We start from the raw sequence: 72,089 nt of genomic DNA, 5'->3' as shown, positions 1-72,089 counted from the left end.
ACTGACTCCGTGGTTTTAGAACAGTGCTGTTTGTCACCAGTTTGTTTTATACCTACCTCTTCTGCAGGCCACAGCAGAGCTCTGCTCTTCAAACTGGCCAGAAGAAGTCCCCCAATTAACATTCACGCCTCACCTCTTGTAGTTTCTGATTAAACCCCTTGAGTCTACAACCTGTGAATCGCTGTATGTGTCCTGATTCAAAGATACGTTTCAAGGAGAGCTATCAGGGGCACAAGGTGGTAGATCTCCAACACCCTGCAGCCCAGCAACTCCAGAACCAATACCATTGGCGGAACAGGTACATCGTTGGGGACAAAATGTGTGCTCAGTCTTTGCTGAGCACTGTGATGTAAATAAGAGCCCTCACATCTATTATTCTTGATCAACTTGCAACTATTGAATAGTGAAGACTTAGCCTAATTGTTAAGTTTCTGAGATCAGTCCAGTAACTTTTCTGGAATTATGTTGTTATATGTGGTTATTTTTCCACCTTTTAACTTAAATCCTGAACTGATTCAGACATTTTTTTTTCTGATTTTCTCAGAAATTCTACTGCCCATTTTTTCATCAAACTGATTCCACTCTCAGTGGCTGCTGACCACCTGGACTTCATCTCTCTCAATATTATTGTTTAATATGATTTGTATAATAAACTGCACTACTATCATACGAGTAATTTGTAAAAATACATAATTAGCTATTTATTTTATTGTACCGATACTTCCTTTGACATTAGCACATACCTAAAATCTTTCATCAGACCAGTTTCTGCCACACTAAGTCTTCAGAACTTCTTGGAATTCACTGTGGTGGCACATTCTTAAGCAGATTTCCCTGTTGCAGACACAGTAGTAATAACCACTGATGAAATCCTGAAGAATGTTGATGTGTTGAAATGTGTTCTGAGAACCACATTTTTTATTTCAAATTTTATTGAAGACATTTTCAAACTCTGTGTTAACCGTAAGATTGGTGACAGCTTGATGGATGTTGTGCCCTTATCAAAGTTCCTTTATGGGGTTATTAGACATCCCCTCCTTTCGGCCTTTCTCGCTCTTTGTGGTTCTCAGTCTTATGCAAAGGCTGATTTGATGGTGCAAGCAACTTCATGATCAGTCCTGGACTAAACAAAGGTTGAATATGAATCAAAACCTATTAAAATAAAATGTGCTCCTTGTTACACTGAGAAAGAGCTCAGGGACTCTAGACCTGCCTGCCCCTGTGAGTTTACATCTGGCAGGTTTTAGGGGAGCCACGCTACTTTGGGAGAGGACCATAAACATCTCCCATGTTTAATACTGAGTTGCTAGTTTCTGCTCACCTTTTCACCTTCAAGATTCAAAAGAGAAGTGAAGCACTATCCCAGCTGCCACATGTCCCCGTAGAAGCAGAAATCTTCTTTAGGGAGCTCTGTATGTCTCTTAAGTCTAGGAGCTTAGCAAAGATGTAGAGAAACAAAACAAAACAAAACAGTAAAGAGGTGCATTATAAGTTACATATCTCCCCCCAGCCTGGTCTCCCTGTGGTTCCTCAGACCTCACCAACAGGATCCCATCTTGCTGTCTTTGCATCTTTGCATTGACCCTTCTTTGTGCATAGAATATTCTTCCTCACTTAACTTTTCATGTACATTTCTGCTGAAATACTTCATTTTTAGAGTCTCCACCTTCATTCTTGAGTAAATGAATGCAAAACTTATGTGACTTCACCTGCCTTGTTAAAACCTACTATCTGATGGCTCTATTGCCCTTTGCTGAGCCTGCACAGAGAAAGACTGACCACCTGAGCTCTGGTTGTGCGCAGTGTGGTGCAATCAGTGATGAGTCTGGTCCTTCTCCAGCGAGGATGTGTGTGCACTTTCCTGAGCGGCCCCCTACTTGGTGGGGTGTGCTGCATCCAGTCCCTTTTGAACACAGTCAGGGAGATTGTCTGCTCATCAGGCTGGATGTGACACCCTAACAGTTTTTTCACGCTGTGGGGCTGAGAGAATGAAGGCATTGGAGTAGCAGGCTAGCCACCTAGTGACAACTCTCCTTCACCAACAACAAACACACCTGGGATCTTCCCTGAATTAATGAATGTTCAGACCTACATTTGCCTAAGTGACCCTAGGCAAGGTACTGGCATTAGACGCCTTCGAGGTCAGAGGTCTCTATCAGGCCTTGGTCCAGAGCAAAGAAAGGCCTGTATCTGGGGGATGCAAGTTCAATTCCCAGCCAAACAAAAAGCTTCCCAAGTGGATAGTCAAGCTGCTTATGTTGGATACAGTCATCCAACCATTCATTTATTCACTCGTCCTTTCATTCAACAAATATTTATGTTGAGTCTGTTATTTTGGGGATGGGAGACCCAATGCTGGACAGCACACACTAGCCTTGATTTCAAAGAGCCTGAGTCCACTTGGAAGTTATTCCACAATCACACAACTCATTTTCAACAACTGTTACAGCAAGTACTACAGAAGGATGTACACTGTGTTGTGAAATTGTTGGCAATGTCCCTAAGAAAGACTGGAGGCTCAGGATAACCTATTTGAGGAAATGTCACTTAGAAGGAGATTTGAAAGCCATGCTAAGCCTGCCTTGCTTCTCGATTGTAATCCAAGTCTTGACCTGATACTTTGTTATTCGTTCTTCTCTTTCACCTGACATGTAAGCTCTGACCCTGCCTGAGATGCCACATGTGGGCACTATCTCCCTGTCCTGACATCAGCCAAGGCTGCTCTGAAGTCTATGAGATGGCAACACAATTTTCTAGAAATAACTAAATTATGTTTTTTGTAATAGTAAACGAAAATTATTTGTCAATGAAATGAAGCAAAAATTACAAAGAATTGGAATTACTAGCATAAAGTTGAAACACTGGCAGGGCATGTAATGAAAATTTAAAATATTCCAGGAGTTCTAGGGATGGAAGGAGAAAAAAATTAAAAATGGAGGAAAAATAACAATGTAAAATGCCTGAGTTGAAAAAAAGAAACTTTTGTTCTACGATTAAGAAGTCATTCTAATTACAACGAAATATTAATAAAGAAATATATTTGTACATTTCCTAAAGGGTTTCCTACACTCCAATGGAAAAAATAAAACACCAAAGTTTGCCTTATTATTATTTTTAAATAGATATTTTATTTAAAAAATAAATAGGATCCAAATGTTATCAGACACTTTGTGTGGTATAGTGGAATCTAGATATGTTTGGACTGTATGTAGTTTTTGTTAGAAAATGAGTGTTTTTCAGTAATACTATATCAAATGATGCCATCATTCAGAAGCAAGAACATTTTTGATATTTTAAGATATGCAAAGATTCAGAAAGTAGTATGTTCATGTTTTCTAGTTGAACAAATTCTTTCAAAAAGTAGTCTAACCAAAAGCATTTAATCAGAGAAAAGAGTAAGATAGAGCAAGATTGAATAAGAAGGAAATAATAATAAGAAAGCAGTTAGCATGGTATAAAATATAACTCAACTAATAATAAGAATGCAACTTGGGATTGTAATTTTAGTAATACATAAAGACTGTTAACATTAAAGGATACAGTCCCAGAATTCTAAACTGTAAATTATCAGAAAACCAAAGGCGGTATGTCTGTGACACTGAAAGAAGAGAAAAGCACAAACACTAAAGTTCTTATCTAAGAATAAAGAGTAAGCAGACAAGAAAAACACCTCAGTGTGAAAGTGTAGTTGCTATTTTTATACTTTATGAAAAAGAAATATCAGTAGAATAGTTATTCTTAGAGGCGTGGGTTATTCAGAGAAGAAAATCATAATTGAATTTCCCAATTAATGTACGGGGGAGGGAAAAGAAGGATGGAAGAGAATCCAAAAACTGCTGGAAAAAAAATGGGAAAGAAAAATGGGAAAAGATTAGAAAAGAAAGAAACAAACCAAATAGATGTCAGAAATTAAACTAAATAAGCAAAATAAAATGCAAATGTTATATTCTTATAAAATTATATAGATTGCCATTTTGGACCTTAAAAATCCAGCTAAATTAGCACACATAAGCATACCCTACCTCCAAACAGAGGAAGAGGAGGAAGAGAAGGAGGATGAGGGAGAGGAAGAAGGAAAAAAAAATTTGGAACAAGTTGGGTAAAAAAATGTCAAACAGAAGAAAGGAATAGTGTCAGCATGAATAACAAACTACCTTAGGTGAAATAAGTTTGAAGTCCAAATCTTTGAACGAGAAAAAAATGGTTAAACAACTATAAGTAAAAATTAACAAACATTTTTTAGTACAAAATACATAACTAAATTAATAACTCATTGGTGGCTGCAGAATACACAGGACTCAGTAAAAGACAGGTTAGTATACTTGTAGATAATTCAATAGAAAATATTCAAATTAAATTGCAGATACAAAAATTAACTGAAAGTAGGAAACATAAAAGAAATGTGGGCTATGAATAAGCCTAGCCAATGTGTATTTAGGTTCTCAGAGAGAAGGACGAGAATGCAACGCAAGCACCATTTGAAAACAAGGACACCTAAAACATTCAACAATTTCTAAATCATCTGAAAGATATCAACCCACAGAGGCAAGAAGTTCAGTGAACCTAAGCTGAATGAATAGAAAGTAAATCTAAGCATATAAAAGTTAAACCTAAAATTCAGAGATGAACAGATAAGTAGGCTATATATATATATATACATATAAGTAGGCTATATATATATATACACACACATATAAAAAACACATATCCTTCAACTAAAGAATAAGAATGACAGCTTACTTCTGAACAGAAACAATAGAATCCAGAAGACAAGGGAATAACATCTTTAAAACAGTGAAGGAAAAGAAGCAGAAATCTACCAACCTATTATTCTATACCCAGCAGACTTCCTTCAGAACTGAAGAGCAAGGTAAATGTCTCAGACACACACCTCCTCCAGCATACCTGCACTGTTGGAGGTTCTAAAGGAAGACCCTCAGGCTGAGTGAAAATGGTTCAGATGGAAGCATGGAGGAGGCCTGGATATCACCAGAAGGAAAGCTAGTCATCGGCCTGACTGACTCAGCTGTGACACGGGAACACTTATGACAGGAATGGGATGCTGAGGGTGGAAAAGTCAGCATTGCCCCCTCTTGTTTACATGCAGCTTCTACCTGCAGAGCAACTTTATCTCTCCTTAAAACCAATGCTATCTTTAACATGAAGTGTTCTTTAAGAATTTCCAGCTCATAAATATGCAAAACAACATAATTAAAAATTATTTTATAATACTATTTACAGTATTGATTGCAGACAATGATTATGGATGGTTGATAACATTTTTGAGTGAATGAAGAATGGAAAACTTGCTGCTATGGACTGAATGGTGTCCCTGCTCCTGCCACCCTGCCAACAAACTTGAAGGTTGAAGTCTTCACCTCCAGTGTGCCTGTATTTGGAGCTAGATTCTCTGAGGAAGTAGTTAAGGTTAAATGAGGAGATAAGTAAGGAGTCCTGATAGGATTACTGTCCTTATAAGAAGAGACACCGGAAGCTCTCTGTCTCTGTTTCTGTCTTTTCTACCCACTGAGAAAGGCCATGTGAGGACACAGGGAGAAGGGAGTTACCTGTAAGCCGGGAAGAGAGTTCTCACCAGAAACCAAATCATCCGGAGCCCGGATCTTGGACTTCTAGGCTTCAAAACTGTGAGAAAAAACACATTTCTGTTGTTTAGGTCCTGTTGCCCTTAGAGTTGAATCTAAACTCCTCACCACAGCTCCTGCCTGCCCCTTTCATGTCCTGTTGTATAACTCTTGTTCACCAGGTTCTGGTCATACCAGCATCTCTTTTGTTCTTATCATCAGCCTTTGTGTTTGCTATTCCTCCAGCTGGAAAGCCCCACTACAGGTCCTGACAAGGCTGCATCCTTTTCAGATCACACAAGACACAGCTCAAGTGTCACCATCGCAGAAATCTTGCTTAACAGCCAGAACATAATTAGCTGCCCCTGGGACTTTCTCTCACATATCTTTTTTCCTTCCTTCCTTCCTTCCTTTCTTCCTTCCTTCCTTCCTTCCTTCCTTCGTTCCTTCCTTCTTTCCTCCCTTCCTTCCTTTCTTCTTTATGGAGTACAAACATAATCCATTTAGCTTTATCAGAACTAAGAGTGGTGGGAATGGGAGATGAAAGCGAAATTTTGATACGTTTCCAATTGATCTCCCAAACGACTATGTACTAAGTGCTGTGCAAGCAAGGCCACCTTCTGCACCTTCACCAGAATGGAAAATCAGGTTTTGACCTTCTTTTATTCATTTTGTTGGAAAAAACAAGCCTTCTTAATAAATTGTCATTTATTTATTTACTATTTTTTAACTTTTTTTTATTGAGTTATAGTCACTTTATAATGTTGTGTCAAATTCCAGTGTAGAGCACAATTTTTCAGTTACACATGAACATACATATATTCATAGTCACTTTGGTTTTCCAAAGAAGAAATACAAATGATCAATAGGCACATGAAAAAATGCTCAATATCACTAGTTATCAGAGAAATGCAAATCAAAACTACGATGAGGTATCACCTCACACCAGTCAGAATGGCCATCATTCAAAAGTCCACAAATGACAAATGCTGGAGAGGCTGTGAAGGAAAGGGAACCCTTCTACACTGCTGGTGCGAATGCAGGTTAGTGCAGACACTGTGGAAGACAGTATGGAGATTCCTCAAAAGACTAGGAATAGACTTACCATATGACCCAGGAATCCTACTCCTGGACATATATCCAGAAGGAACCCTACTTCAAAAAGACACCTGCACCCCAATGTTCATAGCAGCACTATTCACAATAGCCAAGACATGGAAACAGCCTAAATGTCTATCAGCAGATGACTAGATAAAGAAGAGGTGGTATATTTACACAATGGAATACTATTCAGCCATAAAAATGGCAACGTAACGCCATTTGCAGCAACATGGATGTCCCTGGAGAATATCATTCTAAGTGAAGTAAGCCAGAAGGTGAAAGAAAAATATCATATGAGATCGCTCACATGTGAAATCTTAAAAAAAAAACACAACATAAATACAAAACAGAAACAGACTCGTAGACATAGAATACAAACTTGTTGTTGCCAAGGGTGCGGGGCGTGGGAAGGGACAGACTGGGATTTCAAAATTTGTAGATACTGACAAGCATATGCAGAATAGATAAACAAGATTATACTGTATAGCACAGGGAAATATATACAAGATCTTGTGGTAGCTCACAGAGAAAAAAAAGTGACAATATTAACTATTATTTTAAAAAACATTAAATTAAATACAAAGTTCATATTTAAAGCTAAAATGTCTAAATGCTGCTTCATATTTTTTTGTGAATAAGGAAAACGTATGATGACCTCTTTCACTGAGCCTCCATGACTCCGAAAGCGATAGGAAGACATCTCAGAAGCACTGTTCCCCACCCCGCTTGAGTCAGGACTCTATGTCTGGTCCACACTTAGTTCCACGTCTCAGAAGCGACACGCTGTTTCTGCATCTGTGACTGTTGTTGGTACACGTGTGGGAATAACCTCCTAGTGGATGTCACGCTGCCTGATTGTCTCCCAAGGACAGGAGAAAACGGAGTGCAAGGTGGCTGCCACGGGTTCGGATCCAGCCTCTGAGCTGGTGCTTGCCAGCAGACCGCAGCAAGGAGAAAATGGGGTTAGTAACGCCGCTGTCCAGCAGCACTGACCGTTCAGGCACAGAACTAGACGTGTGTGCACACACACTTCTGAGGCCTCTGAAGGAAGATCTCTCTTTCATAGAAATCAAGTTGACAGGTACATTTTCGGACTTTGACCTCAAGTAGGTGACTTAACCTCCTGGTGATGGGAGTATTTTTGCAAAAGCAAAGTACCTTTCTCTCTTACTATACTGGCCTCTTCACCCCTTCCCATTGCAAGATTCCCATTACCAGGATTCCATCTTACTGTCTTACTCATATTTGTAAACTCCTCGGCATCCAGCTTGTGACTAGATAGAGAGATCGATGGACAGATGATTGACAGATAACTGATAGAGTGGTGGCTTAAAAACACAGTGAGTGCTTAGAACTAACAGAAAAGAGGAGAGATAAAAAGGGAACAAAAAGGAAGGGAGAACAGACAGGAGGTTGAAAGAGAGGGAGAGAGGAAGGGAGGAAAGACAAAAGGGACGACTGGTAAATAATCACAAAGAGGGTTTTCTGGAATAGTCTTAGGGCTTACCATGCCTAAAGCCCAAGGACGGCTCTTTCTTGCATGGTTGACTTAATCACATTTAACCACAAGAGAGCCTAGGGACAATAAAGCACTTCAAAATGCACGAAGAAATTCCAATTTAGTGAACTCAACTATTATTAAATGCAAATATAAAGATGGGTGATTCATAAGCACTGGATGTTTTTCTTCCAGCTAACATCATAGACTGTAAGGACGTTTTTGTGAAATACTAGTGTTAATGATGAGGGACATAGCAACCTGTGAATACTTTTCTTTTATCATTATTAGGGTTAGGTGTTTATTTTTAGTAGTTCTTACATCAGTTTAGCACAGTTCCTGTCATTCTTGACTGGAGCAAAAGACAGTACAGTCTGAAGTACGATTTGCTCCCAAACCCACGGAAATCCATGCTGTGGGAGGATTTTCTTAGATCTGACAGGAATGGCATTTGATGATGGGAAATTGCTTAGTAAATCTAGGGACAGTGTGTTGTCCCTGGGTTTGGCAGTCAAGGAAGCTTCCTGCAGAATCATGAGTTTCAGAGTTCGAGAGGCCAACACCACCTTGAGATGGGTTAGTAATACACAAACTGATAAGCTGGGTAGAAGCAATTCCCAAGTGAAATATAATGGGGTCTCTTTTCTCTCCCACTGGTGCGTATTTAAAAATCTTTCAAAATATTCTTGGGAGAAAAATAGGTGTTACATTCTTTACCGTTTGCTCTAAGAAAGGATCTTCCACTCGCTCGTCTCCAGAAGGTCGTCTCTGCGACGTGCACGCCGGGCCTTCATTAGGCCTGCTCCTGCATCCGTATTTAGCTTTCTTTCACTCGGTGCCCTTTATGAGCTGAGCTCCTAGGGCTCGTGGCACGTTTTAAACAGCAACACTGGGAGGATGTAAATGCAGAATAATGTAGCAGGACTCAAATTTGCATGGTCAAATGTCAAAAAAATTAGGCCTTCCCCAGAACCATGTCAAGAGAAATAACATAAGTGGGCAAACTCAACAGCAGGCGTGCCATTATCATTTAGTGCAAGCTGTCATCACTGCCAGCGAGCGGGAGCAGTGGTCATTAGTTGGAGCTCTGCCGGGGGATGCTGCGATTCTTCCTTTTCCTTTTTTTTTTTATTTTTAAAGATTTTTATTTTTCCCCATCATCTGACAGTATTTCACAGAACACCCGCAATGCGATGCTGCCTCCCTGACAGGAGAGTCAAGAGATGGGGGATGGCGCCTTTGGGAGGGGGAGTGGAAGGACTGAGGAGCAATATCCATAATCGTCCACTGTCAGCCAGAGGGTGCAGGAATTGCATTACCTATCGGATAAATACTCATTAAGAGTAATCACTTTATTTCAGCGCTGTAATGACATTAACAAGCTTGGAATACAGGGAATTACATGAGTCAGAACAAATAATTGAATATTCTACTGCGGAGGGAACACAGCCCAAGTCGGCCTTCACGTCATGCCGTTTCTGAAGCTAGCACAAGCATGCCGTTAGATAATAAGCTTAAACAGCATTAAATTGGCACTGCTCGTACCACCCCTGAGAAAAAAGAAGCATTAATTGTTCAACTCTCACCTGCTTGTAATTTCATGCAATGCGAATACCAGCAAGTCTGCCCTATTTTGAGCTAAATGGACTCATATGCAGGATTGAAACAAATCAATAAAAATGGGAGGTAAAGAGAATCTGAGAGAAAGAAAAATGTGAACAGACGCTGATTACAAACCATGCCAAGTGGGGAAGGTTCCTCTTTGAGAAAATGTAAGTTTACCAAAATAATGGGACCTGTGTCCTCTCTCTCTATTTTTTTTTCCTCTCACTATTTCCAGCAGGCAATTTTCCTTCTAAGTTATAAAATCTCCTGAACATGTGCACTGAGGAGGGATTCACTCAATTCAGTATAATTAGTGCAGCTGGGTAGATGGCGTGGGTGATGACGTGGAGAGATGCAGATGCAGATATCACTGTGGAAACAGAGGTAAACGCAGATACATACGCGATGAATGTCCGTGAATCGTTAATCACGGGAAATGCTTGGTATGTAAGACATTCAAACCGGATGATTCTGTGCTGTGACAAACAGGAAAGATGGTCGGAAGCAGGCAAGTGAGGTGAGACACTGTCCTAACTCATTTGACTTATTAGCACGCTAAGACCTCCAGAGAAGAGAAAGCTGCCTTTTTGACACCCTATCCCAGTGCCACACGAGTGCCATTTGGTGTTCTGGACCCGTAAGCATGAGTTAACTTAATGTGATGCATCAAATTACACAAGCTGCTAGGGAATGCCACGGAGAACCTGGATTTATGCTGCCTGCACACAGAGCAGACTGTCTCCCCTTCCAGAGTGTGCTGCTCAGATCAGAGCAGGCTGAGATGAGCCGGAGAGCCTCGGTGCTCTGGGGAGAGCAGTTTGGGGAGTCTGCGTTTACAGTCTGTTCCAACCACAATTCCAAATCTGTGTGCTTATTCAGATGAGCCAATCAGCACCGGATATTTGATAGGCAAGCTCAATAATCATTTATAATCTTGACAGGTTAAGGGTCTCCAAGGAAAACCTTAATATACACAGTAGGTTTAAAAATATGAGAAAACAAATAAAGGAATCTCTCTATTCCTGAGCGAATGTCTTTTCTTTCTCTAGTCCTACAATCTTCCAATCAGGGGTTTTCTTTATCATTCCCATCCTCACAGGACACACAAAACCATTTTAAATCTATTTTTCTAAGTAGACCACATCCAGCCTTCATCTCAGTACTTGTCTATAACTCATGTGGCTGTCTGAAAGTTATTCTTCAATAAAGGCAAGGGGAAAGGGAAACTAGGTCCTACTTTAGGACAATTTAGAATGTGTCAATAAATTTAAGGTTGAGAACTAAACTAGAATTTTGAGTATTTATCATACCTATCCTATAAAATAAGCTGAAATTGTTAGAAGAAAGATTATCCCCTAGCCCAGTCTCCTTGAGGAAACGGCATCTAGCATACTGCATTGTGTCGTAAATACCCAATTCATCTTAAAAACAATATGGGAAAAGGACAGTTTTCAAGTAAAAAGCTGGTATTAAAATTAGCATTAACAGAAATTCTCTCTCACTCTCTTTATTTTTTAAATCTCTCTCTTTTCTTTTCTCTCTTTCTCATGCTTTTTCTCTCTTATAAAATTACTCTCCCTTCAGTCATAATGAAAGGCAGTTTACTGGATCTTAGCTTTTATAAAGTATGTACTAGTTATTCAAAGAACTATCTGTATTATTTGCTAAAAAATAATGTGTTTACTGATTATCCTCTGTCTGCCTCTTTACGTGCTGGGCACAGTAGGGGATATCTTCAACCATGCACATTTCTAACAGATCCACAAACATGCATGAGACAATTATAAAAGAATATAGAGAAAATTAAGGGTTATACTTGCATAACAGAGGTAATTAATTCACAGAAAAGATCTATTTATGAAGTCAGTCAATAAATATTGATTGATCATTTAATATATGCCGGTCACTACACTCTGTTTTAAGACATAAGATATGCCCAATTTCCTTAAGGAACTTTGTTTCCTTAGAGTAAACATGCATGAACAATAAGATGAACAACATAGTATCACTACAACTTTTTTTTTTTGCAAAGAAATTTCTTTCGAAGAAATACTCTTGTCAAGATGAGATCAAGAGAGACACTGCTTTTGGCAGCCAAGTCCCATGGGAGACGTGGCAAACGAAAGGCATGAACGTGACTCCAGCCAGGAAGATGGAAAAAGTCAAGTGTCCTGCAAGTGACCCTTCCCGTGACCTCATCTAACATTCAGACTCCAGATCTTTAGCAGAGTTGTTAAATGTACTGCATGCTGGGGAAGAGGAAGCTGGAGGAACCCTGTTATCATTTCCCCCCTTTGAAATAGACAGAACAACAGCACCCTGTGTAGGTGCAGAAACTCGGGAGAGAAAGGATGACTTGTGTGCTGGGGACTTTCAGGAAGAGGGAGAAGGTTTTGCCTGATCTTGCAAAGGAGTTGTAGCTCTGTCAAGCTTGGTTTTATCCTTGTTGAAAACATTTCATCTGACCTGAGCCTTAGAAGAGGTCAAATGGGACAGATTGTTTCATGTAGGTAGATAGCTTGTGCAAACCATGGAGGTGTAAGAGAATGTGTCTTCCCGCTCAGGACCGCTACAAAATAGTGGGAGTAACATGGATGAGGCTCACCTTTTATGTCGTGAAGATGGGATTATAAATTTTCCTGAAGGTGATGGAGAACTATGAAGAATTTACACAAGAAAAGACCGTTTCAATGCCTACAGCAAACAAAAATGAGCATCCATCACATGCAACATTCGTATAATGCAGTATATAAAAGACCTAACGACCATCTCCAGATCCATCCATGTTGCTGTAAATGGCACTATTTTATTCTTTTCTATGGCTGAGTATTATTCCATTGCATAAATATACCAAATTGTCATTCTAAGTGAAGTAAGCCAGAAAGAGCAAAGAACAATACCATATGGTATCACTCATATGTGGACTCTTAAAAAAAAGAAAGAAAGAAAGAAAGTTCATTAACTTATTTACAAAACAGAAACAGACTCACAGATACAGTGAACTAAATTACGGTTACTGGAGGGAAAGAGGGTAGGAAGGGATAATTTGGGAGTTTGAGATTTGCAAATACTATCTACTGTATATAAAATGGATAAAAACAAATTTATTCTGTATAGCACAGTAAACTATATCCAATATCTTGTAGTAACCTATAATGAAAAAGAATCTGAAAAGGAATATATGTATGTGCATGTATATATATGACTGAAACATTATGCTGTACACCAGAAATAGACACATTATAACTGACTACACTTCAATTAAAAAAAAAAAAAGACCCAGTGGACACATGGGCAATGGCTGGGAATAGGAAATTTACAAGAAAAGAAATCTGAAAAGTCCAAGGAATCCACCTTTACAGTGTCAAATGGAAGACTTTCACTGCTCTAAGAACCCTGTGTTTCACCTGTTCCTCCCTCCCTGTAACCCAGAACAGCTACAACCACTGGTCTTTGTACTGTCTCTACAGTTTTGCTTTTTCTTACTGTTGAGTAATATATTGTTTGAAGGATATCTTGGTTGCTTCCAGCTTTTGGAGATTATGAATAAATTTACTATAAAAATTCTTTTGCAGGATATATATGTAGATACACATTCATTTACAACAACATTAGATAAATACCCAGGAGCACAAGTGCTCAATCACGTGGTAAGATGACGTTTAGCCTAGTAAGAATCGAAGATGATCTTGCCATTTTGCATTACTGTTAGAGATAAATAAGAGTTCTTATCACTCTGCATCCTCCCTCGTAGTTGGTATTGAAGGTTTTGTTTGGGGGGGGGGGAGCATTTGCTTTGTTGTTGCTTTAACCATTTTAGTAGGTGGGTAGTGGCATCTCATCATTGTTTTAATTTTCACTTTCTTAAAAACATATGATGGTGAATGTCTTTCATATGCTTATTTAGCATATGTGTGTCTTCTTTAGTGAGGTGTCTGTTCAGATATTTCACACACTTTTAATTGGATTGTTTGTCTTCTTATTGTTGAGTTTGAGTTCTTTGTATATTTTGGATAGAATCTTTAATTAGATAACAATTTTGCAAATATTTTCTCCCAGCCACTGTCTTGTTTTTTCAGTCTCTCAACAGTAACTTTCACAGAGCATAACTATTTAATTTTCATAAAGTCCAACTTTTTAATTTATCTTTTCACAGATCATGGTCTTGACGTTTTATCTAAACACTCGTCACTAAACACAGGTCACTGAGATTTTTTTCCTATGCTTCCATCTAGAAGTTTTACAGTTTTTAATTTCACATTTAGGTCTATGAGGCATTGTGAGTTAGATTTTGTAAAAGGTATAAATTTTGTGCCTAAACTTTTTTATTTTTGTACATGGATGCCCAAATTTTCTGCCACCATTTGTGGAAAAACTATATTTTTGATTGAATTATCTGTGTTTCTTTTCAAACATAGACATTGGTGTGAATCCATTTCTGGGCTCTCTGTTTCTAGGCCCTGTTGATCTATAACGTCTCAGCTTTCACCAGTGCCAGACTGCCATGACTACTGAAGAGTTTTGGTAAATCTAGAAGTTGGGTGGTGTCAATCCTTTAACTTGTTTCTTCTTCTTCATTATTGTGTTGGCTATTCTGAGTCTTCTGACCATTTATGTGAACCTTAGAATTACTTTAGCATGAAACACCAGGATTTAGCTTGCCAGGATTTTACTTGGGATTATGTTGAAACTATATTTCAAACTGAGAAGAATGGACTACAAAGCAGTATTGAGTCTTCCTATCCATGAAGACAGACTATTTCTCCATTTATTTAGATCTTCTTCGAATTTCTTTGATTTTTTCATCAGATTTTGTAGTATTCTGGATATAGATTCTGTACATATTTCATCAGATTTGCATGTAAATATTACATTTTGTGGTGATAATGTAAATGGTGTTGCGATTTTGACTTCAACTTCCAGTTGTTCATTATTGTATGTAGAAAAGCAGTTAAGTATCGTTTATTCACCTTGTGTGCTATAGTCCTTGTGATAATCATTTATTAGTTTCAAGAGTTTTGTTTTTATTGTTGTTGCTGTTTTTCTGGGGTTTACATTTTTTATTATTTTTTATTGATTTATAATCATTTTACAATGCTGTGTCAAATTCCAGTGGATTTTTTACCTAGACACATATACAACAAAAACAGTTGTATTTCTTTATTCCCAATCTGCTACGTTTTAGCTATCTTTTCTTTTATTGCATTACATAGGACTTCCAGTACAATGTTGAGTAGGCATGGTGAGAGAAAACGTTCTTGCTTTGTCCCTGATCTTAAGAGGAAATCTTGTTCTCATCATTAAGTATGATGTTAGCTCTAGAACTTTGGTCTGTTTTTAAATGTTATTTACACAGTTGAGAAAATTCCCTTGTTTCCTAAAGAGTTTTTAATTGTGGATGGATGTTGGATTTTGTCAAGTGATTTTTTTTCCCCCGTCAATTGATACGATCATGTAATTTTTTCCTTCTTAGCCCACTGATGAATTACACTAACTGGCTTTCAGATGTTGAACCAGACTTTCACACCTGGAATAAATCCCTGTTTTCCATGGTATATTCTTAGCTTTATAAATTGTTGAGTTTAATTCACTAGTGCTTCATGGAAGATGTTTGTATCTATATTTATTAGTGATATTAGTCTGCAGTTTTCCTTCTTGTAATTCCTTATTATTGTGTTGGCATTAGGTTAATGGTGACCTAATATAATGAGCTATAAAATACCCCCTTTGTTTCTATTTTGAAAGGAATTTTGGAGAATTAGTATGATTTCTGCTTTAAATTTTAGCAGAATTCAAAAGTGAAACATTCAGAACCTGGTGCTTTCTTTTTTAAAAAAATTATTAATAATTGACAACTTTTAAAAACAGGTATAGGTCTACTCATATTATCTATTTCTCCTGTGTATGTTTTGATAGTTTATGACCTTTCAAGCTGTTGGTCCATATAAATATCAAATTTGTGGGCACAGAACTTTTTCTAATATTCATTTATCATTTCATTCATCAGATGAAGCAGTGATGATCTCTTTTTTAATTTTTATAACAAATTAAATTTTTATTTATATAATAATAAATAATAATAAACATATTATAAATAATGAATACATTTTTATTGTAATAAAATAATACATTTTTATTATAAATTTAATTTATAATAAATTTTATAATAAATTTCATCTTTTTTTCTTGGTTAGCCTGGCTGGAGTGTCATCAATTTTGCTTATACTTTCAAAGAACCAGTGTGGTTTTGTTTATTTGTTCTATTCTTTTCCTGGTTACAATTTCATTTATTTCTTCTTTAATTTTTTTTAAATTTTTATTTCTCTCCTTTAATTTTTATTATTTTTTTCTTGATTTATCTTTAATTGCTTTTCTTTCTTTGGCTTAGTACGGTAGAAGATTATATTAATTCTATAAATTTTCCCAACTATATGTATATAATGTTATCAATTTTCATCTAAATTCTGCTTTTACTACATGACAAAAATTTTGACAAACTAGCTGTTTTCATTTTCATCTAGTTCAAATATTAAGTGTATCAAACATTGCCAATATTTTTAAAGTCTCAAGACTTTTTCTTTAATCCTTGTGTTATTTAGATATGCTATATTTAGTTTCCAGAACTTTTAGTGGTTGCTCTAGAATTTGCAACAGACATTTTACCATTGATCTAAGTCTACTTTCAGAGAACATTTTACTGTTTCATAGACAGTACAGCTAATGCATAACTGACTTAAAATTTCCTCGCTCCCAATGTTAAAAGTAAATAACATTGTTGTCATTCATCGCACTCATCTGTATGCTATAATCACCCATACATTTCTGCTATTATTACTTTAAATAGTTGTCTACTATGTTGATTAAGAGTAAAATATAAAATATTTTATTTTGCCTAATTTTTTCCTTTTCTGATGCACTTCCTTTCTTAATGTAGATCTAAATTACTGGCATAAATAATTTTCTTGCTCTCTAAAGAATTTGTTAAAACATTTAAGACAGTTCCTATCCATGCCAAAATCCCTTAGGTTTGTTCTTGCCTGTGAAAAAGTGTTTCCTTCTGCTTCAGTTTTGGATAGTAATTATACTGCATGCAGAATGACAGATGGCTGCATTTTTTCATTTAATGCTTAAACATTTCACTTTACTCTCTTCTTGTTTACATAATTTCTGATGAGACGTCCCATGTAATTCTTGTCCTTATTCCACTGTAGGTAAGGTGTTTCTTTCCTGTCTTCTTTTAAGATTTTTCCTTTTCCTTTGTTTTTCTTCAGTGTGCCTAGTAGACTTTTTCTTTCTTTCTTTCTTGTATTTACACTGCTTGGTGCTCTTTGAGTTTCCTGGATCTGTGACTTTGTGTCTATCAATCAATGTTGGTTACTTTCAGCCATTATTACTTCAAACGTTCCTTCTGTTCCTTCTCTCTTTTCTTTCTGTCTGGTAGCGTCATTCAGCGTGTGTTACTCTATTTGCAATCGGCCCAAACTTCTTGAATATTATGTTCCATTTTTTTCATTCTCTTTTCTCTTTGCATTTCAATTTGGTAAATTTCTACTGACTTGCCTTCAAGTTTACTGGCCCTTGTTGTTCCTCCCGTCCCTCCTGGGTCGCCCCTCACTCTTTCTATGTGCCCATTCCCAGACTTCTGTGTGCTTTACTTCTAAGGATGTGCACCCGGGATTCTCTTGGAAAGAATAACCTGGGTTACTATGCAAATTTACCTTCAGGTTAAGGACCCAGGAGGTCTGGCAGTTAATGTGGACTTCACCCTGGTGTGGGAGTGTAAAAGCATAGGTGTCTTGGCTCAAGAATAGACAGACTCAGAGGCGTTATACTTAGAGCTCCCTGAAGTTTTAAGCTAAAACTGAAAGGACACTATTTTTTGGCTTCTTCCTCTTTCCTCTCTGACTTCCACAGTTTCTCACTGTGTTTTCAGGGAGCAATTCCTTAATTAATCACTTGTATATGAACCCTTATTTCAGGGTCTGTTTCTGGGGAACACAATCCAAGCCACTGGTCTAGTAATATCTTACTATTCTATTAAATATTTGATCCTTTTAAGAAGCTTTTTTCTGCTTTACTGTGTTGTAGCTTTGGAACTGTCTTTAGCAAGGCGGGGCAAAATTGCTTGGCTCACTGTTAGCAAAACAGCAGTCTGCGTTTAGCTGTCCTCAGCTTGATGCCACCACCTGGCCATCGGTGCTTGAGTCTGGGGAGCATTGCTCAGGTTGCACTGAATGATCTTGTCCTGGTTTCACTACTGAAGGTCCTATGCCTGGAGAAGCCCCTCAATTCTGGGCAAACAGGAGCGGAAGGCTGTTTTAGTCAATGTGAAAAAAATTTCCTCTTGGTAGAGCAGTTGGGAGCAATCCTGTTCTGTGCAGCCTCAGCCTTTTTCTTTCCTTTATGTATTTTAACTCCAACTGAGTTTTTTATTTTGCTTCACTCTTGGTTGTTAGAATGTGGCCACTGTCTCTTTACTCGTCTGTCTCTCCCAATGTCTCTTCTAAATTACCCCAGTTCCTACTAATGAAACCTGAAACATCTCTCCTATAGCAAAATGGACTTCACTTCTGATCAGTTCTATTAAACAAACTCTTCTAGATGTGGAACAGAAGCAGGGCCAATCTGGAGATCTCTGCTGTGGAAGTCTGGGGCCCTGTCATTGGAGTGTTAGTTATAGTTGTGGTTCTGTTTTAAATACTTTTCAGTCTTATTTCTCTCCCTTTTTAACTTTATGTTCGTGGGAGAGAGTAACTGGCCAGCACATGTCACTTGCTTACTCTAGATGGATCTGCTCGGGGGCCGTGGAGCTACATGGCACAGACATGAGTGGACACTGGGGCTTAACTGCATTGCCTACGGGGGATTCTTAGACGAAGGGGATCAGTGCGAGTCAGGAGGCCATCCCTGCAAGATATCCTAGGTCAGTGGTTCTCAAAGCGCGGTCCCCAGACCACAGTGCCGTCAGCACCAGCCAGGAGTGTGTGACGAGTGCGCACTATTGAGCCCTACCTCAGAACTACCAGTTCAGAAGCTCAGGGCCGGGTCCAGGTCGGCCATCCTGGTGATCTTGACGCATGATCAATTGAAAGCCCATCTTCCAGGGGACACGTTTGACTTTATAGCTCTGCATTTATCACGCTATAATTTATTTTCCATAAACTAGGAAGAGAAGATGGTTGAACCGGTTTTCTCGATAAGGAAGAATGAAGAGGCGTACCTCCCCCCTTGGGATGACAGTGACCACCCCTGGGGCACAAGCCTGAGGCTGATGCTGCCGGGCTGAGTTATTGTGTCTACTTGGTGTTCAGTGTTTCTTCCATGATGACTGCCTCACGACGGACATTAGCATGTGACACAAATGCCGTCTCACATTGTATTCACTCCTATATATACGTCTGTTTCTCTTAATCAGAGTTCTTGCCTGTAATATTCCAGTCGTTTTTTTTCTAGGTCCCCAACCAACTGGCCAGGTCATTGACAATTGTCTAGAAATATGTGTACAATCTCACATTGGTCCACGTCTCTTTCCACACAAAGTCGATGACCAAGTGCATCATCATGACTGGTTATGCCCATTGAGAAGATTCCCTTTCTCTGCTGGCTGTTATGGACACGCCAAAATGTCAAGACTGATGCTGCCGTTCATTTCCAGTTGTGTCCATGTCCTGAGCTGGACTGCCTGAGACGACGCACGGAGCTGCAGGAAGGAGCTGGCGACGGGAGCTGCTGCAGTCGTGGTGGGTGGCAGCTGGTTCTGGGCTACCTCGTCCTGCAGCTCACTCACGCTTTCAGGTTGCTTGACCTGATCCTGGATGTTCAGTTCCCATCTTACAACAGAATGTTCCCACACCCAGATGGTTTTGTGACTTGGCAGGGGTGACAGAACGTGGCTTATAAGGTACAGGCTGGACGCATGCTCTCTCTCCACCCCGTGGCCACTGCCCCACCTACCAGAACCCAGTAACGTGCTAGGAGCCCTTTCTCAGAGGAATACCGCGCTCTGCTGCAGATGCAGTGCCTTTGCTCTGGAGTCCAGGGCGATACATTGTGGTTCTCGCAGTGCAGCTTTCCATAAACCTCACCTGCATCTTTCCCCACTGCTGATGCTTCTAGCCCACAGCATCTGCTGTAGCACAGGGTCCCAGCGGAAGGACTGCATGCTCTGAAGCCTGACCTTCTAAATAGGCCATTTCTGATCTGGGCAATGCTCAAAGCTGTCAACCTTCTACGTCACCCAACATGAGGGGTTTACCAAGAATAGATCTTCTTTGCAGTTGGGAATGAAAGACACAGTAGTTTTCTTTTCCTTTGGAACTTTCTATCCTGGCATGCCTCTGCCTCCTGGACCCTAAAATTGTACTGAAGTGGCAGTTCCCTAGATCTCCACTGGGTCTATTTCTCACCCTCTGGAATGCGTGTACGTTACCAAGGTCTCCAGCATAACAGGCATGCTTTGTTCACTGCCCACTGTGTGACGTCACCCATGCAGTGGACCTATGTGAGGTCCTTCAGGTATGCCACTGTCCTGAGACTCGCAAAGCTGAGAACCACGTCTGCAGTGGTGGCCATTCTCCTCCTGCCATTCCTTTGTCACATCTGCTGTCTGCTCAGAGGCTCTCCATGGAGGCACCTGATGGGATGACAGAGCTTGGAGTTAGGAGGAAATGTCAGTCCCAGCCCTGGAAGTCCATCCACGCTGAGCCCTGTGGGTCTTCTTAGCTGGTTCTGGTGGAAGTGCAGAGATCCTGCTGTAACCCAGTCTCAGGGCTCCAGGAGCCTCTGTCCCACGTAAACAGACCTGCCTCTTTGGGTTGTGCTCTGTCTTGGTTCACTGACTGACTTTTCTGACCCCCTGGCACACCCCTGAGTCCTTCCCCCATAGTCTCTGAATGTATTTTAGCCCCCATCATTTTTTACCACTTTCAATAATGTTTCCTTATACTCAGAAAAATGAAAGAAATACACAACTGTGTCTCTCAGTCTCTCTGAGTCTCATTTTTTATCTTTGGAATAGAAATAATAACTGTATTGTTAAAATAATTAAATGAGTTTGGACACATTGCAATCTGTAAGCTCTAGACTGGTGGTTATCACTATCAGCAGAAGAGGACAATAGAGCTCTTCCGTTATGAAACATAAGGAATGCTGGTTTTGCTGTCACCCAGCCTGACTGTTTCTTTTCCCTGTATTATCTCAGTCTTATTGTGTATGTGGGGGAGGAACGAGGGACTCGACAGGTATTTGGGTCTGTTCGTGTAACAGTGTCCCTGCAGGACAGATTGTAAAGCCCTCAGGCAAAGAGGGTCCTGGTGGGTGATGGACCACACTGGGTGGTCGAGGCCTCTGCTGATGGGAAGGTGCTGAGAGCGGAGCCAGCTCCTCAGACCAGGAAGCCACCAGGTACCTGGACAGCAAGGAGTGACCTCTGCCTTTAGTGTCACTGCCTTCCTCAGACCACCCGTCAAAGCACATGGCCCTGACATCACTCAGGGCTGACCCCTCCTTCCCTCTCAGGAACCCGGGGTCAGAGCCTCACCCTGTGACCACTTCCACTCTGCTCCCCACGCTTCCTGGCTCTCATCCACATGGACCTCTTTCCCTCCCTGCCCTGGCTCTAGCGGGCCAGACGCTCTATTCAGTCGCTCCTGCTCTCCCAAAGCTCATCTTTTCCGATCCTCAAGAGCCAGTCTGAAAGAAAAGAAACATAAAACAGTATTACCTTGTAAAATGTCTTTGCATCTCTGCCCTGGCGCTCCAATCCTTCTCCAGGCCATAACAATGCTTCTGAATGAACTGAGAAAGGGTCAGGAATTACGGAAAAGACAGCGGCTGGAAGATTACTATTATCAAAGCTGAAGGAGTCACAAAATGACACCTGATGATGATGCCCATGAGTGTAACCTGTGTGCCAAAATCAGGCTTATCCTGGTGACTCACTCGTAGGTCCTTGTTTGCTGAAGCGCTCCGTCCCTGAGTCTCCAGTGCCCAGCACATACTGCTGTGATCCAGGAAGAGCTATGTAGGGGGTTTCTATTTTCTATTTTCCATTGGCATTTCCTCCTTTCTACCTTATCTTATGCCTTAATGAAGACTGCAGCTTAGGAGCCTACGGGCTCTACAAGCAAATGGCTCTATGAGAGAGCAGAGATGGGGAGAGGCTCTTGTCAGGACCGCTAGCTCTGAATAGATCCCTCCTCTGCTAGTAGATTTAAAGGGGCCAAGAAAGCCATTTAATATGGTCATCAGCAGTCTTTGAAGAGCCACATTTTCTTTGATCAAGGACCCTCCTTGGCGCTGACTGGTCACCTGAAGATTGACTTTGTTAATACGACTTTGGCTATTTGTCACATATTCTACATATTATCCTTGTGACCCCTCCAGCAATGCCCCCTCTATTTTATAGCTACTTTAAGTAATAATAAGGAAAAACCACCACCTGCTACTCCTTCCATATCTGCAAGATGTGTGAATGCTGCTCCCCCCACAGAGAAGCCGCATCAGGTTCTGGGTGAAGGCTGGCATTTCCATGTAAATGGCAAGTTTTATATCAATGTCAGATTAGCTGCAAGGTTGTTTAAACACTGAAACCTTCTGACCAGTTGACAAGACAGGATCCCCAGGAAGAAGGAGACGTTTCCAAGGCATCGTATCTCCGAGGTTTTGATGTATTAGTTGATCTTTCCCCCTATGGCTTGCGATGCAGACACTCTTGTCAGTATTTTAAAAATAATAAAAGGTCCTTTTTTTTTCTGGCTCTATACTTTTCACTTCAAAATTATCCTGTTACCAAATTACCCATTCCAATATTCACAGTGAAGTGTTGGGCTAACAGAAGCAGAAGCCACGACACAGAACGGGGACAACACGTTGTGCCCTTGAAGACCACAGTGCAGCCAGAACAGCCTCTGAGCAAACGGAGCACCTCTGCATTGTCACTACCTGCTCACCAGGAAAGCGACCCAGGACATTTATTCTTGGGAAGATGCTGGGCTCTGGAAAGGGACAATGATAAGGGGGAAAAAGTAACACTCTAAACTTTTAGAAAGGGTCATGGTGTCTTGATTATTTCATTTCTGAAAGAGACAGAAACATGCTTGATCCTTAGTTAGTGTGACTATCAGATGCTGTGTACAGGGTGCGGTGCTCCCACAGTGGTGCTGATCGCGGGGCGCGGTGCTCCCACAGTGGTGCTGATCGTGGGGCGCGGTGCTCCCACAGTGGTGCTGCTTGCAGGGCGCGGTGCTCCTCAGGGCTTGCAAAGAAGAAGGACACACTCCAGACACTGAAGGCAGAGATTTCACAGTTCCTGGGCTCACTCACTGGGCAGTTCCTTGTATCTTTGTTCCTACTTGTCTCTACCCAGTATGTTAGATATAAGACGCCTGCTAAAGTGGGTGAGAGCATACAAAGATCCCGTGCACGTGGAGGACTAAGCAGAGCTCGGGCCAGTGGGGAGTGACCCGCTCTCGTGATTGATTGCCACCACCTGGTGGATACGTTTCTCTGGTTGATTCCTTTTCACGTGCTGTCATCTTCCCCAGCCTGCTGGAAACCCTGCCTCCATTAATCTTAACAGCAACAATAATGACAACATTGATAATAGGACTGTTTCCAAGTTGTCCGGATTCCCTTTGCCCTTCATCTCATAGCCCAGGAGATTTTTAAGCAACCACATTTCTAAAACATGCCCATAATTATATTTTTCTTGCTCAAAAATAAGCACCAGCAGCTTATTGCCTACCAGACACTGCTAACACTCTGATCCTGACGAGCAAGGCTCTCCGTGGTTTTTCTTCCACCTAAGTTTCCGTAGATGACAACCAGTGCTCTACTTCGTTTATGTCATACTGTGTGTGTGTCCCCAAACTCTCATCCTACCCCCAGCTCCTTCTGTCTAAATCCTACAAAGGCTGCAAAACCCCAAACACCCCCTTATTCATGAAGCACTCCTGCTCTTGTCAGAGAGGGGCTATACTTTTCTTTGTAAATGTTAGACTTTGCTTGTAAACTGACTGAGCACAGACATGGTGCTGTTCTTCGCCTTCGCGCTCCTATGATTCACCACAGAGTGCTCTGTGCTCAGGAGAATGAGCCAACGGGAATGATCAGTATTTTTAAGAGACTGAAGGTTAAGAGAGGAAAACATCTCCACGGTCTGTCCAAAGGCTGCACTTTTCTCAAATCTCACTTAATTTAACGGAAGAATCAGATGGCATCATTATACTCGTGGGATTTCTGTTTTGGCTTAAGAGGGTTAAGTGCACACGAGTGTCTGGATTGAGTGCATCTAAACAGCTCCAATCTGGAAAGTGGCTGAAAGGCTGTGAGGTTGACTGTGCATGCCAGGTGGTTGAGAATTATGTTTTGCAACCTAAAAGGTTAAGTTTTAAATAAGATATACAATCCATAAGAACCTAGATACACAGCAAAAACATACCAGGTACAATTTTAATTGAAATTTGTATGAAATACCAGAATTGCATCAGTGATCAGTAGAGAAAAAAACTGAGCTCCTCCATATTTAAGCTTGAGTGATTATTCAGGCAAATATTCTCAGCCTGCATTTGAAAGCCATTCTGAATAAATTGTATCCTGATAAGTATTTGCCTAGAATACCAAGTTTCCTCCCTTAAATCAACACAAAGTGAGGACTGCAAACTCAACAAGAGGAGAAAACTGATTAACATGGACCTCCATCCCTAAGCTGTCTTGTTATTTATATTTTTTTTCTACCTCCATGTCAGTGTAGTGTGAAAAGGAAAAGTCTGCCTAACTGAGCAGTGATTATGTAAAAAAAGAGTCAAATGCAGCTTATAAAACACTCATGGATTGCACAGTCTAATATAGCCAAAGGGGCAGAATTTAATCTAAGGAAATTTAAAACAGACTTCAGAGTTAGTTTTGCAGTCTCCAAAAAGTTGCAAGAGTTTTACTTGCCAATGTAAAACATATTTCAGAATATGTGGTAAGACAAAGAAATGCATGGTGATGATTTTATGTTTCATGTGCTCATTAGTGGACCGTCCTTCAGTCAGGGCCAACAGAAGAAGGCAGGGTTATCCAGCAGAAGGCCCACGGTGCCTTGAGTTAAGTGTACTTGCACATGCAAAGAGGTTACTTTGTGTAAGACACTGAATTTCTTAATCATAAGCTGGTGCCATTTTGGGGACACCAGAGACAAAAGGAAACCAATGTGAGACCATTAGGTTAGGTTCTAAAATGATTCGTGATCATGAACTGGTTCCTTAATTTCCTTCTTCCCATCGGAATGCCAGACCACCTTTCAAAACAGGTGAGCGTTGACAGCAATGTTTCACATTTACTATGGATTTTCGAATCAGAAGTGATATTTGGTTCTCTCAATCAAATAAAAAAGAGGAGACTCTCCCAGTGCTGATTTGTTTAATCCAAGAGAGAATCATAACATAAATAAACACAACACTGATTAACTATAATTGTGGTAATTTGATTCGATCTTGGAAAGTCTGCAGAACATCCTTGGTTCCATGGGCCCTGCCATCTGTGTCATAGACGGCCAAGTGTGAAGTCGAATCAAAAGTTTCAATTATTAAGCTTAAGGAGGTGCTTGTGCAAAACTCTTGCTAATCAACTGTAATTCACTTTTACTTGCTCGCTGACTGCAAGTCTAACACTCTAATCTGAAGCACTCTAGTTTTGAGCATCGGTTACTCTAATAGTCTCACCCATATGCTAGGAGCTGTGTTGACCCAAAGGCATGTTATACGGTAGGCAGCTGACATGCCAAGCCTCTTCCCATAGAGAACAATGAAGTGGAAAAATATGTAATAATAAAGTCACCGCAAAGAGGGATGTGTTGTTTTCCTAGTGAGGAAACAGCTGGAAAGAGCCATTGAAGTAAATTCTTAAAACTCCAAAGCTATTTTTAAAATGTGCTATTTTTAAATGATGTTGCCTCCAAGGTGCCTCTGGGGCTGCTTTTTGGACCACCTGTTGAAGGTTCCCACGGGTGAAGCAGCAGAAGCCGCCGTATGCATTGTCAGTGCCGCGCGCCCTTTAATGCGCAGCTCCGTGTTCCTGTCGACTTTGCTCTTTACCAACGTGGCTTGTGTTCAGTTCTGAAATGTCACTGTTTTCCACTTTGTTGGCCCACGTGGCAGACCCTAGCTGGGTGTTCGCTGACCTCCTGGATCCGCAGGGATGCCTTCTTTCCCAGATACCCTTTCCGTCAGTTTGGGGCCATGGGTGGTTTGTGCCACGTTGGGAGCCTCAGCTCACTCTCTGTCCTCTGCTCACAGATTAGAAGAGCCACAGTCTGAGAAGACAGAGCCCCACAATGAGAGGAATCATGAATGTGGGCCATTACTTGGAAGAGATTACCCAGGGAGCCCACTCGTTCTACCCAGGCTCTGAGAGACAAGCAAGCTTTCGTTCCGTTAGGCCCATTCATTACGTTTCTGCTTTCATCGGGCTCACCCAGAAGTCGGCGTGTCTTGTAACAGGGCACTACACCATGTGGCTGCTGGGTTGCAGGGGGCAAGGCAGAGCCTGGAGGCTGAGCCTGGGCCATTCCAAGGGTGACGTGATACCTGGAGTGCGGTCAGGCGTGTGCTGGGCTGCCTGTGCTTGCTGGCTTCTTTGTTCACAGTTCAGGATGTGTAATCCCTCTATTATTAGCCCAGAATTCCAAAGAATGGCTTTGCCCACACTTCACTCACTTGGTTAGAAAGTCTACATTAGAGATGATTGAAAAACAGCAATGGGAACATGACTTCTCTTCCAGCTTCAGCTCCTTGGCTGACCTGTTATAGGTGGTGAGCACCAAGCAAAGGTGTCCCCTGACCTCTTGAGTCATGTGGTTCATACTGGACGATACAATACAAATACAGCCTGAGGGTTTAAAATTTGTCCAAGCTGAAAAAGGAGATAGAATTATGGGAAAATAATCTATGGGCCCTTTGATACGTAAGACCATCTTCTATTAGAGTTCAGGGGTAAAGACTACTGATGGTATAAGGACATTGAAATGGATGGAAATGTTGGCTTTTTTGTGCAACATTTAAGTTAATTATTTGGCTCACTTGTTTTAGATCTCCCCGCCCTACGTTACATTAGGTCCTATTCCCACGTGCTTTTCAAATCGTGTTGATAAGTCTCCTTGGGTAGATGCAGAGACACTTTGCTCTGATTAAATAATTCCTGCTAGAGAATACTTGGCTAACGATGCCGGCTGCATTTTCATTCTTAGGTTAACTGGCATTGCAAAGTCTCTTTTTACAAAAACAGTGATGTGGATACTTTTGGTGCTGATGATATTTTTAGTGTAAAGTCTATATTCAAATAAATTGTCGCATGGAAGTCTGAAAAATAAACCAGACAGAGACTGAGCTGCCCTGATGAAGCTGTGCGGCGGGCCTGGGGAGACGGCAGTGTGGATACTTCTGACCGAGGGTCACGCATCGCCTAGTAAACAGCTCAAGGAGGTCCTGGGTGCAGGGCGCCAGCACAGGGCTGGCAGGTGTGGCCCTTCAATCAGAATTTCATTTGGACACTCCTTGATTTCAAATCAATGCATCTGTTTCCATCTAGTGCTAGACCTCCACACAGAAGGTGTCACTTCCAGTTTCACACTGATCATTGTAATCACCAGCAATGTTCTAACCTGTTGGGATCACATAATCACGCCAAACAAGGTTCCACCTGCAGAAATGCACTGGCCATCGCTATAGTGTCAGAATTTCTCTCTCTTAAACTCATGTATAATTCTCCAAATGCGTCTTGCTACCAAAAGTTAAAGGTGTCATTCAATCAGTCTACGTGATAAAACTGAGCCGAAAGCCCACACTTGCATCCCTCACAGGGGGATACCCGGCCTCCACACATTTCTTCACGAAACAGCGCAGGCCACACAGGCTAGATGGTGCTGTGCGTGGTCCACACTTGCACACACACAGGGCCCAGCGACACTCATAATCGCATCAGCAAAGCGACGCAGCGTCCTTCGGCCGTCCGGACTTCAGAGCATCGGCATTCACACAGTCAGTCTCTCGGTCCGCTTTCCCTCAATGCCGTGTATCTGTATTCCATATGCAAATTCTCCAGCGAGTGATTTTCCTGTTTTGTAAGCTAGACTGCACCTGTAACATGTGGGATTGAGTTAAAAATGACAAGCAGACAAGCACAGGCACATTATCTTGACAAACTCAGCCTCCAAAAATTACCCTGGGCCTGAATTATTAAAATAACAAGGAATATTTCACTCAGCTATGCAGAAATGATCCTAATTGTCCACTTTAGCTAAATCCTTTCAGTCTCTGGGATCGGTCAATTTACAAGGGTGGCTTGCAAATTCCTCAACTCCCATTAGAGAAAGCAGAGCAGCTTCCCAAAGCACCCTCATTTATTTTAATAACCTGCCAAGCAGACATGAAAATGTTAAAGTTGGAAGGCTATAACATGACAGGATCCCAACTTGTCAGAGCCACATTGTAATCTAGTTAAAATACTTTTTCTCCCTTTCATGTCTTCTCAGGTAAGTGGGGAACTAATTGTCAAATTACTAATTTTGTTGGCATTAATATGGATACTAAGACAAGAGGAGCATGAACTGTTGAGTGAGAGGTTTTTCTTCTACACCCTCTGCTGCTGATGGGGAAATTACCCTGGAATCAAGGAAAGAACTAAATTTGAATGATCCGCTTGCTATTTGCTGCTAACCCATTCCTGCAAGCCATGTTTGCTGATACCGTCAGCTGAACAGGATGCTTCCACGGCATCTGGTATGTCTGTGGGTGCTCGTGCGCAGGGCACCGCACTCATGACGCGGTGGACGCATTCACTCTGTGCTGCACCGCGCGCAAGCACACAAGGCAGGGTGAGCATGTCGAAGCCCAAGGACTTGCTGTTTAAAGCCCTTAAATGTAAAGGACTTTCAGTCTGGTCATAGACTTCCGTATCAAAATTTAGACTGTGCATGTTGTCGGGAAAAAATTTTAACGTCAGCACCACTCGCTCTCAAAACTGTCCTGTACTGATGATGAATTATACGATTATCCTTATAAATAGCACACTTTAAGATGTGGGTCAGTCATATGGCGTCACCTGAAACGGGCTTTTGAAGTACTCGGTGAAGAGTGTTCCCATGTGGGAAGATGGTGGGGGTGGGGGTCCGTACTGAAAGCAAGGCTGTGTGGCAGGGTGGTGAAAAGGAACCAGAAGGAGGGAGGGACCAGAAGGCCAGGCTGCACCGACATCGCTTTTCATGCAAAGTGAGGGAAGGTGCTTTCCGAAGCTTGGGGTTCTGGGTGCTGGCCACACCTGGGGTTTTTCTCTTGGAAAATGTTGGGTCTTCAGCTGTAGAAGCCTGCTGTATTTCGTACTCAGGTTTTACGATGCTTAGAAAAAGGAAAGAGAAGAAACAACACTATAAATAGAATGAGTTTTTATTTTAAGAATGACAAAAGCCACAGAACATAGCTCTGTTTGAATTTTCTGGTGAAAGCAAGTTGTGAACTTTCATTGTTTTGTGACCATTGATGTTCCAATATAGCAATTTCTTCAGTTAATAAAGCAAAGCCCTTGTTTTCCACTGTTGGCATCAACTTTTGGAAGTCAAAGTGTGGGATGCCACAGAGTCTGGGATATGGATAAGGTAAGAAATGAATTTGCTAATTCATCATATTTGCGTATTTTTCCTATAGTATATTTTTCTATTTTTTCCTCAGTAATTTTAAGCTAAAATCCACTCAGAACCATTATAGGTCACAACGTCTTTCCTACTTTTCCCTGGGAAGGATCTGATTATTTGTTATGATGCTTTAATTTAAAGACTCAAATACAATTAATTTTTCCCTTATAAAGAATGAGTTTTTTCTACACACATTTTTTAAAATTGAACTTTTTCTTGGGAGTTCAGAAAATTTTGAGTTTGCGTTTAGCCTCAATTTGCACATTCACTGGTGCAATTAGCAGCTCAGGTAATTCCAGGTGAGCCTAGACACCTGGGTCAGATATAAAACAATTTTGACACAAGTGAACTTATTTACAAAATGGAAACAAACTTACAGACATAGGAGAAAAGCTTATGGTCACCAGAGGGAAAGGGAAGGGCGGAATAAAATTGGAGTTTGGGATTAGCAGATATACACTACTGTATATAAAATAGATAAACAACAAGGTCCTAGTGTATTAGCACAGGGAATTATATTCAGTAGCCTATGATATCCTATAATGAAAGCGATATAAAAATAATATATATATATGTATAAATGAATCACTATACTGTACAACAGAAACTAACACAAATTGTAAATGAAATAATTATTTTGATTTCTCTAATATGTGTAAGCACATCTGACTGTCCTTTATGATTGGATTACTGCATTCTGTTGATTCTTATTTTGTAGCTGGCTTTATTCTCTTGATAACTATGTATGTTTAAAAAGCTAAAGATCTAATCTGTTCTTAGAAACAATTAGTACATATATGTAAACTAAAAAAAAGTGCAGTATACTGTATATATGTATTTACATGCAATATAATGTGGATGAGCAGTTGAGCTGCAATAATAATAAAACTGAAGAAGGAAAAAAAGAACTATTGCTTCTTTGCTCCACAGTGAAAATGTCCAGTAGTCCCACTGCAGACAACAGAAGTGTGATTTCTTTTCCTGAAGTGGAAACATCATTAGGCACAGAACTTTGCTTAATGAAGAGCTTTGTTTGCCTATGCGCCCAGCGGAAACCTGCGACACTGGGACTCTATGGGGCACGAACGCCAGGGGACGGAGATCCAGAAGGACAGCTGGTGCAAAGCAACGAGGTTCTGGTAACGAAACCGAAGAAAATCGGCGCTTTGGTTTTGAAAGCGTAGCACAGACACTGCTTTCTACAGCACCTGAAATTCAAACCCCAAGGAGGGGCGGCCAAGGTGACCACACAGAGCTCCCACTGGGTTACAGCAGGTGTGGCTGTGGCCCCCTGCCTTCTCACTAGGGTCAGCGAAGTTCAACATTTCCTGTCGTGGTGTGTTTGTCAAGCCCATCTGTGTGGTTTCAGACGATGTGTTGGTCATGGACTTTAAACTAGTTCAAGTATGTTGTCCACCTCCCACGATTAGCACCATTTTGTGGAGGAGGCTTGCCATTCAGTGCTCCGTTCACTGGATGAAGGGGTTTTCTTCCTGGCTTTCTAGGAAATTGTGTAATTGTTGAGGTCCCAACTTCAGACCTCATCCTTATCCTCTTCTTGCTTTTTTCGTGGGTACCACTTGGGTCCACAGCCTGAGCATCCCCCACCAGCCCCTCCTCCTTTGGCTGGTGTTCAGAGCCGTGTTTCCCACTGGGCACCCCTGCCTTGGTCGTCCATCAGCATGTCCCACCTTTCTAAACCCAACCTGCTTCTCTACATGAGTCCTTATTAATTAATGGCATTTCCACCCCGAGCTAAACCTGAAGGCTTTAAATATTTGAGTCAGTGTGGTCTTGGAACAATCTCACAGCCCCTCTCCTTTCTTTTCCCACTATTACTTATGAGTCTCACCTGAATTCTCATTTTTTAACCTGGAGAACATTATAATCTTGTCAATACCTTATTTAAAATCCTCTGTTAGCTGCAGCAGTAACCTTTCAAAGAGGGTCTGAAAGTTGGATCCTTTCATTCACTGCCTTGGGCCTTTCTGTGGGAGAGGAGACTCCAGCTCTTCACAGCCACACGGAAAGTATCTGAATCAAATCTGCTACGTGGTTTCAAGCAGAGTCTTGCATAGTTTACTTGAACAAAGGCTCAATTGATGGAGCAAAGAATAGTCTTTTCAACAAGTGATGCTGGAAAACCTGTACATCCACCTGCAAAAACATGAATCTAGACAGACTTTACACCCTTCACAAAAATTAGCTCAAAATGGGTCACAGATTGAGATATAAAGTATAAAATTATAACAGTCCTAGAAGATAACATAGATCATGTTGGATATGGTGATGGCTTTCTAGATACAACTCAGTCATGATTCACAAAGGAAATAATTGATAAGCTGGACTTTCTTAAAATTAATTAACATCACAAACTTTTGCTCTGTGAAAGACGATGTCAAGAGACTGAAAAGACAAGCCACAGAGTAGGGGGAAATACTTACAAGGACACATCTGATAAAGGACTAGTACATAAAACGCACAAAGAAATCTGAAAACACGACAGCAAGAATACAAACAACGTGAATAGAAAAATGGGTCAAAGACCTTAACAGATACCTCATCAAAGAAGATACACAGGTGGAAATAAACATAAGGAACTATTCTCCATATTGTATGTCATCACTGAAATGCAAACATTAAAAATTAAACAGCAAGATACGACTGTATACCATTAGAATGGCCAAAATCTAGAACACTGACAATGCCAAATGCTGGCAGGGATGCGGAGCAATAGGAACTTTCATTCATGGCTGGAGGGAATGCAAAATGTACACACACTTCGGAAGACAGTCTAGCAGTTTCTTATAAAACTAAACCTATCCTTGCCACGCAGCCCAGAAATCATACTCTTTGGTGTATACTCGAAGGAGTTGAAGACTTATGTCCACACAAAAACCTTCACATGGATATTAGTGGTAGCTTTATAAATAATTTTCAAAACTTAGAAGCAACCCTGGTGTCTTCAGTAGACGAATGAGTAAATAAACTAGGGTCCATTCAAACAATGGAGTATTATTCAGTGCTAAAGGAGAAATGAGTTATCAAGCCGTGAAAAGTCATGGAGGAAACTTACCTGCATGCTACTAAGTGAAAGAAGCCAATCTGTAAAGGCTGCACTCTCTATAGTTCCAACTATATGACACTCTTTTAAAAAGCAAAACTATGGAGGTAGCAAAAAGATCAGTGATTTCCAGGGGCAGGGTGTTGTGGGAGACGTATGTGGGCAAAGCCAAGGGTTTTTAGGCAGAGAAAATACCCACTATGGTGCTGCAATGATAGATACATCTCATTATACATTTGTCCAAACTCAAGTAAAGTGCAGCACCAAGGATGATGTAAGCTAAGGACTTTGGATGACAGTCGTGTGTCCACGTAGGCTCATCAGTTGTAACAACTGTACCACCTGGTGGAGGATGCTGACAAGGGGGGAGGCCGTGCCTGTACGGGGGGAGGGAGAGACGTGGGAAATACATGTAACTTCCTCTTAACTTTGCTGCGCACCTAAAACTGCTCTTAAATGTAAAAATCTAGTCTTAAAAAAGGCCCTATTGTTTGATGAAAAATAAGATTGTTTGCAAACTCAAGATACCAGTAAATAAAATCCAATCTGACTGTCATTGAATCCTTGAGTTCCCCAGACTCATATTTCATCGGTGCTCCAAACAGAATCTAGGGTGTGATGACGTGACTTTCCGGGAGTCATCTTTCAGACCTCGTGGTCCTGCACCTGCTGCTCCCTCTTCATGGAAGACCCTCACTTTCTTTTCCATACAGAGTATCTTTTGAGACCCTGACCAAACCTCTTCTTTGTGAAAGTTTTTCTGACACTGCCCTCCTCTCTACTGCATGGCAATTAGACCAACAGATTATATCTCCAGTATAGTATGATTTGTGTCCATCTGTCTATGTGCACACATGAAATTAATGTCATCCAGGCAGGAAGCGTGTTCCCAGCATGCCTGAATATCAGCAGGAATAAAATGGGAGCATCATCATATTGCTAAAAACTACAAGGAAAATGGTGATATAAACAGAGACACAGATTCAGAAAGGGTGGCTCCTCTACCCTCAAGTTTATCAAACCACTTCCAAGGCTGCATTATCACCAGATGTCCTAAACCTCCCTTAGTGGAATTATTTATTTAGGTATCAGAGTGCGCTTTGTTTGCAGTGGAATTTCCCTAAGAATGGCTCCCTCCTCCTCATAACCCAGACACACGGGGCCTGCACTGCCCTGGCCCTCTCTTTCCACTTACACCATCCAAAGGGGGACCAAGCCAAGTGCCCCCAGCCAGCAGCCAGTCTCAGGCTTACACTGCTTACTCCTGCATTGTCCTCCCTCAGAAGCTGAGATGTTTACTTGTTAATTTGTTTGCTTATTAACATTAGGTTTTGTAGGAAAAAAAATTCTCTTCAAAGTTAATGTGTGAGCAGGGAAGTTAGTTCTCAGTCAAGAAAATGAATCAATATTTAATGGCATTTATAGAAGGAGTATTTGTCTATGATAATGTTGGAGAGTCTGTAACTTGGAAATTTAAACACCACAGCTGTGAGTTTTTGAAGAGCATTTAATCTTCAAAGCTGAGATGGAAGGTGGAGATGGAAGGTGAAGCTGAGAAAACTGCAGAGAAATTTTACAAAGGAGAGAGGGTCCAGCAGGAAAAGAAGAGCTGTTTATGTCAGGACTTGTTGAAGGTGCTCCAGGTGTGGGAGTTGGAGCAGGAAGGCATGATGGGATGATAATGACTTGGTGGCTTCAGGGCCGCAGTGTCCACAGTGACAGGGTTCACTACAGAGCAAGGCATCAGGTGTTCCTGTCCATGCCATCACAGTTCACGCTTTGAAATTATTCATTCTATTGGAGATGGGATTGGAAAGTGCCTACTCCATGCAGCTTGTCACCCTCCATGTCCTAAGTCTACCCAGTGAACGGTGCCAACAAACATCCTGTTGGAGACAAGTCTAAAGAGAGTGCCTCCCTTTGCACCAACATTTCCTGCTGAAACTCACAGCCAAGAAAACACTGCACAGGACCATTCCCAGGAATGAGAAAATTCAGTTCCTGGTGCTTCTCTCATTAACTTGGCAGAGGACTGCATCTTCTAACAGAATACAAATTATTTGAGACTTTTCTTTTTTAAATAGTGGACACACAATGTACACGGGTTGTCAAAAAAAGAGGAACAGTCGGCTTGAGCTGCCGCAGCTGAATGTCGTACGCTGGGCAGCCTACAGGACGAAAACACATTTCTCCTGGTTCTGGAAGCTTGAAGTTCAAGATCAGGGTGCCATCATGGTCAGAGTCTGGTGTGAGCTTTCTTTCTGGCTTGTAGACGGCCACCTTCTCACTGTGTCCTCACATGGCCAAAAGAGATGATACATCTCCTCGAAGAAAACATAGGCAAAACATACTCTGACATAAATCTTAGCAATATCATAATGTTTTAATTGAGTATAGTTCCCTGTGCTGTACAGTAGGTCCTTGTTGTGTATCTATTTTATATATAGTAGTGTGTATCTGCTATGCCCAAACTCCCCGTTTATCCCTCCCCTCCTTTCCCCTTTGGTAACCAGAGTTTGTTTTCTATGTCTGTGAGTCTATTTCTGGTTTGTAAGTAAGTTCATTCATATCATTCTTTTTAGATTCCACACATAAATGATATCATCATGGTATTTGTCCTTATCTGACTTACTTCACTAACTTTAATAACATCGTAATTAAGGTTGAATAATAAGATGCTTATATTTCAGATGGAGAACAAGGCAAGAATGCTCTCTCTCATCAGTTCTACTCAAAATTTTTCTGGACGTCCTAATTACTATAGTAAGATAGAAAAAGAAGTGCATATACACACACACACAAATATATATGCATGTGTGTGTGTGTGTATATATATATGCATGTGTGTGTATACACACACACACACACACACACAGACACAGATACATATAGAAACAAATCTCTGTTTACAGACGGCATGGTCATCTGTGCAGGGAACCCAAACCACCACCACCACCACCAACAGAACAACAACCTCCTGATACCAATGATAAAGCAGAACAAGGTCACAGGCTATGACGTGACTGTACAAAATGTGACTGCTTTTCTATATGCCAGATATGAACAGTCTGAATTTGAACATTGAAAAGAAATATCACTTACAATGTCAGCAAAAATAAGCACAAACCCAACAAAAGAGGTACAGGGCCCATGTGTGGAAAACTACAAAATACTCATGTAAAATACAAAGGAAATCTAAGTAAATTGAGAGGAGTCCACATTCATAGATTTCAAAACTCAATATTGTTAGGATGGCAATTCTTCTCAAACTGATTTATAGATTGAATGTGATCAGAATCAAAATTCTAGCAAGGTATTTTGTAGATATTGACAAATTGATTCTAAAACTCATAGTGAAAGTTAAAATATCTTGAAGAGCTGACATAACACTGAAGGAGACTGTATTTGGAAAATTTATAATATCCAATTTCAAGACAAAATGAAAGCTACAGTAAGAAGACAACAATGTATTGGTGAAAGAATAAGCTTAGATCAATAAAACAGAATAGAGAGCCCCGAAATAGACTCAAACCCAGGCAACGGATCTTAAAAAGGAGCAAAGGCAATGTGATAGGGGAAGGAAAATCTGCTCAACAAATGTTCTGGAACAGTTAGATGTCTGACTGCAAAAATTTAAAAAAATGCAAGGACAAAAACATTATACTTTAAAAATTAACCCGTAATGGATCATAGACCTACATGTAAAATGCAAAACTATAAAATTCCAGAACAAAAAAAATCTTAGGAGAAAAATCTGCATGACCTTGGTGTGGTAATGAGATATTAGATACAGCCCAAAAAACGTGATCCATGAAATAAAACGTTAATAAATTATAATTCATTGAAATTATAAGTTCTTTATGCAAAATATACTGATAAATAATTAAATAAGCCACAAATGAATAAAAGGTTTATAAACACATTTCTGATAAATAATTTGTATCCAAAATATTCAAAGAACTCTCAAAAGTGAAAAAAAACAAAAAATAGGCAAACTATATGAACAGATTATCACCAAAGAAGTCATAGAAATGGAAAATACACATATGAAAAGATGCACAGCATCATTCATTATAAAAAATCAGCAAATCAAAATAGCAGAGGCATCACCAAATACCTATTAAAATGGCTAAAAAATAGCAAAACCCAAACCACACAAAAATAAAAGCCCCACAAAAACCTGACTATATCAATTGTTGGCAAAAATGCAGAACAATAAGCACTCACATTCATGCTGGTGGGAGTACAAAATGGCCCAGACACTTTGGAAGATACTTTGTCAGTTTCTTACAAAGCCAGACATAGTCTTCCCACATGATTCAAGAATTACACTTCTAGGTATTTATTCAACTGATTTGGAATCTATGTTAACACAGTAACTTCCATGTGAATATTTATAGCATCTTTATTCATAATCACCAAAACTGGAAGCAACCAAGATGGCTTTCCACATGTGCATGGATAAACAAACTTGGTGCATCCTTATAATGAAACACTATTCAGCAATAAAAATAAATGAGTTATCAAGCCATGATAATACCTGGAGACTTTTGTGAGCTAAATGAAAGAAACCAGTCTGGATTCTGTACTGTGATTCCAATTATATGATGTTCTGGAAAAGAGGGACATTTAGGGAGAGCAAAAAGATCTACTGTCCTGGGAAGAAGGATGGAGAGAAGGTCAAACAGATAAATTATAGGGTACATTTCAGGGCATTGATGTTGTAATAGCCCATACACGATAACATGCATTTGTTAAAACTCACAGATATTTATAGCACAAAGAATGAACCCTTATGTATGCACATTTGTGAAAAATCATTTAGGAGGTTGGGGAATCCCAGAATAGGATACAAAATGTGACAAAACAATCTGTCTATATGACAAATGTGTGAAAAAACTGCTGATTGACATCGGGGAAAAAGGTGCTGACCCAGGTAATTTGGAAGTGAGTGGGGTCTGTAAGACTAAAGATAAAATAAACTGTACATAAGCACTGAAGTCTAGCTGCTAAAATTGTTTTCCGTGGATGTGGGTTAACAGTGTGTGGGTGTGTGCTTGGGTGTAACTGAAGATGCATGGTGAGTGAATGCCTGAATTTTCACTGTTGGAGTGGAGGTTTACTCATGAGTAAGGGAGAGAGCTAGAATAGATTAGTGATGCAAACATCAGTATAAACTCATATGTAGCTTAAGAATATACAGCTGGTCATACACACACATGCTGTAGACATTTGTGAACACACAGGTTACTACATACACATGCATCTTCTTACTCCACTGGCTGAGACAGTGTAGGAACAGTGCCTCCTCTTGTAAGGACACTACTGACTATGTTTAGGACCCTTCCAGGTAACAGAGAAAACCTCCCCATCACATGAGTCTTCACTTAGTCACATCTACACACTTCCTTTTGTTGTAAAAGAATGTGTAACTTTTATAAGTTCTAGGGATTAGGCTGTGGATATCTTTGGAGGGATGTTAATTAATTCTCCCACAATGACCTTGTGGAACAAGGAGCATCTTGCAGTGAGAGAAAGCAAAGAAGAACTCAAAAAAAGAATGACGAAGGTATGTCATAGGGACCCAGAGACAGGAGCCAAATGACAAAGCTGCCAATGGCCAAATCTTGAACAATTAAGAAAATAAAGTTTAGATAAAATAAAATAAAGATTATAATACAAAATACAAAATAAATATCCATGGGTCCCTACTGGTATAAATAAATAATTAAATAAATAAGAGAATAAATGAGAGAGAACTCCAACAATTTATGCATTTACTCTCCCCCTACTCCTAAGTGTGGGCTGTTATAATAACTACAGTAGAAAGACCTGACAAGCACTAACTCCACTGAATAATCATTATTAATGTCAACAGTTGCAAGTCATACTAATAGTGAATACCTTTAGTAAGATGTGGTAAAAAACACACATTTCTACTGTTTTCTTCCACAAAACACATGACCCTACTCTCATTATGGAAGAAACATTTGTATTTCTCAAATAGATATATTCTATTTGAGGACATTATACAAAATACTTGACCTGTATTCCTCAAAACTGTCAAGAACTTAAAAAAAGAAACACAAGGACAATCTGATAAGCTATCACCTTTAAGAGGAACCTGTAAAGACAGGACATGATGACTAAATGTAACATGAGATCCTGACTGGGATCCCAGAATAGAAAAGAGTAGGTGAAACCAAAGAAATCTGAATGCAGTATGGACTCTAGTTAATTATAAAACATCAGTATGTGTTCATCGACTGAAGAAATCACCCTATACTAACATAATAAGAGAGGAAACTTGTTTGGGGATATGGGACGTCACTATATTACCTTCACAATGTTATTTTTTAAAAGTTATTATAATTGTATTCCATGGAAGATATACAAAGGACTTAAATCAAACTTCTAATGATCTAAACTACATTGTGTGAGAGAAAAATACCCTGAGTAGAGTGAAAAACAGATTTAACATTGCAGAATAAAAGACAAATAAACTTTAAAGGAGAGCAATTGAAACTACCACAACTTAAGCAAGAGAGAAAAGAGAATCAAGAGAAATGAGAAGAGAACCAGTGTTCTGTGGGACAGCACCAGCTAGCTGGGCAGAAGTATAGTTCACACTCTCAGAAGGGAGGAGAGAAATGGAAGACAGAACAAAAAACTGAAACAATAATGGCTGATTTTTTTTTTCAAATTTGATGCAAACTATAAACCACTAGATACAAGAATCTCAGTGAACATCAAGTGCAAGAAACATGAGGAAAATACACCAAGGTACCATGATCAAATTTCTCCAAACTAGTGATGAAGAGGAAATATCATAAGCAGCCACGGGAGGAAAACTAAACGTTATGCAGAGACACATGGAAGCATGAGGGCAGACTTCCCCTCAGAATCGGTGCCCTCAAGAAGAGAGTGGTGCAACAACTTAAAGTGTTGAATGAAAAAAAAAGTTAAAGACAAATTATATAAAAAGGGGAAATGAAGACAAGGCCAGACACACAAAGGATGAAAGAGCTCATCGCTGGTAAATGCGAACTATCGGAAAGGTTAAAAGGAGTCCTTCAGGCAGGAGAAAAGTGGTATCTGGTGAAATGCAAATTCACACAAAGGCATGGAGAACCCTGGAAATCATAACCACATCTGTAAGTACACGAGAGTTTTTCTCTTTATCCAACTTAACTGTTTATATAAAAATAACAACAATATTGAATGGGATTTATAACACATACAAAATTAAACGTGTGACAAAATTAACATAAGAGCCAGTCAGAAAAAACCTGCAGCATAGTACTGTAAGTTTTTTTATATTCTATATGAAGTCATATATTACTATTTGAAGATAGCTAGTGGTAAATCTAAGATGTACACTCGGAACCCTATGGTAACCACTAAAATAGAAGTATAGTAAGAGTTATTGCTCTTAAGTGTACACAAAGATAAATGATACTGCAAACCATACTAGATAATCCAAAAAATGGCAGAAAAATAGAAAAAAAAGACAAAGAAAATGTGGGGGGAAGTATAAAGGAAACAGTAGACTAAAACTTAACCATATTAGTAATCACATTAAATATAAATGGTCTAAACCTCCTATTAAAAGGCAGAGATTGTTATATTTGATAAAAAAGCATGACAAATATTTTCAGCCTGCAAGACAAGGGCTTTAAATATAAAGGTACACATACATTAAAAGTAAGAAGTTGAAAAACAAAATATACGTCAGTAATAATTTTAAAAAGCTGATTTGACTACACTAACCTGAAACAATGTAGTTTTCAAAGCAAATATATATATGTAACCAGGGAAAAATAAGGACATTTCCTAATGGCAAAGAAGTATATTCATCAAAAAGAGATTACAAAATATAAATGTTTATTCACCTAATAACAGAGCATCCTAAAACATGAAATGTGAGGGTAGGGTCCAAGCATAACCTGATGTCTCCCCTGTGTTCCCAAGAAAAGCATTATTCCAGGTACAGGATGTGCTGGCCAGCTCACAAATCACATTGCATGCAAAGAGCTCAGAGCGCAGTCAGTATATCCCTGCTCCCTCTGCACTGGGTGCATGCAAACATTTCTCAAAACTGCTTAGCTATGCATGTAGCCATGGCCCTCAGGCATGCCCTCAGCTTTTTGTGTCTTAGATCACACTGGGCAAGTGGTGGGGTTCCTTCTACTGTAGCATGAATTGGGGTGTGCACAAACACATCACCAGCATCAGCTACAGACTGCATCCCTTTGCTGTGGGGGCAGACACATTGCAAGGGGCTGGATCTTGACTACTTCCCCTCCCTTCTTGCTGTAAGTCAGCACGCAGCACTTGATTTTCAGTGCCCTTGAATCAGGCATAGTTCCTTCTCTGGGTTGTAATTTTCTGCCTTTTGTCCTTGGTCACATTCACATTCTAGTCTGTCCTGCATGCAGTATAGCATGGCCACCTAGTGAAATATCTTAAGTCTTCCAAGTCCATGAGCAACACAGATCTTTCATCTATTTAGGTCTCCTTTAATTTCTCTCATCAAGTTTTATAGAGTTCAGTATACAGAGCTTGCAGGTCTTCTATAATTTTATCCCTAAGTATTTCATATTCTTGTAATGTTATAAATCCCGCTTTTAAATGTTTAAATTTCAGATGGTTTGTGGTTAGAATGTAGAATTGCTTTTCACACATTGCATTCTTATATGCAATTGCCTTGATAAATCCACTTATTATTTCTCTTATTTTTTGTAGATCCCATCAGATTTCTATGTCAACAATCATGATGTCTGAGAATAAAGACAATTTATTTTTTTGCTTCCAATCTGGACGGCTTTTATTTATTTATTCTTTTGTTCTTATTGCACTAGCTGAAAGTTTCAGCACAAATTTGAACAGAAGTAGTGAGAGCAGGCAACCTCTTCTTGTTTCTGATCTGAGAAAGGAAGCACACATTTTTCCAGCATTAAATGTGCTGTTCACTGTATGTTTTCTGTAGATGTCATTTCAAGTTCAGGATGTCACCTTCTCTCTCTAGTGTGCCAGGAGTATTTATCAGTAATAAATATTAAATATGGTCAAATAATTTTTCTGTTTCTATGGAGGTGACATATGGTTTCTGTCTATTTGTTTTACCAATCGTTGAAGAAGGGTATTGACTCTGAATATAATCATGTATTTGTCTATTTTTCCACATTCAAATGTTGAAGTCCTAATTCCCAGGCCCTCAGAATATGGCTGCATGGAGACAGGGCCTTTAAATAGGAAAGTAAGGTAAAATCAAGTCATATGGTTAGCCTAATCTTATGACCACTGTCATAGTAAGAAGCAGAGACTGGGGCACAGACAACACAGACTGAGCGGGTCCATGTGAGGACACGGGGAGACGCCATCTGCAAGCCAAGGAGAGAGGCCTCAGGAGAAGTTAAACCTGCAGACACCTCGATCGTGGACTTTCCAGCCTCCAGAACTGTGAGAAAAAACACTTCTGCTGTTTAAGCCACCCAGGCTGTGGTATTTTCTATGATCACCAGCAAACTAACACAGATATTAATAGGCAAAAATCAGAACAAAAACCAAACAAAAACTCTCCAATCTGTACCTCATATCATACACAAAATTAGTTCAAAACGAATCACAGATTTAAATATAAAATGTAAAACTATAAAGTGTACAGCAGAAAACACAGGGGAACAATTTTTTTAATCTTGGGTTAACAAAGATTTATTTTTTTTCCTTAAGCTGTGACACCAAATACACTATAGCTCTAAACCTCCACATTGGATGACATTCTTATACTATATTGAAATGTTGAATTAAGAGGTCACAGTCCGGATAGAAAATCAACTTTGTTTTAAAAATGATGATGAGTTGAAAGAGAAATTCCAAATGTATAAGCATGCTGCTTGCATCCTAGTGTCAAGCCATCGAGTGATATTTCAGCTAGATAGGAGACATTGTTAGTTGAAAGTAATTTTGCATTTTACAATGATTCACGTAATTGACTTTTAAAAAGCTTTCTTCAAAAGGAGCAAATTATGGGGGCACTGAGAGTGGCAAAATATGCTACAAAATTCTAAGTTCTATTGAAGAGATTCTAGGAGAATCCAAGATCTTTCTGAAGATTCATTATCTCTGGGGAATTTTAACTTCAAATCTCAATGCTAAATGTATAAACAAACAAATTTTATACTTATAGGATAGAAAATTTATAGACATTACAGACATGATATTCCTAAATGGGGAATCATTTCAATAAATTATCTAAAATGAAATAGCATTATGCTGCGCTCTACATATATAGTGTATATGTATTCAGCAAAATACAGTGTATGTGTGTATGTACGATGGTACACTGCATATACACATGTAGCGATAAGTGAGCAATAACATGGTGTTAAAGAATGTGGCTTTTAAATATTTATACTCTAAATAAACAGGGATGATTTTCATTCATTCCAACGTGTAGGAAAAGAATCTTGCTACCACGACTTACAGTTCATTTACAATCTGTTGATAGGTTGTTCTGAACGAAAACAAACATCTCTCCAAACAGCTTGGCTGTTTGCTACAGAAAATTGTAAAGGCGAGCATCACGGGGCTTAGTAGATTTATAAAACTGGATGTGGCAAAGTAAATGGGTTTTAATCCCTCTATGACTTGAGTCATAAGTGCTGCTTTAATTCAGGGGCCTTTTGCCTTTGGGTCCCTGTCTTCTGTGAACATCCCCTGTCAGCAATAATACCATGTAGATGAGCAGGCCTGAGCCTCTCCCTCGCATCTCTGCTAATCCTCTCCCATTCTTCTAATCATGCTACACAGAAGCCAATATCCATTTTCATCAGGCAGATAGGGTCTCTTAAGGAATTAAAGAAGTTTCCACTTAGTTCTAAGGTGGGCAAGGACATGGCTGTGATCTGGGGCTTTAGGGGTTTCTCATTATGCATTGCAGCTTGCTGGATCGAAGGGCTGAGTTCTGGCTGCTGGATTTTTAATCCTCTTGTGGTTAGGGTTAGAACTTCCAGTTATTAAGATCTTTGATTACTCAGCACTTGGCTTTTGATGGAGTGAACTTCTAAAGACAGCACAGGACTGTGATTTAAGTTAGCAGTTTTAAGGTAACCACTGGAAAAAATAGATAGGAAAAACCCTGTGATTAAGCTACACCGTCCCTTTTTAATTGACTTTCTGATGTTATCTGATGCTTGACTCTTCATGTGCCAAAAGAAAAAGAAAATAAACTGAGTGAGTGAATTTAACGTTTTCCCCTAAGGGGACAAAATTCGATGAAATTTGCAAGATTCTTGGCAATAGTGAGACTGGGAGAGACTTGGCTTTGACCAAAGTAGTGATTGACACAAAGAGGATGTCATATGAAAAAGATAAGGCGGATTTCCACCAGTACGTACAGATTCCCTCTGTTTATGATTTAAGTCTTAGGGGAAAGAAAAATAGAAACAAGGCTACCACAGTAAACTCGTCTAGAGAGAGTGTGCAATCTTTTAGTAAAAATATGCTATGAATAGAAATATTTTTGTACTGGTTAACATAATTCAGGCAAAATAACCTGGAATGTCTCTCTATGTAACAGTGAAGAAGTAATGAGCCCTGGTCTCTCTGACCGGGTCCTGGAAGGAAGTTACGTGCATAGTCTGCTTTCATTCAGACTTTGATATGATGGGAAACCCAGAGGAAGCAGAATCCTTAAAAATAGCAGCTCTTCACTCCTGAGCACAGATTGCTGCGGATGTGTGCCAGGAGTGCTGACTGGTCTCGGGGTGAGCCCTCAATGTTTTTGTCACATCCTGTGCACCCCCACCGCCCACATAGACACACACAGCCCCTTCCTCTCTTGGCTCTTTCCTGGTTAGGAATTACAGACCAGGTGCACCCAAACTGGGGTGCAGGAGCATTAACCCACAGCTCCTCTGCTGTGAGTTACCTGCACCGAGAAGCTGCGTGCCCAGCTGTGTGAAAACTGCTCTCTAGTGGACCAGGGAGGTGGAAACAAGATGACTCTCAGTTTTTGATGTCAGCCTACAGTAACTATCAATATAAAAGAAGACAAGGCGGCAAGTGAAACCCTAGTTATGGTCAAGAATGAGTCGAGCTGAGGAGGAAGGTGGGTGGGAATGAAATGTGAAAACCTAAGACTAGCGTTTTCTAAGTGGTACATTTTGTTTCCGCTGGACGTCAGTTCTCGGCATCTGGCGTTGATGGAGTCTTTGCGCCGTAAAGCGCATTTTGTGGCCTACGACATAGCTCCTGATGTCTCACTTCTGATGGGGCCCACAACAGACTGAAAGGAAGCCCAGCTTTCAGAAACGGTAGACTATCTCACGTGTGACAACTCTTCCACACGTGATGATGAACTCTAGGGTAAAACATGTAAAACCATTGTCTGAAGTCACGGGAGAGAGAGCAAAATCAGAAAGAAACCGGAACGGAGTTGACACTTGAATGAAGTAAATGGTTGTGAGTGAGAGGGCCATTTTTTTGTTTTCAGTTTGTTTGTTTGTTTGTTTTACAGGTTTTTACCCAAGAAGCATCTCCAATGAGTGCCACCTTATGGAAAAGATAAAAATTGGACAGAAATTGACAATAATACCAGCTTGAGAAATCAGATAACAGAGTTCAGGAGTACCACAGCCAGAGGAAAACGAGAAGAGAAATCCCAGAATAGAAAGAACTACAGAGAGTGTGGTCCAGATACATGGTCCAGAGATGCAAAACAGGTGTTTCAAATCTTACTCCTGACCTACATGTGCGTGTGGTGCAATCCAAGAGGCTTGGCTAAGGATAAGCGAACTGGACAAGGAGAACATTTATTGTCTATGCAGGAGGACAGAGCTTTAAATTTGCTTACTGCAGTTAGTTGTCTGCTAATGCCAAAATTTAATGCTATCCAGAGCAATATAACAGAATCCATAGTCTCTACAACATAATTTTACAATGTCTATGATGAAATAAAAAATGGATAGGCATGCAGATGTGAAGTAAAATGTGGCCTATACCCGCACACAGACAGAAATTAATCAATGAAAAATAGCTGCAAGGCGGCTCAGATGTCAGAATTGGCAATTTTAAAGTCATTTTTTAAAACTATTCTCTAGCATGTAGAAGAAAATATAGTCAAAATGAAGTCACAAAATGTCATCAGAAAAGTAGAAGCTATAAAATAGAATCAAATGAAAATGCATGAACTGAATAATAGAGTATTTAAAATTTAAGCAAAATTACTAGAAAGTCTTACATCAAAATAAAGATACTAGAAGAAAATAGCAAAACTGGTTAAATAAACCTGAAGAGCACAGACTAAACAAATTGTAAAAAACTAAATTAAGCCTCAGTGCTCTTGGGGGCAATATCAAGAAGTCTAATATATGCAATAGGAATCTGAGGAAAAGGGGAGGGATGGAGCAGAACATATATTTGGCCAAATATTTTCAATTATGACAAAGTCTTCAAGTTTAGGGGTGTTGCTTTGGAATCAGAAGTGAAAAGCATGCATTAGCACTTTCTCAGGGATGGGAATCTATTTTCTGCCTTGACTCTTGTTTCTGTGATCCAGAAACTGAGCTGGGCTTTCTAGGAACCCATGGCAAATGCTAGTCTCTCCTGGGCTCCAGTGACTTGAGCCAGCTCATCAGTAAATATATTATGTGTGTGTGTGTGTGTGTGTGTGTGTGTGTGTGTGTGTGTGTGTGTGTTTGAAGTTCTGGAGCTGAGGATGCCTACAAAAGCAGGTCAGGATGTCAGGATATAAGTTTGGAAAGGCATTTTTGTAATTTGGGCCCTGACAATAGGGAAATGTGTCCTGCCAATAGGTTTGAAAGTTATCCTCATTGAAATGTGGACTATCAGCACACTTTATGAAGAGAATGTCATCAAACATGAAGTTTTAGATAAAGCACTTCTGGCAGCGTTTTGGAATATGAATTAAAGTGTGGTTGATCTCTAAGAAGGTTATCAGCACAGGAGCATCAGAATCACTTTGATAAGACATTTTGGCCAAGGAAACTGAAAAGGAGGAGACAGACTTCAAGTAGGTTTTGAGTTAAGGCAAACTGCTAAGCCCAGTGTCCGTGGGGAGTACCAGAAGCAGACGCACGTAGAAGTCACAGATGTGCAGATACCAGGTTCGGGCAGGGCAGGAGAAGAAGTTTATGGGGCATGAGGGGTGGGAGAAGCTGAGGTCGGAGGAGGACACTGGGATTCTGAGGAATCTGGGAGACTTTATGTGGGGCCATGCAGTAGGCAGTCAGGCAACTGTTTCTGGAGCTCTGCATCCATTAGGGGTAAAGACAATGACTTCACTGGGTAGAAGTCACACGGGAATAGATGTTAAATCTCATACAGCGTCTACTGCCCGGGAAAATCACTGAAGATGGGTGTGGGTTTAAAGGCACTTAAGGGAATTTTAAGGGCATCTTGAGGAAAGTCAGAATAACAGAAACTCCAAAATATCCTGAGAGACAGGAGGGCATTCAGGGAAGAGAGAATGCTCAGTCCATGTAGGTAGTGTGGGGAGGAAAAAAGGCAGGAGGACAGTGGTCTATGGGTTCAGTGCTTGGACAGACATTGGAAAGGCAGGAGATCATGGCCTTGCATCAAAGTCACAAAAATCCTTTGAGAGAACATTATCCCCCCAAAGAAACAGTGGTGGAAGGAACACACTTTAGTAGGTTTAAGAAGAAGACGCGTGGTAGCTCCTATGGACTTCAGAGTCGCCTGTTTGAAACGTTCTATTGAACATTTCAGCACGCCTACTGCTGGATAGGGGATCTTCCATGTTAAGATTCTAGGGTCACAGTGGGTCACTTTTAGTGCATGTCTTTGGAGAAATATCACTAGGGGCAGTAGCCAACCTGCCAGATGACCCCGATGATTCTCACCTCCTGGTGTTTCTAGCCCATATCAGTTATCCACAATGATTGGAATGATATCTGTATTCAGTGGTAAATTAAAGATATAACAGAATCGAGCTTCAGAAGGCAGGTCACATAAGAGATGGTGGCTTTGGCCTTATGCTCCCTTGAGTCAATTGCTTTGGGGGCATCCAGCAGCCATGTCACGAAGACACGCACAACGTCTGTATGAAGAGGATGAGGACCCCTGCTCACAGCCAGTAGCAGCTTGTCAGGTGGGGGGCAGCCACGTTGGAAGTCCGTCCACAGCCCCATCAAGACTTCAGGTGACTTAGTCCCACCCAACATCCTGACTACAATCTCCTGATAGAGCTGAACCGGAATTGCCCAAAGCCTTGATGCACAGAAACTGGGTGAGATGATAAGTGATGACTCTTGTTTTAGGTTCTTACATGTTGGTGTAATTTCTTATGCATCAAAAAAATAAAAACAAAAAAAAAAACAAAAACAAAAAAACTGACATCTACGCCCCTATATTATCTTCCCATTATTTCCTGTTATTATTTTTTATAGAATCTTTTGATTAAGGATCATACTCAACGAATCATTTTATCTTTCACAAAATCACCCTTACCGTATGGATAGGATCTCAGGGTACAAATTGTACAGTTAGAGAAAAGTCAGATTTGTGGTTTCTGTTCTCATCACGGAGTCTCTCTTTTATCTTTAAGCTTCCATCTAAGTGTTAATCCTTATACTCAGGGATTCAGATGTCCTCTAGTCAGGACATCTCCCAGGCATGCGCCATGTGGTTCTTTCAGACACTGGTTTTCATCATTTGAAACGCTGAACAGGCTGAGCGGAACATAAACTTGCATACAAGTGGCCAAAAAAATTACAATTCTTCTGTGTTTTAAAATCATATTTAACAAAAAAGTTATTCTAAAGTATTATTATAATTATGTCTTTAAATCCACTGTACTGTGAAATGAAGTAAAGGTCTCATAATACAAATACAGTGATTTTTGTCTCTACTGATGTGGAGAGCACATCCTTTGAGAGTGGGGTTGCCCTGCCTGTGTAATCTGATCCTCTGGGCTTTCTCTGCCCTGTCAGTGGGTTCTCTTCCCGTTGTCAGCTCTATCGGCACCCTTCCCTTTTCATTCTTCCACAGTGACCCAGCTGTTCTCACATCCCTAAATGGCTTCCTTTTTGTCATTTGCTTTAACTCTTGTCTGGACATCAACTTCATATCCCATATTTAATCTCCTTTCACCTGCAGACAACCATCGCGGTGTGTAGCCATTTAGTATTTCCACAACTGCTTGTAGCCCTGGAGATGCTTGGGATACAGAAACATAAAATAAAAATTTTAAAAGAATGATGCACAGAAAACAGGGAAGTGAGTATTTATCATACATCTTCCTTAGCTAATGGTCATTTTTCTTGTGGGATGTGTGAATAGGAAGTAATACCAAACCCATGGCCGAAGTTGCGACTTCAATTTCAACTATTCTATAACTTTAATCTCTGCGTGTTGCAATAAAGATGTAGCGTTTAATAAATATTTTTTCTTTGCTTTGCATTATATTTACAACCAATGAAAAAATTTTACTCAGAATTTTTTGTTTTTTGTTTTTTTAGACTGTAACAAAAATATAAATGAAGTCAGCTGCAATGGGGGGTGATCCTACTTTTCCATCTGGATATTGCAGTGAAGGATCAGTGATCCTAGACGGTGCACTCCTTCGTAGCTCTGTAAAAGCATCCTCCGGCACCATGTGATTGTTTTTGAATTTTTCTTGGGATTCTCCACTTGAAATATTGAACACTTGCCTTCCTCACACTAGACTTCAACGGATCAACCATCCTCATGACACAGGGAAGATCACAAATCAATAATTCGTTCTCTCCTAGACCTGGTACCTCAAATCCTTTCATGTAAATCATGCAAATAGCTGCACTAAAGCAAGAAAGTGCCCACTTATCTGCATCAATTTATATTGGGTGGCAAGCCGAGAAAAGTCATGTTTTATCTGAGTGTGCCAGTCACAGCACAGTGACCGTGTGCTATTTCAAAACCTTGACTCATTCATTCCACGTACCATGTTACTAGAAGAACCTTGTTTCAAAGTTTGTTCTGCTTCAACTCATAGATGATTTGATTCAATCAATGAGCAAATGTCTTTTTGTGTCTTTTGAGATTTACTGGCATGTTTCCTCTAATCATTTAATCCACCAATGTCTAAGTCCAATTTAGAAATGAAATTGAACATCTTCAACCCAGAGCGGAGTCTCCTCTGCACAGGCTGACTGTGGAGGATGAATTGGAGTGTGATGGATTTCTAAGTAGGTTTTCAATAGAGGAGGTGGTTGGAATCATCTCAGGGAAACATTATGATCAATGGGAATGAGAAGACAGAGGCTTCATCACTTCAGCTCTCTAAATCTTTGCATTGTTATTAAAGGATACACAGCCAATGGTGCTGGACTCAGAAATCTCCTCTCTCTTCATAACCAGAAGCCCCATAAGTGGGGATTTATTTGGAGGAGGGTAGATCACAGGGCCAGATTGAACTAGTCTGTCTTATTTTCATACCTCCAGAATATTAATGATGTTTTCACGGATTTAGTGATGTTCACCTATGCTCGGATCAGTGGATTTGGTTACAGAGACAGCATTTCAGAATCCTCAGTATTAGACCTTCCATAAGTATCTTCTTCAGTAGACACCTGGTTCCCAGCCCCTCACGGTTCCCTGATTAAAAAATAACTTTCTAGATGCGTCTGCAATTTTCTTTACTTAAAATGGAAACTGAACTTTTAATTTTTATTTCGGTGCTCTCTCTTTTTTTTTTTTTTTTTTTTTTTTGCACAGTAAATGAAAACTCAATACCTCTATCCTAGGGAAAAAAGAGTCACTAATTGGATCACCTTTGATTTACTTGCTTGTATTCTCCACTCTTTGTGTACTGAAAACAGCTTTGCAAGAGCTGCTCTATTCTTAGGGACAAATTGATTCACAAATAGAATTTGGTGGAGAATGCAGTGGGAGAGAAGGAGCCAGAGGGAAATTACAGTGGGAGAGAAGAGCATCAGCAAATTAAGAGAAAGTCAAAAATAGCTGCGGTGTAGACAGTCCTTAATTAAGGGATCGAGGTCTCCTAGGTGGGTATGCTACAGTTCTTCACAATTTTCATTATAAAACCAAAGACGTATTAGGGAAAAATGGGATTTTATAATATATATAAAAGGGCTTAGTTAGGAATTTTTCATGAGAATATTAACATCTTTTATTGACCAGTGTATTTTCTGCTCCATACTATGACCCTCTTGTTAGTTATCACTTGCCAGGACTATTGGGTCAGATTTACCACTTTTCTCACTCTCTTCATCACCATTATCCACCCCAACCTCCAGCCCATTTCTTTCTCCTCTTTGTTATCAGGGCAATTTCCTTAATTCAGTGGGTCATTCATTGGTCTTTCCCAAGCATCTACCATATATGGTGCACCATTCTAGGTAACAGAAATTCAGGTAAAAATGATAGTTCATCCTCTGACCTCAAGGAAACCCCCAGCTAATGGTGCAAACTTCAGGGCAACTATGGGGACGCGTGGTAAGTACAGGGGAGATAATTCACCTAGACTGTCGTGGAGAAACGTGGCGGGTGACGCCTGAGCCCTTATCCTAGGGTTAAGGAAGGATGCTCTGGCCTCAGTGCAGAGAAGAGAGAAGGTAGCATGGGCAAGGCAGGGGTGGACCTGAGGGCCAGGAAGCCTCGGGGATCCCAGGAACGTTTGGGTTGTGAGTTGGGAACAGTGAGGGACGGAGTTGCAGAGATAGTCAGGGTTAGACAATAAGTGCAGTTGAAGGTCATATTTAAGATCCATTTTGGGGGTGCATAATGTTCTCCTGGAGGATTCAACAGAATTTAACAATTGTCTCAGGTGAGGCTGTAAATGGTTGGATAAGTAAGATCATCAGGGTTTCCTGGCAGCCCCTGGAAGCTTACTTTTCAGAAAGTCTGGACTTCAGTTCCTCTAATTCACTGAGAGTGTTACTTTGACTAAGTCAACATGTTGTCCCCATTTTGAGGATGAATGTTTTTAAGCGATGTTTCCTCCGCCTCCTCCTGCACCAGCCCACAAATCAAGGACAAGCACCCCCTCTGCTCCTCTACATGCCAAGTCTGCCCCCTCCACCCTTCCCATTCGGTCACTTCCCCATCCAATCAGCCCCCTCCAGTCTGCTTCCTTCCCACTCTGACCCCACCATGTCCATAACAAATGCAGGAAGAGGAAGAGAGTGGAAAATTATTAAAAGCATATAGGGCATATGTGAGAAGTGTGAGATGTATTTAGGTCAAAAAGTTACGTGCACCAGCTTATGACAAGACTAAGCGATTCTGGTTCTTAAAAGTCAGTGACAAGATTTTAAGATCAATTTAAATTCTGCAGGAATGCAATGCCAAGATTGGACAAAACTAATGATTTACTACTGTCACTTAGAGAGGTTATGAGTTCTTGATGGCTTTCGTAGTTGTTGAGAATACAAAGGCTTTATTGGATAACATACAGGGTGATGAATGGGAGTGATTCACCTTTCAGGTAATTTGAGATTTGAGTCTAGATTGACACCTTCGTCCTGGGGGGCAACAGAGGATTTCTCCTGGTGTTATTTTCATGCCAAATGCCCACTCTGCCCCCGAATACTGGTGATGAACCTCAAGCAGTGCAATTTAACAAGCACACGAGCAGCAGCTCCGCAGCCCTCCTACTTTGTGGTGTGCCCTTTGCAAAAATCCTGCTGTATTCCTAGGCTTCATTTTCCTCATAAGCATTTTATGTAACAAGCAAACAAAAATGCTCGCTGCAAGGAGAAGGAATTCATAAACACATGAGATTTTTTGCTTTGAGTTTAATCTGATTAGTGACTGAAACCTTCCAGAAATTAATTCTCATATTTGCTGGATTATAAATGTGTTTAATAGGGTAAAAGGAGATATATCTATCTACCCAATCTTATCCAGTACATGACCCAAAAATGCCAGATTTAAGGAAGCAATCCATTCTACTTTTGATGAGACATTAATGAGGCAATGTCTGGTTTTATTAAATATTATACATTATTCATAAACCATCCATTCTGGAGACTAAAATATAGACATTTTCATATTATAAGCATCAATACTACATGAGATTAGCCTGAGGGTCACCTAGAGGGACCTCTGGGACCAGCACATGTCCCAGAACAATTTGTGAACAGTTGCTCCAAATGACACCCATTGGTGGATTTGGAATAGTTTGTCTTTGGAAGAAATATATATCCATTTTTAAAAGTTTATTTTTACAATATTCCTTTGTTCTTTGGATCTACAAAACAGACCTTTTGCCGTCATGAATGTGTTAAATAAAAATGGTGATATGAAGTTATCCAAAATAAACATGATTTGACTCAGAACTCTACAGCGAAGAGCTGTGAAAAATTACTTTGACATAAGAATAAACCTTATTCCTTCAACTTCCAAGTAAAGGGAAATACATTTTCAGTATGACTTTATTTCTTGTATACATAGATAATGTCACACCAAAAATATATTCACTATCTCATAAGTGAAAAGACCATACAGAACAGCTCTAAAACGCTGTAGGCACACTCTAAGGGACAAGGATCAATTTAAGTGCTGTTAGTCTTTGATGAATCCCCCCCCCCCAAATTTACTGAGATGATTTTTATAATCGCCTGTAAGAGAAATAACTTGTAAAATAATATAACTATCTGAGATTTGGATTTCTCTAAGATTTAATGTATAAATGACTTTTACTTGTTTTAAATTTAAAAAGGACTATTTTATTGATCTAATTCATAGTTGCTATATGATCTTTCACTGTTATGGGTTGAATTGTGTCCCCCAGAATTCATGTGTTGAAGTCCTAACCCCCAGTACATTGGAAGGTGGCCTTTTTTGGAGATAGGGGTCTTTACAAAGGCAATTCAGACGAACAAGGTCATGAGGGTGAGCCCTGATCCAATCTGACTGGTGCCCTTGTAAACAGGGGATGTTTACAGGAGCCAGAGAAGCCACAAGGAGGATGCCACGCGAACATGAAGGCGGGGCTTGGGGTGATGCTCCTGACGAGCCAAGGACATCAGCAAGCACCAGAGCTGGGGAGGGGCCCGGAGCAGAGTCTCCCTCAGCCTCCGCAGGAACCAGCCCCGCCCACATCTTGATCTTCAACTTAAGGCCTCCAAAGACACTCACTCACCACCATGGTGCAACAGATGTCCATATTGCTTGTCTTTTGTGCTCTCTTTTTGTTTTTCAGAATAAAACAAGTAGGTGGTAAATTACACGCCTGTTAGCACTTTCCCTTCCGCTCCCCTGAGTCTTCAGGACAACGAGGACTTGCAGCACCTGGTGAGTTTTGTTTTGTTTTGTTTTGTTTTTAATTGACACATAGTCAGTTCACAACATTGTGTCAGTTTCTGGTGTACAGCATTATAGTTCAGTCATCCATACACATACATATTTTCATTTTCATACCCTTTTTCACTATAGGTTACTACAGATACTGACTATGTTTCCCTGTGCTCTACAGTAGAAAGTTGTTGTTTACCTATTTTATATATAGGAATGTGTGTCTATAAATCTCCAACCCCTAATTTATCCCTCCCCACCCTTTCCCCTTTGGTAACCATAGTTTGTTTTCTATGTTTGTGAGTCTGTTTCTGTTTTGTAAATAAGTTCATTTGTCTTTTTTTTTTTTTTTTGATTCCACAGGTAAGTGATCTCATATGGTATTTTTCTTTCTCTGTCTGACTTACTTCACTTACAATGATGATCTCCAGGCCATCCATGTTGCTGCAAATGGCAAAGAAAGGGTCTTGATAAAATGCATATTGATTTGTTAATGTTTAATAACTAGACACTGCTTGTTTCCTCCAGGCAGATCCCTCCCCAAAGAGCCCTCAAAGGCAGCCACCCCACTGGACAGCGAGCGCCCTGACCAAGTGGGGCACTGGCCTTTGCAGGGACCTCTGTCCTCCTGACGGGCCTTCCCTCACCCCTTGATGACCGCCTCTGTCCACACACAGACAGGCTTCCTTGTGCTTCAGAGAGCCCTATTCCACATTTAGCCCTCCTGGACCAGCAGGAAGGATAAAACATGGAGCCAGTGCCCTGGGTTCCAACTTCAGCTGCTCATTTAAGGAGTGACTGGGCCCTGGGTGAGGGATGGCCCTCCTTGTGCCCCAGCTTTTACCATTAATGAGACAGCTTTGCTGTGCTGTGCTGGGAACCACCGGTAAAGCATCCAGACTAATCCCCAGCAAATGGAAAGTGCTTAATTATATAAATGTTTTTATTTCCTCTGACAGCACCATATGCATCCTTCTGTTTAAAATACTCACCATGCCGCCTTTCAGTCTTCTGCTTACTTACCTACCTCGCCCACAATTTGCATCTTCATCTATATAAACATGCAACCGGTTATAGCCAGTTATTGAATGCTTCTTACAAACATTTTACAGCATTTAATCCTTAAGTTTTAATCCTGGCTATTTAAACCCAACACTCTACTTCCCTTCATATAGATGAGACTTAGAGAGATTAGAAATTACCTGGGTGGCATGATGCTTGCTTGCTGTGCTTCACCCAAATCTGTGCACTTTCTATCTCAGACACACCAAGGAAAGAATGTGGCCAGGCAAAGGCTCTGGTCGGGCATCCTGAAGTCAAATCAAGTAGCCTTGATGAGGTGACAATAATGGTGAGGTTCACGGGCCCACAGGTGGGTAGATCCTTCCTACGTGTGATCTCATTCTCCATTAAGAGGAGCAGGGCTCCTTGGAGAAACGGCTAGTTCTGGAACAGGAGCCGTGAGTACAGAAGGCGAGTCTGGGGCATCCCATGGCGCCTGAAATGAAGAAGGCGTTCAGGAAACAGCAACAAAAAGCAGCAGTGACGGACTTGAGTCAAAGGCACTCAAGAGCCAACGGGCACAACCCCCCGCGGCCAAGCCTGGAATGATTCGCCAACACGATAGATAAGATGGCGCTGGATTGTAAAGCATAAACTCAGTATCCATGAGCCCGTGCCGATATAAGTAAATGACTGAAGAAGTAAGTACACGGAGAGAAGAGACAGATCTCCTGTGCAGAATGCTAAATACGTGATTCTTCTGCCCGCAGGAGGTGGTGCAGAGTTCCCCACTCCTTAAGTGCCGGCTGTGGCTGTGCTCAGGAAGTTCAGTTACTGTATAACATGGTGACGGTGCAACAGCCTGGCCAGCACCACCTCGCCGGGAGATCAAGGTTAACACTGGTGGTGACAAGTCCTGTGAGCAGTATGGGTGTGCATTAGTCCCGGGGCTGCCGTGACAGATCACTACAGACTGGGAACCTGAGACAACAGAAGTAATTTCTCCCAGCACTGCGAAGGTTAGAAGTCAGAAACCAAGGTGCCACGTTCCCTCTGAAGGATTCAGGGCAGGAAGCTTCCTCCAGGCACGTGGCTCCAATGTCTGCCCCCATCGTCACACGGCTTTCCCCTTGTGTCCATGTCTCAAATCCTCCTCTCCTCTCTCTGATAAAGGCACAAGTCACTGGGCTTAGGGTCACCCTAAGTCCAAGGCGACCTCATCTCAAGATCCTTAATGCAATTACACCTGCAGAGGGCCTAAATCTACATAAAATCACATCCAAAATTCCCAGGGATTAGAACTCAGAGATCCCTATTCAACCCACAATACCCCTGTGTGATATGATGAAAACGGCCCTTCACTTCCATGGTCTTCTTCCTGCAAATACCTAACCCGAGTCTGACCCTGAGAGAAACTCCAGAGTCATATCAACTAAAGAGGACCCCACAAAACACCAGCTCAGCGCTCCTCGGAACTGCAATGTCATCAAAAACAAGAGAAGTCTCAGAAACGGCCGCACACACAGGAGCTCAAGGAGGCATGACAACTAGCATGATGGGCACTTTGTATGGAATTCTGGAGCAGAGAAAGAACATTCACAACAACCAAGGGAATCTAAATGAAGCATAGAATTTAGCTAATAATAGTCATCCAGTATCAGTTCACTCATTTTAACACATGCACCATGATTATGTAAGATGTTAATCTGGAGAAACTGGGTGTGCAGTGTATGGGAACTCTTTAAACTATCTTCACAATTTTTCTGTAAATCTGAAAGTGTTCTAAAATAGAAGATTTATTTTAAGAAGAAAAACAAGTCTCATCTCCTTTCATGTCAGCTCTTAACCACAAGGCCATGGTCCCCTCACCACATCCCGTGCGCCATCTTGAAATGCCTTCTCTCAGGTTCACATGCATCCATCCTCATCCTGTGCTTCACGAAGGATCTCCAGCTCAGAGATTCATTCTGAATATATGATGAACTGTTTTCTTTTGTTATTGTTTTAGTAAAACAGGAAGTTTTATGAAGCATAAATTATAGAGCTCTCGTGTATATTCCAAAGAGGAGGGAGCTTTCACTTTTATTCCAAATTCTTCTGTAGTATTTGAATTTCCTCTTCTATTTGCCTTTCCCTCTCACCTCCAGGAGCTAGTATGTTCTGACTGGTTGCTTTCTTGGTGTGTTAGATAGTCTCAAAATAGTGATTGCGTGCAAAGTTTTAAAAATACATTTTTATTGTTGCTTTCATACACACACACATATATATATATATACATATTTTTCACCATATGCAGAAACATAGTTTGTTGTTGTAAAAGAGCCAAGTGGTTTGGAGATTTGAAATATGAGCATTTTAACTGTTTTCTTCCACGTTATTGAAAGGCTACTGATGTGGACGGCATGCTTCAGGGTTAGTTGCTATTTCAGTTTTGAAAAATAATGATGCTAGTAACCCTTAGAAGACAACACAGTCAGTCATTCCCAGAAGTACCCACGTGTAAAGGCTTCCGTCGTCTGCATAGTATTCATGTGGACAATGAGACGGACAAGCTCATCTCTTTGGAATGCCTGAACATGATGGAGAGCGGTTCATTTGTCCGAGTGTCACCAGTCAGCAGGGAGATATGGGGCAGCCTTTGGAACTGTCACCTCCAGACACTCATATTCTAATACACCAGCTAAATAATGTGGTGCTCTGTTCAACCTGCTCCAGCCCCAGTCCAGAAAACGTTGCTGAAATCATGATAGAAGCAGTGGTTTCTTAAATAGGGTTTAGGTATAATCCAGCAAAGCCTCAGCTGATAAAGAACTTCGAGGAAACTTATTGACTGTTTCTCTGAGCTTTCACGTATTAAATTTACTCGCACCAATCTACGGCACACACACTCCTATGTGTGTCACATTGGTCATCCATGTGGAATTGTAAATAAGCATGAATGAAATGGATGAGTTTATCTGAATTCAGCATGATTTTAAAACCCAGTGTTTCTAGTGGGGGCACAGGAGAGGTGGCCGTATTGAGCTACTCCTGTAAGCTAATAACAGGATGGCGACACGCCTGGGTCCTGGGGTCCTGTCTGCCGAGGACACAGGAGCAGTGGAGTAGGTGGAGCGGGGAGGGGGCTGCAAACACGCAAGGGCCCCGGTGACTCACAGCCCCCATGCTGCACCCCGGGACCTGCTCCTTGGCAATCCCCCGCCAAAGCCCAGCTAAGGACAGACTATTCCCAGAAGAGCCTCATTCCTCACTGTCACATGGCTTCACTGCCTGAGCATTTCTTTCAAGGAAGAGTTCGTAGCACTGACTAGATGCCTCACAGAGCAGGTCTGCTTCTACTCACTCATGTCATTGTGTCCTTGTGAGGCAGGCGCTCCTGTCACCCCTGGTTGGCCACGGAGGAAACCACCACTTAGAGAAGCTGGATTTCCTTCCAAGAGGGGACCAGGAGGCCCCCAATAGCTGGATGTGGTGCTACCGCAAAGCTGACTGGTGACACTCGGACAAATGAACCCTTTTCTCACATATCTGAAAAAGGGAACAAATCTGTTCACTGACAGCCAAAGGTGCTGATCTAATTGGCAAAAATCAGCCTTTTATCAAATCAGTAGGAATAAAAAGAAAGAAAGTAAATAATTTAATTGCTTATTTATCATTGTTCTGGCTAAGATGACTCAATATTCCCCAAATATGTTTACAGTTTAAACAGTCATAATAGTTTTTAGGTGTTAAACCCAACAGTCTTTCTCTAATTCGTGATTAACATTTGGAAAGTGGAATGCAGGGGTCTTTGCCTTGTTGTTGGCCACCGTGGGGTTGGTCTGGCAATGGGCTGGGCATGGGAGCTGGTGAGAGGAGAAAGCCTATTTACCTTCTAAGTGAGGCTCAGGGTTAAGAATCCACGATGGAAACGCTTAAGAACAGTTAATAATCTGGCGATCATCAACATGACCCCCTTCCTGTAGCTCAGAGGTATTAACCTGCACCCCCAAGCCATTGCCATGTTCCCTTCATGACAGTGGGAGGTCATGGAAAATGCAGCTATCACATCTCAATGTCTCCTGTCCTGGTCCTTCAGCTTACCTGACCACCTAATGCCAACCGATGTGTTTGGGCTAGCTCTACAAAGTTGGAGAGAACAGCTGGTTGAGTTCAGCAGGTCCACATCATGAAAAGTGTCACTGAAATTAGCAAACAGAATGAAGACAACCATTTCTATCTTTCCTCTTTGTTCCAACCCGATTTCTCACCGTGGCATGGCTTGGACCGTCCAACCAGCTATAGAGAAAAAGGTGTACCTTCTGATCATGCAGTAACACATTTTTGGTTTGATATTTAAGTCATAACACATATTTAAGGCCATAATTCTCAGTTTCCTTTTCTTTAATTCTCCAAAGGGAAAAATGCAGCGTGAAAATTCAGAAGGCTGTAACTCTGAAATTCATTGGTATGAACAAATATTTGACATTCCCAAGAAAGGGAGTGGATTTTAGTGATTATGCCATTAAGCTACAGCTGGATTGCTATTTGTCTGCAATTTTAAACCCTGGCTGTTAAAATTAATTACATTCAAGGAGAGTTTATCAGAATAAAAGTCTCAGATGTGATATTTTTAGTCTCTGGAATTGAAGTGGCACCCATGAGCCAATAGATCACACTGAAAACAGCCAGGCTGCCGTTTCGGATTCTTTAAACAGACTTACTCTGATTGTAACAAAAACACCCATAAATCTATGCACATATATATTGATCTTGGCTTCCTCTTAAAAATGACTCTGTCCTAGTAAGTTGGCATATTTCATAAACAAACCAACAAATTATTGATCTATCATATACTCTAAAAGTCCTATGAAGAATCTAGGTTGCTTTTAAGTTCATACTGCACCTAAGGGAATGAGAAACTCTGAAATGAAAAATAGATATTTAAAAAGAAGCCCAGAAGATATATAGCTGTCTCCTTCTACTTCTTTCCAGGCTGCTGTTGTGATTCGATCTGTGTGTACCGCACCCGACGCCGTATCACTGATGGGGCAGCGGGGGACATTAACGCCACTCCTTTCCAAGAGGCTTCAGTAATTAAGTTACCGCGTCTAATAATTGCTTGGTGAGAAAGCCTGTCTAGATACCGCTTTGCTTAAACAAAGGATGTGTAAATTAATGTACTGGTAGGGTATGCTCTATTAAAGTCTCACTGTAGAATTAGATTTAAAAAATTGTTTCTATTCATTTAGTCTGAAAAGGATATTATTGAAATACTTTGTTAATAAAATTAAAATGGTGACTGATACATTAATCACTGTACTGAATCAGAGAAGGGCCCATATAATGTTGTTTCATCAGATGTTTCTCACATGAGCAAGGCAGGTTCAGTCAGAGGCTCAGGTCACTAGGACGATGACCTCAGTTACACGAATCAGAAAGATTGCAGTGAATGTGTGAGGAGTCATGTGGTCTCACCTAAAAGCTGGTGTAGGCCCGAGGTCAGCATTGGGAATGTTTTGCACAGATATCTATTTCTTTAAGACAAAATAATGTCTTCATCTTTCAGAATAAGGAGCCAGAAAGTAAACAAAAGGCCAGATGACTAAATAGATAAGTGATAGGAAGAAACATAATAGAGCTGGCCACCGTGTGGTTGGGTTGGGAGTGTTTGAGAGGGAGACATTTGATCAAAGTCTTTAGGAAGCTAGAGGAATCAGCCATGCAGATGGGGCAGGGTAGGGAGATCCAGGAAAAGAAGGGCATGGCAGTTCCCTGGGGTGGGAGTGTGTGAGCGGAGGTCGAGGTCAGTGAGGGCAGTAGGGGTGCCCACTGTGGAGGAGAGCTCAGGAGGAGAGAAGTCAGAAGGGCAGGCTGTTCTTGGGATGTCTAGGTAGCACATTGAGGGTCATTTTAAGGACCCCAACTTGTGCTGAGTGACATGGAGTGCTTGGCAGCTGAGGGTCAAGCAAAAACGCAGGTGGACCAGCTGGAGAGCTTGGCAGACACCCAGATGCAGGTGGCAGGGCTCAGCCCTGGGAGGGAACTCAGGGTGGTGGGAGGGAGCCAGATTCCGCAGAGAGTGGGTGGTGGAGCCCACATGACATCCCTTGGGATACAGGGAAAAGAGGAGTGGAGGGTATGCCCAAGTTCTGTTCTGCGCAGCCTCAGAGTCACCATTGCCATCTACTGAAGAAGGGGCCATACAAGAGGTCCTGGCAGGGGGAGCTGGGATGGCCAGACATCAAACAGAAAAGGAGTGAGGAACAGGCAGGGATGGGGTGTCTGAGTGCAGGGGAGGGATTTCAGCAGACAGCAGGGGGTTCCTTGGTGAAGAGGTACATTCAAAGCCAAAAGAGAGGTCAGATCACCGTAGCGCAGGCACAATGAAGTGCGTGGCTGTTACAGAATAGCTCTGAAATCTAAGTTTAGCCTCTTTTACAAAGGATTGGTTATATTTGTGTGTAATAAAGAAACTTACCAAGCAATATGGCTTATTTGGGATGCTGGTTGCTATTTTTCACAAGTCTAAACATAAATTAACAGGATGTCCTGTCTTTATAACCCATGTGATCTAAACAGGAATACAGTATAATAAGTCAAAGATGAGAGCAGTTAGGTAGTTTTAGGCCTGAATATATTTGCGGTGATGAGCCCAGCAAATCTCTGAATATTCTGTGCAGATACACTCAGTGTACAAGAATTAACTTCATTAGATAAAATGAAGTATTTATTGACTATACAAGTTATTTTATGTGCAGACGTTTAATAGCATTAAGAAGAACAGTTTCTCAAATCAGAAGATTTGACTTTAATGTCCAGTTTTGGCATTTACTTAGCATGATGTGCTTGGGCAAAACACGGAAGCATGTCTCTAATTTTCAACCTCCTTGGCTATGCTATGGAAACAATATTTACATCAACAAAGGTGTAGTTGAAATCACATTTTTCTAACTTTCAGTATTTCATCATCAGTTTACACACTATAATTTAGAAAGCTGCTTTTCTAAGGAAAGGATGTGAGAGTTATATTTTTGTAACAGGGAAAAACAAATACGACTTCATATTAGATCCATTTCTTTTGCTTTAACTTTTGTATTTTATTGTTTTCACTACAAATTAATCACTAAAGGGATGTCGCCTATAGCTTAAACCTTGACCTGATCTACCAGTGAATGGCTGCAGGAAAGAAGACATTAACACATCCCTCCCAGAGTCTGGCTGGAACCAGGAAATATTTGCAACAACTTATCACCCTTTTTACTTTAACTTTTCACCTCCCTCTGTTTACTCTATAAAAGAAATTAGCATCCAAACCTGGGCAAGATGGTTCTTTGGGACACTAGTCCACCATTTTCTTGGTCTACTGGATTTCCAAACAAAGTCACTATTCCTTGTCCCAACACCTCATCTCTCTACTTATTGGTCTGTCATGTGGCAAGCAGTATGAGCTTGGACTCAGTAACTTTTTCAGTATTGATTTGTAGCTATTTCAAAGAGTCAAGTTCAGAAAATATGGTAGGCACTATATAGATATTTTTATAATTGTTTGAGATATATTTTGCAGGCTATGGTGTATTTAATTTTCATAAATCCTTTGTGTGTGCTTCAAAAATGTTTGTTCTCTAAATATTGAGTATAGGACACACTGTATTCCATCATGACATGGATGTTAAGTGTGTTATTCAGAACTTCTACTTAATCTATCAATTTCTAAGAAAGTTATGTCAAGATCTATATTATGATGGTGAATTTGTCCATTTCTTCTTGTAATTCTCTTAATGTTCTGCCTTTTATAATTTGTGTTAGGTACATACAGATTCCAGAATGCTATATCTTTTAAGTAAAATGAATCTTTTATCATGATGCAATGATAGCATTCATCTGCTGTGAACTCTGTGTTGCTTAAAGTCTATTTTATAATCTCAATATAGATACACTGGCTTCCTTATGGTTTGTACTTGCCTGATAAAAGACCAGAGTTTGGGGAGGGATTTTAATTTTGTTTAATTTATCTATTTTTAATCCTTTGGTCCTAATTGGAAGTCCCTATATTTTAACAGGAATGTAGTCCATTCAATTTGTTGCCATTATTGATTATCTTACACTAGGTCCTCAGGAGCCAATCCTTGCAGAGAAAAAGGCCAAGAAAAGATGGGGTTGAGTGGGAAGGAGGGTAGGTTTAACTCAGGCAGTGCTGAGACGTCTAGGACAGGAAAAATAAAGACAGGAAAAAACTGATGTGTCCTGCTTTCAAGCCTACTACTTGACTGAATAAGAATATATTTAAGCTTTTCAGATTTGTTTTTTTCCTCCATGGCAACAACAAAATACTCCTATATCATTATTTTACAAGAGAAACATGTGGATTTCAGGCACAGATATTCCATCATTCAGCACATTCACCCTTTCTGTTACATTTGGAGAACTCTGTTAGCAATTTGACAACCATCTGAGCTTTCATTATTTTTGGGATTTTTGAATTAATGTTCTTAGTCTTGAATGGTACAGACCTTACCTTAGATGCTAAAGCTTCAACTCAGATATCCTCGCATCACTTTGTGAGAGCATCGCTCAGTATTCAACCTGTCCTGGAGGGACTTGATCATAATTTCCAGCTCCCTTTACATAGAAACCTCTCTATCAGCTAATAACGAGAAAGGGAGATAACACTGATTGTCTGTTATGTGTCAGCTACGGTGACTTTGGAGAGCCAGAAAGCATAAGGAAAGTGGGTCATTTCCATCCATCTAGAACTCAATATTGACTGCTAGAGGAAATCCTGTGAACGTAAATATAGACAATGTCTAGTTAAGGGATTGGTACATTTGCAGAATGAAAAATTGCCATTTTAAGTAGAAGCATAGAACAGCAGAATTCAGTTATTTTTCTTTTATTGGGTTGAATGAAACAGTCGCTGGCCTCTGCAGACTTCTATCTCCTGCTGTGACAAAACCCTGGGAATCAAGATTATTTCACATTGTGTGGCAGCCACATATTTGATACATGGAAGTTCATAATTTCTTGGAAACTGGAATGTAGATAATGGCCACAAAACATAGCAAAATTTTCCATTGCACTTCCCCTTTTGAAATGTCAGTATCAAGACTCACATATATTGGAAAGACTTACCCATAGTGGTCAAATTACAGGAAAAATTAAGATGGCTGGGACCCTGGAGAGTTCTGATCATGACCCCTAAGGCCAGCTGGGTTTGGAATTGTCAGTATCCTTACCAATCTCAAGCTTGTTATTCTTTTCCTAGACCATGCTAGCGCTGAATTCACCAGGCATCACTCCTTTTGGAATGTTCTCTTGTATGTGAAAAATTTCACCCAGCCCCAAGGACTGGCTGTGAATGCACGTTTCAGTCACTGTGGATTATGTTTCTTGATCTCACTCTGCCTATTTTCCTCTGTAAGACACCCCAGGTCTCGCTAGATTAACTTAGGTTCCTGGGCCCAAAAAAGAAGGTTTAATCTTACAATTTGTGTGCTGCTCTCTCCAAGGAGAAAGCTCTTCACAGCAAGACAGAGTAAGACTCTTTAAGATCTTTCTCTACTTCTGGACAAGAGCAGATTAATTGAGGATGATGTTGAGTTGGAGGTAGAAACAAGCCTGAAGCAGTCTCAGAGGCCCGTCAAGACTGACCTAAATGTGAACTTGTTTTCTCTGCTGAGTGCAGCCTTAAAAGCAACTTTATTCTTTTTTTTGGAAGGTGAATATTATCAAGTTTCTGCTTCTTGACTGCTGACTCTTCAGCACCTTCAGTCAGGCACCAAAATACCAGCAAATAAACCAACAAAAACGTGTACTTTCTTTCTTCTTTTTTTAACACATTTTTATCACTAGCATTTTTACCTGTTTTCGACCTCGATGCATTAGGAACTGCTCCTGGAAGTGGTGCTAATGTCCGGTGGTGCAAGGGAAAAGATCGCCTGTGCCCTGAGTCTGTAGCACGGATTTTAAACTGAGAAGAACAAAGAAATGTGAACTTGCCTAAGTGAGAAGAGGACAGTCTTACGTCTGTTACTTGTCTGCCCATTTTCAGCACAAGACTGGCTGGCAACAGTCTGTTCCATTGTCTGCTGCAGATGCCAAGGGAAACCCAACTCACGGTGAGAATTTCAGACACAGGTCCCTGAATCCTGAGTCTGAAGCAATGCTTAGAACAAGAGTTACTTAGCGCACCCAGTTCATTGAACATGGGCCCCAGGCTTCTCTGTGCCTGGGGTGGTCCATGGGAGTTAGATCAGCACTGACTCTCTCTTCCCTGCAGCCAGCATGTGCCATGCTGCACACGAGGATTATCACTAAATTGGGCACGGACTTCATCTGGGTCTGATAATTTTCCCTAACAGTATCTAAAGAGGAACTTCTATGCTTAGCCCACTTTAGAAATAATAAAACAAACTCCTGGACACGAGTAAGCTCAGATTTTATAATAGACTACAATGAACTGATTATATACACACGGGCATAGAAACTGCTGGAAAACACAGGATGCTTCTATTCTCACCTCACTGGAGTAGTGTTACTTTGACTCCCTAAGTGAGAAAAACATATCTCTATAAATTAGGTCTCTCATTTATCATGAGAGCACGTGATAAAGTTTTCCTGAAGAAAACAAGGGAACTAAATACAAATTGCACAAAGAAAACAGTAAATACAATTTACTTCTGCATAAGGTTAAATCCAAATAAATAAAAATCACACTGGTGTTTAGATTAAATTAAAAATTGAAATTGTGGAGAACTTCAAAAAGAGCTATGAGCATTCTCTTTGCTATCCAACCATTTTCAAGCTTTCTTATTCTTGGCAACAAATGAGTAAATTCTTAAAATAATACTTTGGCAAATTATAGATATTATAAGTTTCCTGGCCAGGAAAGAGGAGGCTAATTCAATAAATATTTAAAGGTTTCAAGACTCAGGGATTAAGTCATGTCATTTATCTTTTGTCCTCAACTCAGTGAGTTCACCTTGGGTGGTGTTTGTGCCTTTAGGGCAGATTCAAATCTCAATGGAAAGATTCTTCTACAAGGAAACAAATTTAAAGAATAGTTCTAAAGTTTCAAAGGAGCTAAAATTTTACTATCAGAAAAAATGACCAGAACTTCCCTTTTTCAAGTAGAGCATTTGGCATGATTTCTCTCGGCCCGAAGACTTCACATAGCTCTCTGCCTCCAAACTTCTTCCAAACTGCCATTTAAAGCAAAGGTCTGCAGCTCCTAAGACTGCAGGGCCTTTGAGCTGAAGTGTTTGCCCTATTCACACAGCCAGAGACACGTCAGGGGCATCAGTTCATGAATGGCCTCTTGTCTGTTCAATAGTTCATGCAATCAGTTTTCTTCTGTTCTTCTTATTGCTGAGAATTTCAATCAGACACTTGAAGTTATCCTCTGGGATAACTTCTCAGTAAAATGTCTTCAAAAATGTAGGTGGTTTAGTCTCAGCTTTGATGATGTTAACTATTTATACAGCATTAAAAGCATCTGCTTTGGGGATTTGGGGCAGAGTCCTTGTCAGCAACACCTGCGGATGCAGGAGGTGGAGAGTCGCTACGAGATACACGGCGTCTTTTCTCACCAAAGCAGCAAAACTAAGTGTCTGGGTGGCACACCACTGGTTTTCCACCTGAGGTTTTAGCAGCTTGCCTTTTCATTAGCTTTATATTTTTCCTGGCCAAAGAACTATTCTTAGTTTATAAGATATTCATGTATATGAACTTTGCAAAATATAAGAATTTGTCTTTGATGCCCTTGGAGTTTCTTTAACAAATGAAAAGCAGGATTTGGTTCACAAAATCCACGAACCTTTTCCCTAGGTCATAACCTGGAGGGGAAGGGTGCTGCCGTCAGCTGTCCTGTGACCTGCTACGAGGAATTAGCACAGGTGCCAGTGGTCCCAGAACTCACTTCACCGTTTGACAGAGGGACCGTTTTCTTTGTTCTCTCATTAATTTCAGAAATATTTGGCGAGTGTCTAATAGGCTCTAGATACTGAGGCTATAAAAGGAAACAAAGGAGAGTCCTGTTTGGAGTAGCCTCATGGTATGTATATTCTGATGAGCGAGAAAAGGGTAGAAAACAAAAACATAGTAAGAGGCCAGGTGGTGAGCAGCTCAGTGAAGAATATAGTTTGAAAGTGAAGGGGCAGAGCAGGGCTTGGCAGCTCTGCTCTCTCCGTTTCCGTGTTTGGCCCTCAGCCACAGATGATGTTGAACTCTTCCAGAACATACGGCCACACACGCAATTCTCTAATTGTATGTGGTTTGTCTTGTTTAGCTATGGGAGAGCCAGCTTTTTAGAACGTTTCATACAGTGATTTGAGATTGGAGGAAATTTAGGTTTTGGCAGCATATCAGGCATTTCAACCTGATTCTCTTCCTCACAAAACTATGCAGGCTGCACAGATAAGAGGTATTTTTATAGCTGACTTGGTTTCATGTTTCTAGTGGCAAGAACATTGCCCCGACAGAGGTACCCGTCCCCACATCACAAAGAAGAATGAAAATAATGTGGAAAGATACGTAAACATTCTTATGTTTCCCTTGATGGCTTGGACATGGTCTAACCTCAGATAATAGGCCTGATCATGAACATGCCGGCGCGTGGACGGTGTGCTGACGACTTACTCAGTGGTCGCCGAGGCTGAAGTAAGTCATGGTTCTTATCCTGGTCCTGCTTTTCTGCTCTTGGCCAGAGCAGGGATTGGCTGTCACCCTCCCTCACCAGGACCATGAAATGTATCAGAGGGGGATATCCAGGCAGCCAGAACTTGCGCCTTGATTTGGTCAGTCCCCGTGATACAGAGTTCATCTGGGGGGTTAAATAATAACAAAGTTGTGGTTCTTCCAAATAAGTTGGCTCTAATAATGCCTGCAGTAACAGTGCACTCCGCCTCTGTGCCTTCACACATTCAGGATGAAATCATACATTGAAGATGAAGTATGTCCCAGCACTATACTAGGCAATGAAAAATAATGAAAAATAAAATAATTATGTGCAGAGTACTACCCTGTTTTTATGAAATGAACAATCGCACAAACACTTTTCTCGTATCTATATAAGCATACATATGTGAGTATTTGTGTCTGTTATATAAGCATGGAAGAAGGTAAAAAAAAAAAATCCAAAAAAGATGAGATGTGAGAGCATCAGGTTATGCCTGCAAGGGTTCCCAGTCACAGGACATGTGCGTGGAGAGACTATGAAAACGGTGCCCCCTGCGGTCTTTGAAGTTGGACTTGCATCTACGCTGCTGTCTCTCGATAGTTCACTTAGGAAAAGCAGTTAACCTGCAGCATGATGTGAGCAGTGTAACTTTAGTTAAAAGGAAACAGAAGACCAAACTAAACTAAGAAGTCTCCCTCTCACTCTCACTCTCAACTGACACCAAAAATAGGGGCATAAAATAGCCACTTATTATACTCAAGGGTCCCGAGCTTGAGGAGTTTGGACATGACAGAGCTGGACGGCTTGTCTCTGTACTATGATAATCAGAGTCCAGCTGGAGCCTTGAGGCCCAGGGTTTAGAATAATCTAAAGTATCGTTTGATCACAAGTCGGGAGGTTCACGCTGGCTTCTAGCTACGGGCCGGCCGGCCCTTTCCTTTCACTTTTTCCTCTATGTGTCTGCGTTCCAAAGTCAGACAGAGAGACAGAGATGGAGACAGAGACACAAACTGTCTGGAAGCCGTGTTGCCCTATGATCTAACCTCAGAAGTCAAGTTGCATTAATTCTACCACATTCTATTGACTGAAGCAATCACAAACACCTGCCAAATTCAAGAAGAGCATGAAATAGAAGTCATCTTTTATGGAAGAGATACAGGACCAGATACACTGCTGTGGTCACTTGAAGAAAAAGTAGAATCGGCTACAGACAAACACGCCAGGTTATTGACCCAATTTACCTTAAATGGAGATGACGGACAGAATTAAAACTTCCTTTACACTTATTTCTATTATCTCATAAAACATGCACTACTTCCTCCATTTAAAACTTTCAAAAGCAGGACTTTAGAGAGAAAGAGCTCCAACGACTACAAAGTAAATAGAAACACTGACCCAGTGAATAGCAAATAGAAGACCAAGAGTGAGAACAAGCTATCTGACAGACTGTGAGGGCCACAGAGGAACCGGAGGAGATGCAAGCGTCTGGAAGGGGATTAAAGTCTCATGATGAAATTTAAAAAAGGGTAGCGAAAAGTAGCCTCTGTATTGCAGACAGTATAGAGAAAGTGTGTGGTGCACACTCTAAAAAGGTGTTAACAGCAATGACAGAGGAGTGTGTGGAGTTAGAAGATAAAGAATGTGGATCTGTGGATGAGAAATTGGTTTCTCTATAGAGGCTAATATAATAAAGTTAAAAAAGCAAAGTGGAGAAAAGGGAGCCCTCCTACACTGCTGGTGGGAATGCAGGCTTGTGCAGCCACTGTGGAAAACAGTATGGAGATTCCTCAAAAGACTAGGAATAGACTTACCATGTGACCCAGGAATCCCGCTCCTGGGCATATATCCAGAAGGAACCCTACTTCAGGATGACACCTGCTCCCCAATGTTCATAGCAGCACTATTTACAATAGCCAAGACATGGAAACAGCCTAAATGTCCATCAACAGATGACTGGATAAAGAAGAGGTGGTATATTTATACCATGGAATACTATTCAGCCATAAAAATGACAACATAACTCCATTTGCAGCAACATGGATGTTCCTGGAGAATGTCATTCTAAGTGAAGTAAGCCAGAAAGAGAGAGAAAAATAACCATATGAGATCGCTCATATGTGGAATCTAAAAAAAAAATAATAATACAAATACGAAACAGAAACAGACTCATAGACAAAGAATACAAATCTGTGGTTGCTAAGGGGGCGGGGGGTGGGAAGGGGCAGACTGAGATTTCAAAATGCAGAATAGATAAACAAGATTATACTGTATAGCACAGGGAAATATGTACAAGATCTTGTGGTAGCTCACAGCGAAAACAAAAAATGTGACAATGAATATATGTATGTTCATGTATAACTGAAAAATTGTGCTCTACACTGGAAATTGACACAACATTGTAAACTGACTATAACTCAATAAAAATGTTTAACAAATACGAAGTGATACACAATAGTTTCTTCATTCAAAAATTAATCTAAACTGCAAATGAAAAGTCCTTATCAAACACCTCCCAAAAGGGAGACTTTTTAACATCAAACGTACATGGATGTGTTGCTGTAGTGTTAGTAGGGGTACTTTACGTTACTAGATGTAATTTCAAGGATAAGAAAACACTCTCATATGAGTATGTTGAAGTGAGGTTATAGACCAGACAGAATACTTGTTTTAGAATGGGCAGGAAAAGCATGAAGTAAGCTGTTAAATTTATGAGAAACTGGGAAGCATATCTGATGTTGCGGAGTCAGATGGAAAAAAAAAACGAGTGTAAAATGAGTTGCATCATTTCAACCTTAAAAACAAGGGGGTTCAAAGGTTCTAAAGACAAAGTAATATAAACGGAAGGGAAAGGTAATGCAGTGCTCTCTTTGGATGAAGCACTCTTCATTAAATCCTTAGCCTTCGTTGCGTGAACAGTGGGACAGTCTTGTCGGTCACTTGGGAACACATGGCATCATTCTCTTTCTCCTGGTCTTGTTAAACATACCAGCTTACTCTACCTGGAAAAAATAGACAGGTAAAAGTAGGTTAAATGAAAACACGAGAGAGAAAGAAAATAATGCCGATGGGAGCTGAGCTCAATTAAATAGAAAACAGAAAAGCAATAGAAACAGCAATGAAACAAAACCTGTTGTTTTGTTTTGTTTTGTTTTTTTGTTGTTTTTGACAACCCTCTAGCTAGACTGATGTGGGGAAAAAGAGAAAACCCACAGATGACCAATATCAGAAATAAAGGAGGGACGGTCATTATAAACTCTATAGACATTAAAATGGTAATGAGGAAATATTACAAATAACTACATGCTTATGAATTGGCCAGCTTAGATTAAATAGGCAAGTTGTTTGAAAGGAATAAACTATCCAGCCCATTCAAGGAGAAATAAATATACTAGTCATAGTTCTTTTAAAGAAATTGAATTTGCCATTTGAAAACTTCCAACAAGAGAATTCCGGGGTCAGATGGTGCCATTGGAACATTAGACAATTTAGTAAATAAATAAATAATGTCAATGCTACGCAAACTCCCCCAGAAATTTACAAAAGAAGGAACATTTCCTCGGTGATTCATGAGATGAATACCATCCTAATAAAGCAAACTAAAGACATTGCAAAAAAGGGCACTACGACCTCTTCAATGAAAAATGGACAGATTAAGTCCAGCACTACATAAAAAGGACGATACTTCATGAACATGTTGGTTTACTCTGAGTATGGAAAACTTGATCAGCCCTTGAAAACAGATTATTGCAGTTCGCCATGCCATCAAATTAAGGAATTCAAACCATATGATCATCTCAGTAAGTTCTCCCCCAAAACTGACAAAATTAAACGTTCATTTAAAGTAAAATCACTTAGAAGACTGGGAATATGAAGGAATTCCCACAAGCTGGTAAAAATGAATTTATGTAAAACTTCCAATTCAAATTTTACTATAAAGTAAGAGACCAAATGTGTTTTCCCCAAGGCTGACACAAAGCAAGAGTGCCCCTTCTCACCCTCCTGCTCAATGTCCTAGTGAAGGTCCAGGCCAGGACAATGAGGTTTGAGAGAAAAAGGCAAACATATTATAAAGGAAGTAATTAACCTGTGTCTATTCCTGGCTGACATGATCATCTATGTATACAATCCCAAAGAATATAAAAATGCTAATGAAATTAGTGATTGGGTTTAGTATAATCAAAGAAAACAAGATAAAAAGTCAATTTGAAATTCAAATAAAAAGTGACATTCGCATTGTTTACAAAAATTCTCAAATATTTTGATATAAATCTAAGAAATTATGTGCAAAAAATCTTGATTTTAAAAAGGAAAATATATCTATGAGATAAATCGGAGGAGACATAAATAAATGGAGAGGCATACTGTATTCATAAGTTGAAGAGCTTAATGTTGTTAGGATTTCAATTCTTGTCAAATTGATATATAGGTTCAATAAAATCCCAATTAAAATCTCAGGAGGCTTCTTTTTATTGAAATTAACAAGCTGATTGTAAAATTTACGTAGAAATATGAAGGATTAGAGAAACCAAGTGATTTTGTAAAAGCAAAGTTGGATGATTTATGCCACTTGATTTCAAAATCTACTGTGAAACTACAGTAACCAAGACAGTGTGATATTGATAAAAAAGATAATA

The sequence above is a fragment of the Camelus ferus genome, chromosome 3, assembly GCF_009834535.1.
Source record: "Camelus ferus isolate YT-003-E chromosome 3, BCGSAC_Cfer_1.0, whole genome shotgun sequence".
NCBI classification, from domain to species: domain Eukaryota; kingdom Metazoa; phylum Chordata; class Mammalia; order Artiodactyla; family Camelidae; genus Camelus; species Camelus ferus.
The sequence above is the reverse complement of the archived record's forward strand: the minus strand, read 5'-3'. Positions refer to the sequence as shown.